General features: G+C 44.8%; 1 protein-coding gene across 11 annotated transcripts; it reads right to left on the bottom strand.

Annotated features, from left to right (window-relative positions):
- Window positions 1-11740: 11740 nt before the first annotated feature.
- TTLL6 (tubulin tyrosine ligase like 6) lies at window positions 11741-58776 on the bottom strand. 11 transcript variants are annotated; one of them, XM_088829008.1, is made up of 16 exons: window positions 50133-58670; window positions 49229-49269; window positions 48189-48307; window positions 47920-48050; window positions 46186-46342; window positions 45274-45417; window positions 44569-44654; window positions 39231-39456; window positions 37730-37905; window positions 37233-37370; window positions 36275-36463; window positions 35313-35490; window positions 34094-34375; window positions 21127-21496; window positions 20459-20641; window positions 11741-13104 (listed from the first exon to the last, which is right to left on the bottom strand). In XM_088829008.1, exons 3-16 carry the CDS (start codon window positions 48207-48209, stop codon window positions 12974-12976), a joined length of 2412 nt encoding a protein of 803 aa, XP_088685134.1. In that variant the 5' UTR covers window positions 48210-48307; window positions 49229-49269; window positions 50133-58670; the 3' UTR covers window positions 11741-12973. The 11 variants fall into 11 exon arrangements, 10 of the variants coding, with proteins under 10 accessions (XP_088685134.1, XP_055263603.2, XP_088685131.1 ...); XM_055407628.2 differs by lacking the exons at window positions 49229-49269; window positions 50133-58670 and adding an exon at window positions 58680-58774; XM_088829005.1 differs by lacking the exon at window positions 50133-58670 and having other exon boundaries at window positions 36353-36463.
- Between the last annotated feature and the right edge of the window lie 12940 nt (window positions 58777-71716).

The raw sequence follows: 71716 nt of genomic DNA, 5'->3' as shown, positions 1-71716 counted from the left end.
AGACCTCCCATTCCTACCTTCCTTACTGGTCCATTCCGCCTCACACAATTCATTCTCTGGGTTTGCCAAGGATCCTGCTGACCAAGAAGCCGTCCCCCGTATCTCCTCCTTGACCCAGCTCCAGCAAATGTCTTTTAATCTTTCTGGGCCTCAGTGTCCATATGTTTTAACAAGGTAGGTCAGGAAGAAAGCCGAGGAGCTGGTCTAGGCAAGGAGGGATTTGGGCCCCAGACGCATGTTTCTCCTGCACGGATTGGAGTCAGTCGCTGGTCGCTTCAGGGACACGGACCCATAGGCGCCCCAGAAGCCGCGTGGCTCTCGCCCCACGTCCCCTACCCAACTCCTGGCGCTCAGATCAGTGCAAGGATCAGGAGAACCTCAGGCCCACTGGCTTATCCTCGGATAACCTGCCTGAAGGGCCAGCCTTTTTTTGAACGAGTCGCGGGAGCCTCCAACATAGGGAGATTGCCCGAAGCGGGCGGTCAAAGTTGGATGGGAAGCCAGGCGCTCCTGGGTCCGGGCCGTCACGTCTGCCTGGGCCGGTGGGGGAGGCCGCGAGCGGAGCAGAGCAAGGCATTTCCCTCCTGGAGCATTTACTCGCATCAGAGGAGGGTGCCCCTGGCTCTGCCCGGTCTGCATCCCCAGATTCACCCGGGCAGCCCCAGCTCGCCTCGCCCGCGGACTCCCAGCCGAATGGCCGCCGAAACAACGTCTCCTAGAGCGGCCCGGCGGGTCCCAGGGCGATAAGGTCCGATGAGGCTCTGAAACAGAGCCAAGCCGACCCGGAGAAGGCGGAAAGTCCCGCAACAGTACACATGTTTCAACTTCAAATTGAACAGCTCGAGTTTGGTTTGATTTTTGCTCTGAATGGTGCAAATAATGTCTCCTTTTCACTCTTCTGTCGGAGATCTCGGAGGAATAGACCTAGTCTGGGGGCTAAAAGTTAGTTCCTACTCCCCAACCCCAAATAAATCTTTTTACTCAGACTACAAGTTAAGTGCCTGCTTTAGTATCCTTCTCTGCAAACTTGTTACAGAAAACAAAACCAAAAAACCTTTGTTTATATTTTTTAAAACGAGTAAGTTAACGGTATGGTTTTCACGAGTTCTAAGTGTCTGAGAGAAGTCTACATTTTAGTTGTCACAAAGATTGCATTAATCAGATCTTATAAGCAGAAATATAATTCATTTTTAATTTTTCTGTTTTCAATTTTCTAATAATAAAAATTATCCTCTATAAAATTTGTAACGTACACTATTAAAATAACAAATACCAGATTTATAATAATAATAAATACCAGAAAAGTAGTTCTTTGATCACTTCTGACCAGAAGCACTGTTCCCAGAGTCCTTGGTATCCTTACAAGTACCTTTAACAAAAGGGGCAGCATACCATATATATATAGCTTTGCATTTTTTCTTTTAGTTTTAAAAAATGTGTTAATGATGGTTTTGTGTCTTTACTAATGTCTTTTTAATGGTTCCATTTTATTGTATGAATGTGCCACAATTTATTCAACCAGGTGACTATTGATAAAATGTTTCTAATTTTCTCTTCCTTTTCTCCTTATTATGCCAAAATACACTACTCTGTGTATTTATGCAAGTATATGTGTATGATATGTTCTTAGAAATGGGTTGTATCAAAAGTTTTGTGCATTTTTTATATTCATGGAAGCTGAACCTAGTCTCACAGTGTTAAAGCAATTTGTATGCCCTTTCTTAGAAAACTATCTTTTCTTGTCTTCTTATTTTTCTATTGTTTTTTGTTAATCTAATTTCTAACTAATTTTTTATATTTTATTAAAATGGGAGGTCATTTTTTGGTCAATAGAATTCTACTTGTCACTGAGGATTTGAAGTTTATATGTATTAGTTTTCCTGACAATTTTTTTCTTTTCTGGAAGGAATGGAGTGTAGATTTCAGACTATTGCCCATTTCGATTTTCTCTTGCAGAGTTGCACTTTTATTGGATAGACTTGACTTTTCTTAATCATTTCCTTTTCTTCTTCGACTCTGCTTAAGATTAGAAGACAACAGAAAAGTCCCGTGTTGGACTCTGATGGAAACCGCTACAGAGCTGAAACCTCAGTCCAGACTCACTGTTTCCTTCCCCCAAAGCCCCAGCCCGAGGCAAACCCCTCCACAGGTCAGCAGACTCTCACTTAAGAACTTACAAAACACTAGAAAATTGAGGTAGCGTCTAAGATACGGCTGCTCCTAACACCTGAGAGATGGGCCTTTGGAGATTCGGCCCTTCGAGGTCCCAGACGGAGGAGGACAGTCTGTCGACTTGGCCTCGGTTCTCGGGATACTGAGAGAAAGCCGCTCCCTCTTGGGACCTAGTGATCTCCACGCATTTATTTATTCCCAGAGGATATATGACGTGGGCTGGGGAGAGGCAGCGGGGCTGAAGTTGGGGGAGGAGGGAGGCCAGCGAGGAGTAGGAGGTATTACGGAACGGAGGAGCCGCACAGGCCAAGCGTACCGCTCACTCCAGAGGCCCCCATCAGCGGCGGGATCCTCTCAATGAGCCAACCACCCCGCATCCTGCCTCGCAAAACTACAGGCGGGTTCCCCTGTCTCAGGTCGCAAACACAGCCTGTTTCTAAAGCGCTGGATATTCCGCGGGCTCAAAAGCAGCCTTTGCAGCGCTTTTCTGGGAAGTAATCCTCATTCCGCTCATTCCCACCACTTTCAGAAATTCTGTGGAAGGCAGAATGGTTTGTGCCTTGATCCTCCTACCTGGGCGCTATAAAAAGAAATTAGGCCCAAAAAACATTAGGCTGATCGTTAGAGAAAAGATCGAGAGAGAATTCGGGCCCTGCAGAGTTCCAGCTTCAGGAGCCGGATATACCCAAGGAGGAGGATGTGCCTGCCAACACTTATTGGGTACTTACTGTGTGCGCGAAACTGACTAAACTTGGAACTGGGGGGGAATTTCAAGCCAGTTAAATGCCTCGGGGTAGTGTTTCAGATTTGAAAACAAGATATACTTTCCCCAAGATTTGGTTATAAAGTTTTATCCCCTTAGAATTTTTGAAATTGGTATGGATTTGGTAAATCGAATTTTAAAGGCTTTTTAAAATTAGATTAGATTTCCCTCGTGGTCCAGTGGTTAAGACTCCACACTCCCTATGCAGGATCATGGGTTCTATTCCTAGTCAGGGGATTAAGATTCTGCAAGCTGCATGATGCAGCCAAAAAAAAGGAGCTAAAATTAGATTATAACATTATCTATTTCTTAGTCAAAAGACCTCTTTCCCAGGAGAGGTCTGAGAGGCTTTCTTTCTTTGGAGGGGGGGCTTTCTTATTTGATTTCTGATCAAAGGACTTTTAACTTCTTGATCCCATTATTGCATTATTTCAGGTGAGAAAAATTTCCAATTTATGCAAACAATTGCTTGAATGAGTGCAGACTACATATTTAGGTTGCAGAGCTCAGCTCCTGTCCAGAAAGGGAGGGGGCTCCTCCAGGAAGAGGAGCCCCCCCATCCCGACTCCAGAGGCCCTCTGTCCTCCCCTGTGGATGCCTTCTCCACACCCCCAGCTCCCTCTTTGGCCAGAGCCTGTCTTTCTGGGGTGTTTTTTCCCAGAAGCCTTCTCTTTCTCAGGATGAATGGAGACACAAGGATTTGAGGGCAGAACCAGTGTCCCATGTGGCAGCGGGGTGCTTGAAGCTAGTGACTGGGGTGAGAAGAACCAGCTTTCTAACAGTGGTTCCCTCCACCCTGGACAGATGGTCTGTGAACCTGGGGCTATGATCCCTATGGGCTTTGGGGAAAACCACCAGCATCTTGTTTCCTAGCAACTGGTTGTTTTTGATGTAGACAGTCTCCTATTTAGTGCGATCCCCTCTTAGGGTGTGTGTGAGCAGCAGTTCAAAAAGCAAAGGGAACTAAGAAAGCAAGAACATTATATGGTGGTTACTAGACCCAGTGGACAATCCAGTCCTTTTCACATCCCACCCCACATATTTAGGGTTGGGCTGAGAGGGATTTTAAGCTTCAGCTTCTGAAATTGTGGTTGACATTCTCTGTGTCAATTTCTCCTTTCACTCTCTTAATTTTTTCTGTTTCCTGGAGCTCTTCTGAGACAAACTCTACACAGGCAAGGTGAGTTATGGCAGGACAGAGAGTGAAGGAACACTATTTTAGACCAACCAGCTTTCACAGAAAGTTGACTCCCCATCCTGAAGCACGAGAATGGGGGAGGGGATGGGGATGGGCAAGCTTGCTCGTCCCACCGGAGTCCAGCCCCTGGGGGAAGTGCAGACTCACACTGGGCGACCCCTCAGCCGGGGTCATGGAAAGGACAAGCAGAGAAGTCTAGAAAGGCAAAGAAATTAACGATGTTTGGCCGTCTGGGGGCTTATCGGTGTGTCGGGGTCAGGCGGGGGCCGAGGCAACAAGCTCCGGCAGACAGGACCCGGGTAGGGGCTGCAAAGGTGAGAAGGCTGACTCAACATGGGACCACGTGGCAGCTGGACTGGGGACAGTCCACTTAGGAGCTTCTGGGAGGAAGGAAGGGGGTAGCTGGTGAAATATTAACCCCCGCCACCCCGCCCCAGGTTCTGAAGGGGGAACCACTCCTCAGAGGTCATGGACTAGAAGAGCCGGGAGGCTGCTACCGCTTCCTCTCTGCACCTAAGATCCAAACCCTTTCAGTTCTCAACCCGTGGCTTCTGGGAGGGTGCAAGTTCTCGACTTTCCTCTACCTCCTTGCTTCTCCTTCCCAAGGGCAAAGAGTCTCTTGGCCTGGTGTGGGGGTGGGAGTGGGGAGAGGGTGAGCAGAAATCTCTAGCCATTAGAGAAAGATGCACCAGACAAGCCAGGACAGTCTTAAAGTGAATTGGAGGTCAGGCAGGGCGCGATATGAAAACCCTTTTCCACATCCCTCAATTCTGACGGTGACTGGGGATGGAGAGCGCCCAGGGCCCCCCTCACAGTTTTCCTATGGTTCAGTGCACTTCCGGGCCTGGCAGGCGGGCTTAGGAGGGGTGCCTGGGAGGCTGGGGAGTCCCAAAGGCGATTACTGGCAAGGCAGCATGGGGTTTCCTGGCTGGATCACCTCTGCATTTGAGGCCATTGGGCAGGGGCCGGGTTCGGGTGCCTCCCAGTGGTGAATCAGGCTTCTGACCTCAGCACCAGCTCGGCCTTGCTCCGGAGGGTAAACATCCTCTGCACTTTGAAAACTGGTGGGACAAGAAAGCGAGGGGGTGGTTGGGAGAGGGAGGGAGGAAAGGAGAGAGGCTGAGAGGAGAGGAGGTTCTGAAATCCTCTCTCTTTCCTGCCAGGAATCTTCGAGGGCAGCCTGGAGGACGAAGAAGGAGCATCCCGCTGTCAATGTTTCTCTCTAGCTAAATTTAAAAAATCAGTTTTCTGGAGCCTCAGAAATGAGACTTTGAAAATGACCCCAGCATTGGGGGATGGGGGAAAGGACTGTCAGGTCTCAGTTGGATTTCCATTCCCTCAGAATCAGCTAAAGGACGTCCCTCTGGAGGGACACCAGGCATCTGTGAAGGGTTAGGGGCACAGGCAGGACAAGAGGAAATTCTCATTTCTTGGGGACAGGCTTGGTTACTAAACCTTAAGAACATAGTTACTATGGCTATCATTTTTAATGTTGAAGATGATGTAAAGGGAGCCTGTTTTGACTCTCAATGCAAAGTCATTTTTGGGCTCTGGGTGGAGTACAAAGAAGCTGTGAGGTCAAACAGACCCAGCATAGACCTGGATCCCTCTCCTCACCAGCTTCTCCATCTTCATCTCCCTGAGCATAGCCTCCTTGCCTGTAAAAGGGGGATAATACTAACAGTTACAGCATTGAGGCTGGAATCATATCAACACAGTATAGACCAGGACTTCGTGTCAGCAAAAATGTCCCACAAGCCTCAGCTTGCTCTCAGACCTTCTTAAGGCCCCAGTGACACATGTCCCAGAAAAACCCTCAGGCACTTGCCTCCACCCAGTTACAACCAAGTGACTAGAGTGACTGAGAAGTGAATTAAAGATAAAGTAACACCAAATCCCACTCTTCCCCACAGACCCCAGAGAAGAAGGAAGGAAGGAAGGGAAAACATAGGTGAAAGGGAAGAAGGAAGGATAGGAGGGAGGGAGGGAAAGGGAGAGAACTCAGTTCCCTTTCTTCATGTGTCCAGGCTCTAGCCCACTACCACACCAAGAGAATCAATAGCTCTGGGAAGAGGTAGATGCTGTTAAATCAAAGCTACGAAATGCAGAGACACCCCTAACAGCCGGTGTTTTGCTCCAAGGATGAAAATAATTCAAGAGAACAGCCAGGCTGAAAACTCTTCTTGGACATCAGAAGACCTTCCTTGAAACTGCACTAAACTGCCAACAACTTGGACGTTCCTCACTGAGTTCAGTTCTGTAAGACTGGAGTTGCTGCCATTCCCACCCTGTCTTCACCGGAGTCCTTACAGAAGCAGCCAAGGAGCATAGGTGACCACGCTGAAACGCACAGCTCTGCTCCCCTGACTAGCCTTACACTGATCTAAACACTAGAAACTAACTCCAAGCATGAAGTGTAAGTTCAAGCAACCGAGGTCCAGGCGTCCCAGGTCTCCCCTGGGTTTGGAGACACGGACTGTTCAGTCTATTGGTTTATTCCACTTCTCAGGCTCAGTTTTCGTCTGTAAATGGGTATAGCAGCCCCCTTATCAGGTGGTTTGGGGGATAATAAAGCTCGTTATGCGCTTTGCCCCAGTACCTGGAACATGATGATTGCTGAATAAACAGCAGCGATGCCTGCGAATTCTCTAGTCCATACCCGAGGAAGCCAGTTTCACGCCCTGACGTTACCTCGGAGGCTTTGTGGAGCGAAGCCGAGAGAGGAGCGCGGGGGAAGCGCTCGGTAACCGGCGCTCTGGCCCTGGCCTGAGCATTCTTAGCGGAATCTCAGGCGCAGCCCGGCCAAGCTCTGTCCTACTTCCAACCCGGACCCACCGTCCCCCGACCCCGCTGGGGCGAAAGCCCGGTCTCTCTACGGGGAGCCCTTTCGCCCGCGGCCGCGGCGCGGGCCGTGACTCTGGCGCCGGAGCCGGGATGCGCTGGGCGGGACAGCGCGTGTGAGGCGCGGTGTCTGGGAAGCAGGCAGCGAGAAACGGTCCACCAGGGACTTTTCTCCCCTGGACTCAGCGCCCCGAGTCAGCCGACTCCCTGGGTCGCTTGGAACCGCACTTCGGGCCTGGGTGGTGGGGAGCGAGGTTTTTACTGCTCGTGTCCTAATCTCCAACAACAGGCAAATTCCCCCCATGAGCTTTTGCCCAGCGGCATCTTCTCCAACAGAAGTTCCAAACCAGCTCTGCACAGGCCTCGCTCTCTCCCGGGGACCCGCAGCCCACCCTGCCTTCTAAATCCTGTCTCCAGAGACTGGGATTGGAGGACTTGCTCCAAGCGCGCCCTTCACCTCTTCTTTCCCAGGCTCCTTCTGACAATGACTTTTCCCTGCAAGATACCCAGAAGCCAAGCAGATGAAAATGTTAGAGAAAAAGTACTGGTTCTGTCCCTCCTTCTTCTCAAACAGTCATGTTGGAAAAATAATCAGAAAATTTCAAATAACCAGGAAATCTGCTGAGAAATGGGGACCCAGAAGGGAACAGCCAACCCAAGAACTGGCTTTTCTTTTCTCAATAGGAGCCCAGTCCCTCCACTAGATATGAATATAGCTTCTGTGTGGCTGTCCTTGAAACATGTTTCCCAACCAGGCAGCAAGGAATATGAATTTTCATGGGGGCAGGTCAGAAGAGGGTCTATTCAGATGGTGTCCAAACATAACGAAATTATTACATGAAAAGCAGAGCTCTTGATTCAGATCTTTCCTGTTTAAATAAGGGGTGAGGGTAAGAAGCGCTGGTGAAATATCCAAATAACTGAAAACATTTGTAAACAAATTCTTCTCACTGGGCTTGTGTTTGTGTTGGTGGGTGTTTCCTAACAACCCCGCCCCCTCCTTTGAGCTTCCCAGATGGCACTAGTGGTAAATAACCCACCTACCAGTGCTGAAGACATAAGAGACATGGGTTCAATACCTGGGTTGGGAAGATCCCCTGGAGGAAGCCATGGCAACCCACTCCAATATTCTTGCCTAGAGAATTCCATGGACAGAGAACTGACAGGGGAGAGCTTGGAGTGGAGAGTGGAATGGCAGAGGGGATGAGAAGTGCAGCAGACACTGAGTCAGAGGCCCTGAGACAAAGTCCTGGCTCTGTGTCTTTAACGTCTCCTTGCCTCAGTTTTCTCATCTGCAAGATGGGGATAATACTGATCTATAAGCCTGCTGTGAAGAATAAACAAAGTAATACATGGGAACATGCTTGATCATCATCATATGTTCCTTGGTCTGTGCCTAATTCAAAGGGGATCATGGCAAGGATAGCAAGGGTCCAGGTTTTGCCCCAACCGAGGGATGGGTATGAGTGTCCCTGTGGCTATTCGATGCCCTGACCCCTGGGCTCAGCTGGCTCGGTCTCACCCTCTACCAGATCCAGGGGAAAGTGAGAGTCCATCTCAGCAGGCTGCCCTAGCCCCTGTTTACTTTGGCCACGTTGTTATGGCCCTGCTGGGTTTGCCAACAGGATTTGGGTGTTTGCTCTCCTGCCTGGCATGACTGCAGAGGCAGCTGGCACTCTGCTCCTGATTGTCATGCTGATCAATGTTGCTCACTGCAAAGGGGATGCTGTGACTCCCTACTGCTTCCTCCCCTTTCTCAGACGGGTGGAGTCTCTTTTTATTATCATTCCTAAGACTCCTAGGCTCAGGAAAGCAGGGTGGTAGAGAGATACCACAGTCTTTCCCTTTAAAATGGCTGCCCAAAGAGTACATACTGAAGAATTAAAACGAACCAGGAAATAGCAAAAAAAATCAGACAGAGAGCTGAAGGCACCAAGCACAAAATCTAAATAAAAAAAAATTAAGTCCTAAGTTTTGCTTTTTTCCTCATGCTTTTTCGGGACAGTACATGTTCAGGAGTAAAAAGGAACGGGGGCTTACTGAGGCCACCCCAGACCAGTCATGGCCCATGGTCAGGAAAGTCATGGCAGAAGCATGATTAGCAGATGCATGGTGGGAAAAACACATGCTCAGAATGATCCCTTCCCACCTCAGGGCAGCTTCAGGAGCCTCTCACCACCTCCCCCGTACGTAGTGTGCTCTCAGGAGACATGAAATATCCTCCACAGGACACATTGCTGATTGGCTTTCTTAGGCTGCCAGAGAATGGAAAATAATTGAAAGCAATTCTTAGTAAATTGCAGTTTCAAGGTCTTCATTGCCTTTCTAATAATTTGCAAAACCCATTTTATTGCTTTTTTAGATTCCTTGAGTTGAAATGCCACTGTGTGCTGTAATTAAGCTAAGTGACATGCCAGCTGTAAAGACAAGGCTTGTGAATGATTACATTTGGCTCATGTAATCATCCAGTATGGGTAGGGGAGGATGCTTGGAACAGCTGCCAGTCTGCCCGCCTCACACTCCCTGCCAGAGTGGAGGGAAAACTGGACTGATTTTGAAATGACCCTTTTAAGGCTATGGAGAGCTAGCTTGCCTGTTTGAGGTGTCCACGGCTGTTCAGTGGGATGAGTCACTTGAGTGGCTCCGGAACTTCTCTATGTACCAGGACCGTCTGAGGGAGATTTCTAAATCCAGGTCAATACCCCCCTACCCCAGCCAGATTGACTAATTTCGTCTGAGGGAGTGGAGGCACCAGAAAGTTTTTTAAAGCTGCCCAGATAGTTTTGTGCCTAGAGAACCTTCCTGATCCAACATGGCAGCATTAAACAGCTTTGTCTTCAGAAAATCATTTTTGTATTTGGAAACGTGTCCTTCAGTGCTGCTCTTTTAAGTCCATCTGGAGACAGGAACTCATCCATCTGCTTTATGAAACAAATTCCCTGATCTCCATCCCCCAAAGCTCCAAAGTTCCTGTTCTCTCTCACAGGACGCAGTTCTTTCGAGGTCATCTCTCTTGTTCCCTTTCCTCTTCCCGCTCCAGTCACTCAGCTGCTGTGTCCCAGCTCTACGCTTGTCTCCCGTCCCCCTTGCTTTCCTGCAGTCAGTCATCCTGATGGGGGCTGCAAGGGCTTGAAACCTGGATCATTGTATAAGCCTCCTAACCCCTCTCCCAGTTTTCCTTCTCTCCCCCATTCTACCATCGACTACGAGATTCACCTTTCTAATACTAAATAAAACCTGTCCCATTCAAAAACCTTTAGCGGTTTCCTACTGCCCATTAAATTAGGTTACCATTTCTCAGGAAAACATTTTAGACTCTCCACTGCATCAATTCATTTGGCAAATATTTACTGAATCACAGTTTGGTCCTAAGCACCAGGCTGAAAGCAGGGGCTACAAAGAAGTAGAAACGTGGAACAGTCCAGTGTAGAGACAGCCACAGACAAGTTCACCATCATGAAGTGTACAATATGAAACAAAGAACACCTGGGTCTCCAAGGCCCTCTTTTAAACTATCTTTCCACTGTCATCTCCCAGGTATCCTTTCTGATCCAGCTCAATTGGACTAGACTTTACTTCTTGATCATGTCCCAGGTTGTTTATATTTTCTTCCAGAACTTTATTCCTCAGTCCCACACCTCATACTCACTTTTAAAAACCCTGTTTATATGGAGAAAATATTTGTAAATGACATACCCAGGAAAGGGTTAACATCTAATACACATAAAGAACTCACAAAACTCAATAGCAATTTTTTTTAAAAGCCAAACAATCCAATTAAAAATGAGCATAAGGCCTGAACATTTTTCCAAAAAAAGACATATAGCTGATCAACACGTGAAAAGATGCTCAACATAACTAATTATCAGGGAGTAACAGACAACAAGTGTTGGTCAGGTTGTGGAGAAAAGGGAATCCTCATGTTCTATTGGTGGGAATGCAAATTGGTGCAGCTACTATGGAAAACAGTATAGAGGTTCCTCAAAAAATTAAAAATAGAACTAACCATACGATCCAGAAATTCTACTTTTTCTTTCACAGGACTCAGTTCTTTTGAGGTCATCTTTCTTGTTCCCTTTCCTTTTCCCCCTCCAGTCATTCAGCTGCTGTGTTCATTGCACATCATTTACAATAGCCCAGTTATGGAAGTAACCTAAGTGTCCTTTGATAGATAAATAGATGAAGAAGATGTAGTCTACATAACAATGGAATATTCCTTAGCCATAAAAAGAATGAAATCTTGCCTTTTGCGACAACATGGATAGTTCTAGAGAGTGTTACGCTAAGTGAAATAAGTTAGACACAGAAAGACAAATACCATATTATTTCCCTTGCGGCTGCTGCTGCTAAGTCACTTATATGTGGACTGGAAAACAAAACAAATGAACAAACAAAACAGGAACAGACTCATAGATACAAAGAACAAACTGGTAACCACCAGAGGGAAGGAAGGTTGGCTAAATAGATGAAGGGGATTTAAGAGAAACAAACTTCCAGTTATAAAATAAATAAATCACAGGGATGTAATGTACAGCATAGGGTATTTAGTCAGTAACATCATCATACTTTGTTTGGTAACAGATGGTTACTACATTTATGGTGGTGATCAATTCATAATGTGTGTAAATGTTGAACTACTATGTTGTATACCTGAAACTGATATATTGTATGTCAATTGTATTTCAATTAAAATTTTTTTTGAAGGAAAAGCATTTTGAACCTAAATTTTTATACAAAATTTCATACAAAGGCAAATAAATCATCACTGCAATGTGAAATTTTTTAATTAAAAAATCCATTTATCTTTTTCTGTCACCTCAAATATCACCTCTTCCTAATGAAGCAGACTTAATCCTTGCAAGTGGGTGTGAGGGCATTTCCTTCTCATCCACCGATGCTCTTCTTTAGTGGAACTTAAATTCGACTAGTTATCTGGGGACCTGTCTTACCCCACTGCACACTCCACGGGGGCAAGGACTGCCACGAGCATTTTTTGTCTCCCATAAGCATTCAGCAGATAATTGCTTTGCATAGCTCCATGGCTGAAAAAGCGGGAGGCAGGTGGGGCTAGGAAAGCATCCTACTTAATAATATTTTGCTTTTGGACAACCCAGCCATTACAGCCTCTAGGCAGGATGAGCTACCTAATTTGGTGGGCCCAGTGCAAAAATGAAAATACAAGACTCCTTGTTCACAAATTATTCAGAATTTCGAGATGGTAACAGCATTAAACCAGATGTAAGGCCTTCCTAGTGTAGAGCCCTGTGTGACTGCATGACCGTGAAGGTGACCCTGTCGTTAGGTTTAAAAGTGCTGGCAGCAAATTGTCCCTTAGGAAGACAATAATTCTGACTTCACCTTAAGAGACTTCCATTTTATCAGCTCAGGAACCTTGACTGGCTGGGGTTGGTGACTAGGGAGAAAAACGGAAAGATACAGAGCTTCCAGGAAGTCCCATTTCAGCAAGTCTTACACCTTTTGTCTGGACCAGACTATGACCTATGGCAGCCTAATAGTGACAGTGGCATCAGAAAAGGCAGTTTGAGTTAGGATGGTAGGGAAGGCAGCCGGAAGATATTTGGGCACAGAGTTGCTGGTGTAGGAGGAGGTCTGGTCTTTACCTGATGAAGCTACAACTGTCCTGATTCCTTTGCTCAGGGCTCAGAGTTCTCCATCAAGCCTAGCTCTTTGTCTTTTCTCTCTGGAGCTGAAGACCAACTGACACTGATCTGTTGGTGTCCTGAGGGCTCTGGACTTCTGGAAATGGGGAGTCCTTCCTTGCATCACTCCTCCCTTCATGTTGCTCTATCCTTGGGAGTGTCCTGGATGGCAGTGCCATGTGAGGGACCCATAAGAACGCCACTGGTGGGGCAACTAGGACGTGTCCTGGGGCAGCACCCATAACTCCCAGAAGTCATGGTTCTCCAGTACTGTAAGCTAACTGGGGGGGCGGGACAAAAGGCAAGGCTGTTAGCCTCAGTGGTGCTAATGGGAGGTAGTCATAAGACCAGGCTCTCTAGATGAGGAAATAAAACTTTCAGTTGCTTCTGCAGGCATCGTAGACACTGAAGGAAGAGACAAATCATTTCCTGGGAGTAAGAGGAAGAAATGGCAGAAATCCAGTCTGACTCTGGAAAGAAAAAAAAAAGATTTTTTTCTTAGATTTTTCTTTAAAATGGCTTCTAGAATATTCAAGTCAATTAACCCATCATCACCATTCCTATCTTGTGGTGATTCACATCCACAGTAACCAGAAACTCATTTTACCTACACAACATTCATATTCCTGAATCCTTATCATAGCCCCAATCATTTGACAAGGATCATTTAAGAGCTGACAACCTGGCTGGTCCAGAGACAAGTGGTACTTGCTAAGAGCACAAACTTAGCTCTCGGTGTCTGTGTGCCCTTGGGCAAGTTACCTAAGTTCTCTAAACCTTGGTTTCCTCATTTGAAAAAAGAAAACAGTGGTACTTACCACAAAGAGTTGCTTTGAGGGTTGATACACTGTAGGCAAAACTTTTAGTACACCCAAAACAAGTGTCCAGTCTGTGTTGGGCTCAACACCATCAGCACAGTATCATTACCACCATCATCACTGTAGCTACCATTTATCAAGGACGGTGCCAAGCACCCTGCATTAGCAAGCTTTGAATCATCCTTAAGTCCTACAAAAGGGACTATTTATCCCCTAAAACTCAACTGTTAGCAGATCTGAAGCCCTGACCTCAGTGGCCTCACTGCAAAAGTGGATCCCAAGGAAGGATGATGAGGTTGTAGAGATTTAAGCAGAAAAATGGAGGAATTTGTCAGGGCTCCCTTCCTCACATGAGTTAGGATGGGATCTATGTTCATGGCAGATTGGTAAGAAGGAAGAAATATCGGAGCCCACCACTGTGTGAGGTTGGGCAAATCAGTTAATGTCCCCAAACCTTGATTCTCTTCCTCTGCAAACTGAGGATAAGGGAATAATTCTGTATTGCCAACCTCACAGCATTGACCTGAGGATTACATGAGAGACAGTAGGTAAACGTGATGTGTGGAAGGTATTGCTATTTTACCTACAGAGAAAGTCCATGATCTGTAATTTGAACATCTGGTCTGCTCTTTCCTTCTCTAATTCAAGCATTATTATGCAGAAGCCCTATTCTCATACCACATCCTGCTCCATTTGTAAATCAACATGTTGATAGGCATTCTGCTGCATATAATTTGACTTTTGCCAGTTTGCCTTGTATGTGTCAGTTCCTTGCAATCTGATCAGCTGGGAATTTTGAGAAGCCATTACTTGACCTAAAAGCAGAGGATCAGCTCCGAGATCTGGTGACTCCACACAATACCCTGGAAAGCCCTGCTTGGCCTTGGCCACCACTGCTTCCTGCAGAAACACCTTCACTAAAGAGCCGTTTATCATTCCCTCAGCTCTAACTGAAGACTAATATTAAAAATACCACTTGAAAGAAAGAGTGGCTGTAAGAGCTTGAGGATTGGGACTCAGAAACATCTGACTCAAACCCTTCACCACTGAAAGCTGTGGAACCTCCTGAACGTTAAACCTTATGCTCTTTGAGCCTCAGTTTTTTCTTTTCTAAACTTCACAATTATGATTGAAATTAAATTATATACATACAGAAAGAGAGAGAAAGTGCTAGTGCCTATAGAGTGCATTACCAAAAAAAAAAGAGCAAATTTTACCATCTTTAATATTCATCAGAAAGCATGCCAGTACCTTCAGCCATCATCTACTATGGTAGAAGAAGTACATAATAGCAAGTGACCACATGACAAACTGCTCTTAGAAATAAGAGGCAGTGAAAAGAATCACCCCTAAAGAATCACCTGTTTACTAAATGAATAAATTTATCTTTACTCATTTAGGAGAAAATATCAAAACCTTCTCTGCCTACAAAATCCCAGAGCTTCTCATGGAGTCCAAATCCAAGCTGGATGTTGCTAAAGAATGGCCTGAAGCAGCAGCAACCCATGTCATAGCTGTTCACCAAGGTTCAACTGAGAGACAAGCTGTCTTTGTTCTCAGACTGGTTACATGAGTGCCAGTGTGTACAGAGACGCGCCAAGAGGCTGTTGTTGTTCAGTCACTCAGTCATGTCCCACTCTTTGTGACCCAATAAACTGCAGCACGCCAGGCTTCCCTGTCCTCACCATCTCCCAGAGCTTGCTCAAACTCATGTCCTTTGAGTTGGTGATGCCATCCAACCATGTCATCCTCTGTTGTTCCCTTCTCCTGCCTTCAATCTCTCCCAGCATCAGGGTCTTTTCCAGTGAGTCAGTTCTTCGCAATAGGTGGCCAAAGTATTGGAGCTTCAGCATCAATCCTTTCAATGAATATTCAGGACTGATTTCCTTTAGGATTAACTGGTTTGATTGCCTTGCAGTCCAAGGGACATTCAAGAGTGTTCTCACAAAACAGTTCAAAAACATCAATTCTTCAGCGCTCAGCCTTCTTTACTGTCCAACTCTCACATCCATACACGAGTACTGGGAAAACCATAACTTTGACTAGACCAGCCTTTGTCAGCAAAGAAATGACTCTGCTTTTTAATACACTGTCTAGGTTGGTCATGGCTTTTCCCAAGCTTTTAATCTTTTAATTTCATGGCTGTAGTCACCATCTGCAGTGATTTTGGAGCCCAAGAAAATAACGTCTGTCACTGTTTCCATTGTTTGCCATGAAGTGATGGGACCAGATGCCATGATCTCAGTTTTCTGAATGTTGAGTTTTAAACCAGCTTTTTCACTCTCCTCTTTCACCTTCATCAAGAGGCTCTTTAGTTCCTCTTCACTTTCTGCCATAAGAGTGGTGCCATCTGCATATCTGAAGCTATTGATATTTCTCCTGTCAAACTTGATTCCAACTTGAGCTTCATCCAGTCCAGCATTTCACATAATGTACTATGCATATAAGTTAATAAGCAGAGTGACAATATACAACCTTGACATACTCCTTTCCCAATTTTGAACCAGTCCACCGTTCCATATCCGATTCTAACTGTTGCTTCTTGACCTGCATACAGGTTTCTCAGGAGGCAGGTAAGGTGGCCTGCCATTCCTATCTCTTTAAGAATTTTCCACAGTTTGTTGTGATCCACACAAAGACTTTAGCATAGTCAGTGAAGCGGAAGTAGATGTAGAAGTAGCCAAGAGCTTAGGAGATGAAGAAACCAACAGAACCAGCCCTAATCTTGGGGAGTGCCCTGTCTGGGGCTGGAGTAGGAGGATGAAGACCCTGCCTTCAGGGAAACCCCAGTGTGATGGTGCAGACATAGTCTATGTCCTTCGGGAGTGTCTGACTGGGGAGACAAAAAAGTCCAAAACAGGATGCAATGTTATTTTTTCTGCTAAGAGGGCCAGACCCAAATTCAATTGTCATTTTCAGTTCAGTTCAGTCACTCAGTTGGTCTGACTCTCTGCCACCCCATGAATCACAGCACACCAGGCCTCCCTGTCCATCACCAACTCCCGGACTTCACATCAAACTCATGTCCATCGAGTCGGTGATGCCATCCAGCCATCTTTCTCTGTCGTCCCCTTCTCCTCCTGCCCCCAATCCCTCCCAGCATCAGAGTCTTTTCCAGTGAGTCAACTCTTCGCATGAGGTGGCCAAAGTATTAGGAGTTTCAGCTTTAGCATCAGTCCTTCCAGTGAATGCCCAGGACTGATCTCCTTTAGAATGGATTGGTTGGATCTCCTTGCAGTTCAAGGGACTCTCAAGAGTCTTCTCCAGCACCACAGTTCAAAAGCATCAATTCTAACCCTAATTGTCATTTTTCAGTTCAGTTCAGTCGCTCAGTCGTGTCTGACTCTTTGCGACCCCATGAACCACAGCACGCCAGGCCTCCCTGTCCATCACCAACTCCTGGAGTTCACTCAAACTCATGTCCATTGAGTCGGTGATGCCATCCAGCCATCTTTCTCTGTCGTCCCCATCTCATCCTACCCTCAATCCCTCCCAGCATCAGAGTCTTTTCCAGTGAGTCAACTCGTTGCATGAGGTGGCCAAAGAATTGCAGTTTCAGCTTTAGCATAAGTCCTTCCAATGAACACCCAGGATTGATCTCCTTTAGAATGGACTGGTTGGATCTCCTTTTAGGAAGCACTTAATCATACCCTTTCAATATAATTATCTTCTCCCTTTCTTGGTATGGCTTCTGATCATTATAACTTTATTTTAACACTCATATTGCATATAAGGTGTCATGCCCCAGGCTTCCTGGTGGTTCAGTTGGTAAAGAATCTGACTGCAATGCAAGGAGACCCAGGTTTGATCCCTGGGTCAGGAAGATCCCCTGGAGAAGTAAATGGCAACCCACTCTAGTATTCTTTCCTAGGAAATCCCATGGACAGAGGGGCCTTGCAGGCTACAGTCCATGGGATCCTAGTGAGTCAGACAGAACTTAGCGACTTAACCCCACCACCACCACACATCATCCACCTCACTTTAAAAAATATTTATTTACTTGGCTGCATCAGGTCTTAGCTGTGGTACACAGGAGCAGTTGCTCCAAGGTGTGTGGGATCTTTGTCCCCCTATCAAGGGTTGAACCCATGTCCCCTGCATCACAAGATGGATTCTTAACCAATGGACCACCAGGGATTACCAGGGAAGTCCCCTATCCTTCCCTTTAAAAGTAGGAGCATAAACAACTTAAAATTCTAGAAAATTATGAACCAGAGACAGTGGGGGTGGGTTTGAGCCCCATCAGGACTGAGGAGTTTTGTTCCTATAACAGGTCCACAGGTCAGGGTGGCCATCACAGGTTCCTCTGCCCAGGCCTGGGTCTACATGTAGGATAATCTTCATTTCCACACTAGCGAGATGTCTTCAAAAGGCAAATTTCTAGTGGTCTGTCCCAAATCTCGTGTCAGGATTTCCAGGGGTGTGGCCTTGGAAACTACAGGCTTAACAAGGGCCCCCATACAATTCATACCATCAGGGAAGTTTGGGAAACACTAGGCCAATTTTTTCCTTTGAGGGTGGTGAGAGGACCATCAGAACACCTAGTGGAGCTTCTTAAAATGCAGATTCCTGAACCCCTCAGTAGGACCTACTGATTCAGAATTTCCAGGAGCAGGCCTTGGAATATGCATTTTTATGAGAACCCAAAGTGATGCATATTCACTCGTCAGCCATTCTGTAGTGTGAACTACAGGCCACAAGGGGGCCAGGTCAGACTGTCCGGTCAGTCTGTTTTAGGTGGCAGAAGTGAATGAGATGATTAAAATGTATCTCCTTCTATAGGCAGTCAAACAGTATAAATCCCTCCACCATCAGTTCAGTTCAGTTCAGTTCAGTCACTCAGTAGTGTCTGACTCTTTGCGACCCCATGGACTGCAGCACCAGGCCTCCCTGTTCATTGCCAACTCTCGGAGTTTACTCAAATTCATGTCCATTGAGTTGGTGATGCGATCCAACCATCTCATCCTCTGTTGTCCCCTTTTCCTGCCTTCAATCTTTCTCAGCATCAGGGTCTTTTCCAACGAGTCAGTTTTTTGCATCAGGTGGCCAAAGTACTGGAGTTTCAGCATCAGTCCTTCCAATGAATATTCAGGACTGATTTCCTTTAGGATGGACTGATTTTCTTTTGGATCTCCCTGCAGTCCAAGGAACTCTCAAGTCTTCTCCAACACCAGAGTTCAAAAGTATCAATTCTTCAGCGCTCAGCTTTCTTTATAGTCCAACTCTCACATCCATACATGACTACTGGAAAGAAAGCTTTGACTAGATGGACCTTTGTTGGCAAAGTAATGTCTCTGCTTTTTAATATGCTGTCTAGGTTGGTCATAACTTTTCTTCCAAGGAGCAAGGGTCTTTTAATTTCATGGCTGCAGTCACCATCTGCAGTGATTTTGGAGCCCAAAAAATAACATCTGTCACTGTTTCCACTGTTTCCCCATCTATTTGCCAAGAAGTGATGGGACAAGATGCCATGATCTCAGTTTTCTTAATGTTGAGTTTTAAGCCAACTTTTTCACTCTCCTCTTTCATTTTCATCAAGAGGCTCTTTAGTTCTTCTTCACTTTCTGCCATAAGGGTGCTGTCATCTGCATGTCTGAGGTTATTGATATTTCTCCCGGCAATCTTGATTCCAGCTTGTGCTTCCTCCAGCCCAGAGTTTCTCAAGATGCACTCTGCATATAAGTTAAATAAGCAGGGTGACAATATACAGCCTTGATGTACTCATTTCCCTATTTGGAACCAGTCTGTTGTTCCATGTCCAGTTCTAACCCTCCAGTGCTATCTTGTAGAGCTCTAAATTTTACATATCACCTTCCTTCAGAAGCACTAATGCTCTGACAGAGGCTCCCTTGCCATCTCTTTGGTGCTTTTACACAGTGGAATTAAAACTTAAGGGTTTTTGAACTTTCCTGGTTGTCCAGTAGTTAAGCATCTGCCTGCCAATAGAGGGGACACAGGTTCAATCCCTGGTCCAGGGCAAGATTCCACATGTCCGTGTGCCGAACCACAACTACTTAGAGTCCATGTGCAGCAACTACTGGAGTCTTTCCACAAGAGAGGCCACCACAATGAGAAGCCCTCACACTGCAAAGAAAAGTAGCCCCTGCTCACTGCAATTAGACAAAGCCTGTGCGTAAAAGCTTAAGGATCTTTGTTTCTAGATCTTCTCAGGCACCGGTGTCCTGTTGTTCTGTCTCCTTAGTACACGCCTTACAGGGCCAGCTCTCAGGTCAAGTGCCCTGGACCTAAGTAGACTAGGCTGGCAGAGGACAAAAAGGTATGGAGATCAACCTTTTCATGGTTAACATGGTTCTACTTCCAGGGCCGGCATTAGCGACTGTCTCAATTTCAGCCAGAAGTGGAAAACAAGGCAAAGTGTACTTAAAGCAGCAGGGCCAGATCAGTCATAGTAGAAGCATATCAATACGTTGCAAGGGGGTCACATTTTGACTGTGGCGAGTCTTTTTTTAAAACATTCATTTATTTTGGACTGTGCTAGGTTGTCATTGCTATGTGCAGGCTTTTAGTTGTGGCAAGCCATGACTACTCTTCATTTCGGTGTGCAGGCTTCTCATTGTGGTGGGCTCTCTTCTTGCAGAACACAGGCTGTAGGCATGAGGCTTCAGTAGTTGTGGCTCCCAGACTCCAGAGCACAGACTCAGTAGCTGTGGTGGACGGGCTTAGTTGTCCAGCAGCATATGGATCTTCCCAGACCAGGGACTGAACCCATGTCTCCTGCATTGGTAGGCAGATTCTTTACCATTGAGCCAGCAGGGAAGCCCTGAGGTGAGTCTTAACTGTCTACTTACCTGCATGTCTTTATGAATCTATCTGCCCACCTACCTACCCAACATTCCAGAAATATATGTAGAGTGCCTACCAATGCTCTAGACACATGAAGGGAATATAAGTGGGCCTACCTAGTTCCTCTCACATCCTCTTTCGCCAGAGAACAGGAAGTGACTGTATGCTTCCTGATCCTGCATACACAGGTCTTTCAAAGCACCTGTATGGCTTCTGCCAGGCCTTGGGTCCAGTCGGGCTGGAGTGGCAACCACCAGCAGGTCTTTCAGGGAAACATCATGGCCGTGAGAATTCTTTAAGAGGAGGAAGGAGGGCACATCCAGCTGCTTCTTCTCACCAGAGCTTCGGCTGCGAAAGTAGGACTCCCGGGGCAGGGAGGGGTTTTCTGGAAAGGCAAAGTCATTGGCATCATCAATCTGTGCTGCTGGACTCAGCACAAATTCCTGGCGAAGGCCACCTCCCACTAGGGTCTCCTGCTTAATACTGGCTGAAGCTCCTTAATTAGAATCAGCCACTGCGCCTTTCTTCCAACCAGTTTCTCTTCCCTTTTTTTTTTTTTCAGACTTAACACCCCAAACTTGTACAGGCTCAGCTGAATGCGCTTCATCTGAATAAGAACCAGAAAAGATTGAAAAGGGTACTTAGACATAGCATTCAATTTTTATCACTTTTTTTTTTTTTTTTTGCTTTCCCATTAAGGCTAGAGACTCCCTAAGTACAAAGGCTATGTCTCCACTACCAGGCTGGGATCTCCCTGAAGGCAGGGGCTTCAGACCCCCTCAGATGGGGCACTCCCCAAGATAAGGCTGGTTCTGTTGGTTTCTTCATCCCCTATGCTCTTGGCACATCTTCCAACACACTGACACTCACGTGACTGGTCACTCAGCACCAGCTTTGGGTTGTAGTGAGCTGGGAACAAAGACAGCTTCTCTTTCAGTTGAACTCTGGTGAACAGCTCTGACATGGGATGCTGCTTCTTCAGGCTATTCCTTAGCAAAGTCCAGCTTGGGTTTGGACTCCATGAGAAGCTCTGGGATTTTGTAGGCAGAAAACTGTTTGATACTTTTTCTGGGATGAGGTACCAAGGCACCTGCTGTGGCTTGCATTTAAAAGAGGCCACCCTGTCCATCTTTGGGCTGCTACACTCAGAGCTGGCTGTCATAGTCACATTCAGCAGACATTCAGGGGTGTCTGAGACCTGGGTGGTGGATTCTGGGAAGGCTTCTACTGAAGTTAGAGGCTGGAAGAGAAAATGGTCCAAAATGAGATTATGAAAAGCAAAGGGCTCCTTCCTATGCCCTTTTTAATTAAAACAAACAGATTAAGAGCTGCATTCATGAGCAATAAGAAAGATTTTGGTTAGAACAATTTTTAACCATGAATTGGTTAAACACTAAGGTGGAAGATGGTGGGGAATGTCCACAGAGCTTCCTCTAAAGGCCTTTAAATGTGAGAGACTTTAAACACTGGAGACTGGTAATCAGAGAAATAGGTATTATTTCACAACTATTAAATTGGCAAAAAATAGAAAGCTGGATATCAGTGTTGGTGGAATACAAGGGAGCTACAGGGATGCTCATGGACTGCTGATGAGAATGTAGGTTGGTCCAGATACTCTGGTGAACCATCTAGAAAGATAAGTAAGATAAGATTACAACCCATACACTGCAATGAAGAGTAGCCCTTGCTCAGCACTACAGAAAACCTGCATGCAGAAACAAAGACCCAGTGAAGTCAAAAATAAATAAATAAGATTACAAATACCTTGTGACCCAGCAATTCAGCTCCTACCTATAGATGCTAAATAAGTTATAAGATCGCTCCGTTTAAAAAAGTATGTACACCAATGTTCCCAGCAACATTATTCACAATAGGCAAAAGGTGGATACATCCCAGATGTCCACCAACAAATGAATGGATAAACAAAATGTGGTATAGGCACAGTGGAATATTATTACCATCCTCAAGAGGAAGGAAATTCTGATATATGCTACAACATAAATGAACTCTGAACAGATTATGCTAAGTGAAATAAAGTTAAAGTGTTAGTCGCTCAGTCATGTCTGACTCTTTGCGACCCCATGGACAATAGCCCACCAGGCTCCTCTGTCCAGGATTCTCCAGGCAAGAATACTAGAATGGGTTGCCATTCCCTTCTCCAGGGGATCTTCCTGACCCAGGCTTCAAACCTGAATATTCTGCATTGCCAGCAAATTCTTTACTGTCTGAGCCACCAAAGAAGCTCCTAAGTGAAATAAACCAGACACAAAGTACAATTATTGTATGATTCTCTTTATATGAGGTATAAATAAATATTTAGAAATAAGTCCATAATTGGGGTTGAGATTTTAAAATCCATCTCTCAGCAATTGATATAAAAAGAAGAAATCAAATTAGTCTGGATGTGGAAAATCTGAGTGACCCTATCAACCAGGGTGATTGAATTGATATATATAACACTATACTCATCAACTGTAGAATACACATTCTTTTCAAGTGCCCATGGAATATTCATCAAGGTATTGCTGGGCTGTAAAATAAGACTATAAATTTTAAGACACTGAAATTTTACCAAAGCATTGTACAAACCACAAAGGAATCAAATTAGAAACTAATAGCAATAAGCCACCGGATTGGAAAAGGTTGGTTTTCATTCCAATCCCAAAGAAAGGCAATGCCAAAGAACGTTCAAACTACCACATAATTGCACACATCTCACATGCCAGCAAAGTAATGCTCAAAATTCTCCAAGCCAGGTTTTAATAGTATGTGAACCGTGAACTTCCAGATGTTCAAGCTGGATTTAGAAAAGGTAGAAGAACCAGAAATCAAATTGCCAACATCCGTTGGATCATAGGAAAAGCAAGAGAATTCCAGAAAAACATCTACTTCTACTTTATTGACTATGCCAAAGCCTTTGACTGTGTGGAGAGATGGGAGTACCAGACCACCTGACCTGCCTCCTGAGAAATCTGTATGCAAGTCAAGAAGCAACAGTTAGAATCGGACATGGAACAATGGACTGGTTCCAAATTGGGAAAGGAGTACATGAAGGTTGTATATTGTCACTGTGCTTATTTAACTTACATGCAGAGTACATCATGTGAGATGCTGGGCTGGATGAAGCACAAACTGGAATCAAGATTGCCAGGAGAAATATCAATAACCTCAGATATGCAGATGATACCACCCTTATGGCGGAAAGAAGAACTAAAGAGCCTCCTGATGAAAGTGAAAGAGGAGAGTGAAAAAGTTGGCTTAAAACAACATTTATAAAGCAATTATCCTTCAATAAAAAATAAATTAATTTTAAAAATTCAACATTCAAAAAACTAAGATCATGGCACCCAGTCCCATCACTTCATAGCAAATAGATGGGGAAGCAATAGAAAGTGACAGACTTTATTTTCTTGGGATCCAAATTCACTGCAGATGGTGACTGCACCCATGAAATTAAAAGATGCTTGCTCCTTGGAAGAAAAGCTATGACCAACCTAGACAGTGTATTAAAAAGCACAGACATTACTTTGCTGACAAAGGTCCGTCTAGTCAAAGCAATGGTTTTTCCAGTAGTCATGCATGGATGTGAGAGTTGGACTATAAAGAAAGCTGAGCACTGAAGAATTGATGCTTTTGAATTGTGGTGTTGGAGAAGACTCTTGAGAGTTCCTTGGACTGCAAGGAGATCAAACCAGTCAATCCTAAAGGAAATCAGTCTGAATATTCATTAGAAGGACTGATGCTGAAGCTGAAACTCCAATATTTTGGCCACCTGATGCAAAGAACTGATGCAAAGACCCTGATGCTGAGGAAGACTGAAGGCAGGAGTGGGAGAAGGGGATGACAGAGGATAAGATGGTAAGGATGGCATCACCGACTCAACGGACATGAGTTTGAGCAAACTCCAGGAGTAGGTGATGGACAGGGAAGCCTGGCATGCTGCAGCCCATGGGGTCGCAAAGAGTTGAACATGACTAAGTGACTGAACCGACTGAATAGCAATAAGATATCTAGAAAACTCTTAAATATTAGAAAATTAAACAATATACTTCTAGATCACCCATGGAACAAAACTGAAATCACAAGGAAATCAGAAAAATATTTCAAACAATGATAAAAATGCAACGTATCAAAATTTATGATATGAAGATAATCTGGTATTTACAGGGAAATTTATAGTGCTAGACACTTATATTAGATAGGAAGAAAGGCTTACAGTAAATAATCTAACTTTCCACTTTAAGAAACTAGAAAATGGTGAGTGAATTAAACTAAAAGCTAATAGGAAAAAGGGAAATAATAAAGATAGCACTGGGAAAAAAAGGAAATAATAAAGAAAACACTGGTCTTCCCAGGTGGCTCAGTGGTGAAGAATCCTCCTGTCAAGCAGGAGATGCAGGTTTAATTCCTGGGTCAGAAAGATCCCCAGGAGAAGGAAATGGCAACCCACTCCAATTTTTTGCCTGGGAAATCCCATGGACAGAGGAGCCTGATGAGTTACAGTCTACGGAGTCACAAAAGAGTCAGACACGAGTTAGCAATGAAACAACAAACAACAACACTGGAAAAGCAATAGCAACAGAAAATAAACAGAAAACAAACTGTAGAGAAAATTAACAAAGCCTAAAATTGGTTCTTTAATTAATAAAATGGATAAGCTCATACTAAGATCAAAATAAATGAAGAGGAAATACAAATGCTTTTATCATCCATGAAAAAGGAGATATCTTGATGTATCATGCAGACATCAAAGGGATAAGAAAATTTAAAACAACCAGAAGGGACAGTAGTTTGGTTCTGATTCTAGCTAAGATGAATTAAGCATATTACATCTATCTCTCCCATAGGCTATTCCTATAAAACCTGCACAGAATGCATGCATAGAATAGCTATCTGACAATTCTGAAAAGTAAACAGTAGCAAGCAGATCGAGGAAGATTTGAGGAAGATGAGAATTCAAAGCACCAGCAAGTCAGCAGTGCTGTGCTTAGTCATTCAGTCGTGTCCGACTCTTTGAGACCTCATGGACTGTAGCCTGCCAGGCTCCTCCATCCATGGGGATTCTCCAGGCAAGAATACTGGAGTGGGTGGCCATGCCCATGCCCTCTTTCATGGGATCTTCCCAATGCAGAGATCAAACCCAGGTCTCCCACATTGCAGGTGGATTCTTTACCATCTGAGCCACCAAGGAAGTTTACTGTTTTTTCCTTCAGTATGCCCTGACCTGAACTCAAGGCAACTCAAAATTCAAAAGCGGGTACTGGGGAATATTCACTAGTTTTTTGTATTTTTTTAGATTCTACATATAAGTGATATCATACAGTATTTGTCTTTCTCTGTCTGACTTATTTCATTTAGCATAATGTCCTCCAAGTCCATCCATGTTGCTGCAAATGGGAAAATTTTGTCCTATTTATGGCTAAGTAACATTCCTTAGCCCACTAAGTAACATTCCTCAGCCAGCTAAGTAATTCCTTAGACAGAGAAAGCTCTAAGAGAACCTTTTACTCGTGGCTCTTCTTTTCTTTTCTCTACTCTCTCTGCCCCCATGTCCATGATGAAAATCCTGAGGTGCATTTCAGTAATGAATATAAATCAGTGATTAATAGAACGAGTATACAGAAATTTAATATGAATACAGAAGAACTGAACAACATCAGCAACCAACTAAATCTAATTGACCCACTGCCCAACAGCAGCATATTCTTTTAAAGTGCACATGAAACATTCTCCAAAAGAAACCATATTCTGAGTCATAACATAAACTTTAACAAATTTTAAAGAATTGAAATCATATAAAGTGTGTTCTCTGATGATATGGAATTAAATTAGAAATCAATAACAAGAAAACCCCCAAACAACTGAAAGTTAACACATTTCTCAATTGCCAAGATATGAAAGCAACTTAAGTGTCCAGCAACAGAAAAACAGATAAAAATGTGGTATAACCACACACACACACACACACACACACACAAGAATGTTACTTAGCCATAAAAAGGACCAAATTTTGCCATTTGCAGCAACATGGATGGACTTGGAGGACATTATGCTAAATGAAATAAGTCAGACAGAGAAAGACAAATATTGTATGATATCACTTACATGCAGAATCTAAAAAATACAACAAACTAGCAAATATAAGAATAAAGAAGCAGACTCACATATAGAGAATAAACTAGCAGTTACTAGTGGGGAGAGGGAAGTGGGGAGGGGTAACATAGGGATAGGGGAGTCAGAGGTACAAGCTATTAGGTACAAAATAAACTACAAGGATATATTGTACAGTATGGGGAATTGAGACAATATTTTATAATAACAATAAATGGAGTATAACCTTTAAAAATTATGAATCACTATATTGTATACCTATAATTTATATATTATATAGCAAATATAGTTCAATAAAAAACCACAAAAATAAATTTTTTTAAATAAAAAATAATCCACATTTCTAAATAATCCAAGGGTCATCAAGACAATCTCAAGTGAAATTAGAAAACCTTTTGGACTAAACAAAAATGAAAATAGATAAAAAATCATGGTATCTAGTTAAAGTTGTTCCTACAAAGAAATTTATAGCACAAAATGTTTATATTAGGAAAGAAGGTCTTATTCAACATTCTAAACTTCTTCCTTAAGAAATTAAAAAAATAAAAATAATCCAAAGCAAACAGAACCTAAGTATTAGTGACAAAAATCAATGAAATAAAAAATCAGAAAATAATAGGAAATCAGAAATAATAGAAAATAATCAGAAAATAATAGAAAATTTTAAAAATACATGGAAATAAAATTCAGCTCTTTGAAAAGAATAAATTGATAAACTCTTAGTGACACTTACCAAGGAAAAAAAGTGAAACAATAAAAATTTACCACTATCAGGAATGAAAGAATGTATCACTACAAACTCTGCAGACATTAAAAGGATAATAGGGAACTATTATAAGCAACTCTTCACATATAAATCCAACAACCTGGATAAAATGAACCAATATCTTAAAAACCACTAACCACCAAAACTTACTCAAAATAAAATATATAACTATTAAAGAAATTTAATTATAGTTTGGTTGTTCAGTCGCTAAGTCATGTCCAACTCTTGCGATCCCATGGCCTGTAGCCTGTCAGGTTCCTCTGTCCATGGGATTCTCCAGGCAAGAATACTGGAGTGGGTTGCCATTTCCTTCTCCAGGGGATCTTCCTGACCCAGTAATCAAACCCAAGTCTCCTGAATTGCAGGCAGATGATTTACCAACTGAGCTATGAGGGAAATATTCCAAAAAAGAAATCACCTGGTTGAGATCATTTCACTGGAGAACTCTAACTGAATATTTAAATAAGAAATAATGATAATTCTACACAATCTCTTCCAGAAAACAGAAGAGGAGAAAACACTTCCCAATTTATTTTATGGAGCTAACAGACAAAAAGAAACAAAACTATAGACCAACATCTCTGATGAACACAGACAATAAAAATCCTCAACAAAACATTAGCAAATTGAATGCAGCAATCTGTAAAAAGAACAATACAACATGGCAAAAGGGTCTTACATTCCAGGAATATAAGACTGGCTCAAGATAAAAAATTAATCAATGTAATATACCATATTAACAATGTAAGTAGAAAAACTATATGATTCTATCAACTGGTACCAAAAAAGCACTTGACAAAATTCAATATCCATTCATGATTTAAAACAACTCTCAGCAAACTAGGAATAGAAGTGAACTTCTTCAAGCTAGTAAAGAACACTGTCAAAAACTACAAATAATGCCATATTTAATGATAAAAGACTGAATGTTTCTCCTTTAAGATTGGAAAGAAGGCAAAGATGTCTACTCTCTTCTCTCCCATTCAACATTGTGCTAGAAATCCCAGACAGGCAATAAGGCAAGAAAAAAGAAAAGGCATGAAGATTGAAAATAAAGAAGTAAAACTGTCTTTATTTGAAGATGACATAATTGATGAAAATCCTACGGAATCAACAACAACAACAAAATAAAAACTTAATAGAACTTATAAGGCACCTAAGCAATTCAATGAAAAAGGAAAATCCTTCAGTAAATAGTCTTGTAACTAGATGTGCCTATGGGGATAAAACCCTACTGCCCATCACCTAGCACACTCAAAAGTTAATTTGAGTTGGATCATGGACCTATACACAAAGCTAAAACCATAAAGCTTTTAGAGAAAAAATAGGGACATATCTCTGACATGGGAGTGCATGAAAACTTAAACAGGACACAGAAAGCAATAACCATAAAAGAAAAATTCATAAGCTTCATCAAAATTGCTTTTTCACTAATCAAAAAACACTATTAAGAAAAAGAATAGGTAGGTTTCCAGAATATATAAAGAGTTCCTACAACATAACAGCAAAACATAAAAAAATCCCATTTCTTTGGATATATGCCCAGAAAAAACATGGCCCGAAAAGATACATGCACCCCAGTGTTCACTGTAGCACTGCAGTGTTTACAATGGCCAAGACATGGAAACAACCTAAATGTCCATCAACAGAGGAATGGATAAAGAAGATGTGGTGCATATATATTTATATAATGGAATATTATCCAGCCATTAAAAAGAATGAAATAAGGCCATTTGCAGCAACATGGATGGACCTAGAGAGTGTCATAGTGAGTGAAGTAAGTCGGACAAGGAGAGGAGAAATATCATATGACATCCCTTATATGTGGAATCAAAAAAGAAATGATACAAATGAACTCACTTACAAAACAGAAAGAGACTGACAGACTTAGAAAACGAACTCATGGTTGCCAGGGGGAAGGGATAGTTAAGGACTTTGGGAAGGTCATGTACAAGCTTCTGTATTTAAAATGGATAACCAACAAAAACCTGTTGTATAGCACATGGAACTGTGCTCAATATTATGTGCCAGCCTGGATGGGAGGGGGTTTGGGGGGAGAATGGCTACCATGTATATGTATGGCTGAGTCCCTTCACTTGTTCACCTGAAACTATTACAACATTGTTAACTGGCTACACCCCAATACAAGATGTTTTTGGTGCTAAAAAAAATTTTTTTTTTTAAATCTGGGACTTCCCTGGTGGTCCAGTGGTAAGAATCCACCTTGTAATGCAGAGGACATGGGTTCGATCCCTGGTAAGGGAACTAAGATCCCACATGCTGCGATGAGGATCCCCCATGCCACAACTAAGATCGAATGCAACAAATAAATATTTTTTAAAAAATCCCATTTCTTAAAAAGGAGAAAGGCAAAAACTTGAACAAACTCCTCATAAAGAAACATACATGAATAACCACTTGATGAAGTGCTTGACATGCTTAATCATCAAATTAAAACTGAAATAAGAAATCACAATGTAGCCATTAGAGTGGCTAAAGTTTAAAAGACATTACCAAATGGTAACAAACATGGAGCAATCGGTACCTTCATCCCTTGCTGGCTGAAATGTACAAAAGCTATTATAATCACTTTAAATAAAGGCTTTGGTGTTCTTATAAAGTTATACATAGATCTACCCTTTGACCTAACAATCCTTCTCATAAGTAGTTATCCAAGAGAAAAGAAAACTACGTCTGCAAAAAGACTTATACTGGAATGTTCATAAGAGCTTTAATCACAATAGCAATAAAAGAATAAAATCTAGGAACAACCCACATGTCCATCAACAGGAGAACGAGGAACACACTGCAGTGTATTTGTACAATGGAACACAATTCAGCAATAAATAAGAACAAAATCCTGATATCTCCGATAACATGAATGAATCTCACAGATATAATACTGAATTAAAGGAGTCCCAGTCAAAATAATATATACTATATTCTTCCATTTGCACAAAATTCTAAAATAGGCAAAACTAATCTAAGATTGAAAAAAAGAGTCAGGATAGTGGCTGCCTTGGGGAGAGATGCAGGGAACAAAGGTCAATTGCCTGGGAAAGGCCAGAGGGAACTTTTGGGAAATATAAGAAAGTTCTATATTGTGATAGGGATATGGATCACACGGGTGTATTTATTTGTCAGAATTGTTCAGCTAAAATCTAGCATTTTAATGCCTGTAAAGTTAATCTTAAAAAAGAAAAGAAAAAGTAGAGCTTGATAAGAATAAAAATAGGACATAGAATGAGATAAATAACCCAATCACATTTAAACAAATTTTAAATGCTTTCATTACAAGGAAACACATGAACAAAAGATGGTGGCTAGGTGAATGGAGATGAGCACAGGGGAAAAGTGACAAGTAAATAAACAAAACAGGCAAAGGCTTTGAATTAACCAAGATTTTGATCAAATCAACATGAAATCCAAAAAAATAAAACAAAATGAATTTTTGCTAGCTGCCTTATTTTGTAATTTCATCAGAGTTAAGTAGGACAGCTTTAAGTCTTAGGTTAAAGTACTGCTTTAATTCTTGGGTTAATGCAAAACACACACACACACACACACACACACGGCGGTGGGTCTTAAGAAGCAACAGTAACATTAAAATAATAGCTAACACTTACTGAGTCCTGTGTGTTGAATACCACTCGAAGCATTTTGTGGATCCTTTCATTTAATCCTCATAGTAATACATTGGTAGGTACTATGATGAAAATTCCATTTTTTAGGTGAGGAAACTAAGGCTTAGGGAGACTAGACTGACTAGATGGAAGTCATGTATATAATAAAAGGAGACCCCAAGAACCCAACAGAGGCAGCCAGAGTCCCAAAGTATGCTCCTTACTCTTAATTATTATAGTAAAAAAAACCTCATATAACATAAAATTTACCATCGTAACCATTTTTAAGTGTATAGTACTATAGTGTTAACTATATGCACATTGTTGGGCAACAGATCTCTAGAATCTTTTTAATTTGCAAAACTGAAATTCTGTACCCATTAAACATCCCTTTTGCGCTCCACCCACCAGCCACTGGCAACCACCACTTTACTTTTTGTTTCTAAGAGTTTGACTACTCTAGATATCTCATATAGGTGGAAGCATGCAGTATTTGGTTTTTTTTTTTTTCTTTTTTTTTTTTGTGGCTGGCTAATTTCACTTTGGAAAAACGTCTATTTAAACCTTTCCCTCCCCACCCCACTTTTTTTCTTTCCTTTGGCCGAATCATATGGCTGGCAGGATCTTAATTCCTGACCAGGGACTGAACCTGTGCCCTCTGCATGGAAAGCATAGAGTCCTAACCACTGGACCACCAGGGAAGTCCCAGTCTTTGCCCATTTTTTAATCCAGTTGTTTGGTTTTGTTGTTGTTGTGTGTTGTAAGAGTTCTTTATATATTCTGGATATTAATCTCTATCAGATATATAATCTGAAAAGATTTTCTCCCATTCCACAGGTTGTCTTTTTATTTTGTTGGTTATTTAAGTCTGATGTAGTCCCACTTATCTATTTGTGTGTCTGCTGCTTGTGCTTTTGGTGTCATATCCAAGAAGTCAGTGTGAAATCCAAGGTGATAAAGCTTTGAAGCAAACTCTCTTAAAGATGTTTATCAAACTGTGGGTTGCAAACCTACCACGAGGTCACGAGATTAATTTAGGGAGTTGTAACTGGTATTTTTAAAAGAAAAGACTGAGTCACTCGCTATATGCAGCATGGCTAAGCACTGTTTTAAAAACTTTTCTCCAGTTGTATGTATGTATATTTGATGGACTATGAAATAAAATGAATTTCTATTATGGGCTCTGGTTAGAAATTTGAAAAACACTGCACTACTCTATCAGAGAAGGCAATGGCAAGCCACTCCAGTACTATTGCCTAGAAAATCCCAAGGATGGAGGAGCCTGGTAGGTTGCAGTCTGTGGGGTCGCTAAGGGTCGGACACGACTGAGCGACTTCACTTTCACTTTTCACTTTCACACACTGGAGAAGGAAATGGCAGCCCACTCCAGTGTTCTTGCCTGGAGAATCCCAGGGACGGCGGAGCCTGGTGGGCTTCCACCTATGGAGTCACACAGAGTCGGACACGACTGAAGTGACTTAGCAGCAGCAGCAGCAGCAGCACTACTTACTCTATACTGCATTTAGACCAAGTGAAAGCCCAACAGTGCTGAAGATTTTCCAGCAGAGTTACCACATAGCTCTTGGTTGGCCTAAGTATAATGAATACAAAAGAACCCTTGTTAGGACTGTCAGTACCACATTTATGTGGCAACTTGGTTTCTACAAAAATAGAAAAATCAACTGTCACGTGAAGTTAATATTTTGGGCCAATTTTATTGGTGCTGTTTTGTTTTTTAATTAACTAAGTTTTGGCCAGACTGGGTCTTTGGTGCTGAGCACAAGCTTTCTCTAGTTCTAGGGAACGGGTCCTTCTCTTCTTTGTGGTGTGTAGACTTCTCTTGCTGCAAAGCATGGCTCCTAGAGTGCGTGGGCTTCAGCAGTTGCAGCTCACAGGCTCTAGAGCATGAGCTCAACAGCTGTGCTGCACCGGCTTAGTTGCCCTGAAGCCTGTGGGATCTTCCTGGAGCAGGGATTGAACCCATGTCCCCTGCTTTGGCAGGCAGATCCGCAGCCACTGGACCACCACGAAGTGCTTTGTTTTTATTTTGTAGCTGTGTAAGAGCTATAGGTTTCTCTGGTGGCTCAGTGGTAAAGAAGCTGCCTGCCAATGCAGGAGACATGGGAGATACTGGGTCTTCCCTAGGTCAGGAAGATCCCCTGGAGGAGGAAATGGCAACCCGCTCCGGTACTCTTGCCTGGGAAATCCAATGGATAGAGCCTGGTGGGCTACAATCCATGGGGTCACAAAGGTTTGGACATGACTGCAACAACTTAGAATGGAGCAAGAGCTATAGGTGGGCTTCTCTGATGGATCAGATGATAAAGAATCCACCTGCAATTTGAGAGATGTGGGTTCAATCCCTGGGTTGGGAAGATCCTCTGAAGAAGGAAATGGGTACCCACTCCAGTATTCTGGTCTAGAGAATTCCATGGACTGAATAGTCCATGGGGTTGCAAAGAGTAGGACATGACTGAGCAACTTTCATTTCACTTCAAGAGTTACAGGTATAAAGGCTTTATATCTGATTTTATGCTTGTATATATTAAAAAAATATAATTTGTTTACAATTGGAATCTGAAAGAGGTTTCTTTCCATCAAAAGATGTCCATACATCAATGGAGTTTGAAACTCCTTTGTTTCAAATGGAAATGGTGTTGAGGTGGTATACTGGGTTCAACAACTCCCTAAAATTTATGTACACCCACAACTTCAGAATGTGACCTTACTTGGAAATAGCATCTCTGCAGATCTCAAGTTAAAAATAAGCTCATAGTGGATAAAGGTAAGCCCTAAATCCAATGACTGGTACCCTTATAAAGCCATGTGAAGAAACACAGAGGAAAAGAACAAGGAAGAAATCCATGTGATGACAGAGGCAGAGATTGGACAGCAACCACCAGAATCTAGCAAGAAGCAAGAAAGGATCCTCCCTAGAGAAGGGAGCGTGACCCTGTCAACACCTTGTTTTCAGATCTTTAGCTTCTGATCTAAAGAATAGATTTGTGAGAGAAATGATTTGTGTTTCAAGCCACTAAGTTTATGGTAATTTGTTACAGCAGACCTACAGAAACTAATACAACAGATGGCAACCTGCCCAAGAGAGGGCATGCATCCTTTCTAAAAGCCCTATACCACAGGTCTAGACTCCTAGCAGGAGTGTCATTCCACAACTTTGACTTCACAAGTGGGGAAATTGAGGCCTGAGAAGGGTAGGCAGCTTACTCAAAGGGCCATAGTAAGTCAGGGGCAGAGAATGGACCAGAAGGCAAGACTCCTGCCACTACCCCACCCCACCCCAGCTCAGTCCTCAGGGGAGGCAGACTGCTCTACTTACCACAGTACTAGTGATCATGTTCACTGCAGAGGTAGACTTGGCTTCCTTCATTTTGGAGATGGGTTTACTGAGCTCTGGCCTGGAGCAGCTGAGAAGGCTTGAATTCCTCAAGTCAGGTACAGAGCTGTAAGGCCTTGAAGATGAAGACTTACAGGGTGCTGGATCAGCCTCCTCTTTGGGGGCCTCCTGGTCAAGGCTGCTATCTGCTTCATTTTTCTCTGTGTGTCTGACACTCGAGACCAAGTCAGGTGTGCCGGACACCAACGTCAATGGCTGGAGATACTGGGAAGAAGGAAACCAAACATAGAGCCCATGGGAACCGAGCTCTGTCCACTTCCAGATCATCTGCACCCAACAGTAGGTGCAAAGGAGATCAGGAGGAGAGGAAAGCAATCTGAATCAGTCTCTCTAATCCAGGGCTCTTAACCTAGGGTTCAAGGACACCCCTAGAGGGCTCATGGATGGCTTCACGGGGCCTTTGAACCACTTAAAACTGCAGTTACTTATGGCAAGAGATTCCATAGCTTTGATCAGATTCTCAGAGGGTCTATGACCCTAACAAAACTATTAAAAAAAAAACCCTCTAATCCTGTCACTTCAGGTAAGTCTTTAAGAAGAAGGAGAGAGACTGAAAAGTCAACTGACTCTTTCCACTGAGCAGGAAGAGAGAGCTAGGCCAAGAAGGGGGTTCCAGAGGCAGAGATCATGGGACAACTGGACAGCTGGCTCCAGCCTGGAGGCTAGTCCATACTTGGAGCAGAGAGCAGGCTGGAAGGACCAGCTGTGTTCTGCCCCCCCATGTAGTGTTCTGAGGTTCTGCCCCCCAGAAGTTCTTCCCTGTAGCCTCCTCTCTCAGTTGTGCCCCTGCCTGCAGGAAGGGGGCATTCCAACCCCCCTTGGGGGGGACCATGAGTAAGGTAGTCCTAGAGCCTACTCCCACATGGGGCTGGTCCTCAGCCTCCCCGCTGCTTTTACTCCTACTGGAGGGAGAAGGACAGAACAGTGCGAGTCCTCTCTGCCTGGATGGAGGGATCCTCTGAAGGCCACGGGGCTCCTTGTGACTTCCAGGCCCCCCTCCTGGGGCCCAGTCCTTCATGAGGCCCCCATTCCTTCAGTGTTTCTGAGTTCTCAGTAGGGGTCTTCTCAGCATCCCCCCCTGGACTGGCCCCAGCCGGGGAAGTGTGCTGGGCATGCACGTTCCCCTCCCATCCACGTTTACTTGTTTGCAGGTCTGGCTGGTGGCAGTCCTGCATTTGTGCCGTTGTTTCTGTCGCCAGCTCTGCCAGCTCTTGCCTCTTGCTTGCTCGCCTGCCGATTCCCCCTGCATCTCTACCCTCTTCTGTTTCATTTGGAAGGATTTTTTCTCTTGTTTCAGTCTCAGCTCCTGGATCAGCCGCCTGCCCAGTGAGGAACAGGGGGTATCATGCAGGTTAGGGATGGGCTATGAATATTATGGACATACTTCTTGAGGGGCAGGCAAGACTAGGCAAGGAAGGGCAGTGCTCCATCTTCCCTGCCCCAGTGTGTCCAAATGGTTGAGGGTTCCAAAGCAAGAGATGGAGGAGATAATCCTTCCTCCAACCACACCACTTCCCATCTGGGATTAGTCCAGGAAGAGACGTGGTGGGGGGAAGCACCCCACTCTACCACCCCATCTCTCTCCTCCGTTCCCAGTATGCCAGATCATACAACCGACAAGTGCGAGGGAGAGGGTCTGGGTAGGAGGATAAAATCAGGGGCTCCCACATCAAACCCTCTCTGGCCAATGATGTGATGGAAATAACTCAGTCACAGGACTCAGGGGACAGGGCTTCTAGAGCTTCTTCTGTCATTATCTGCTGGATGATCCTTTTTCTGCTCCATGAAATGGGTGGTGGGTAGGCATTGGACTAGATGGGATGAGTCCCTTCTAGTCCTTAGATCTGATACTTGAATGAATCTAGGAGGTAGTTCTGAGGGGTTGGGCTTTCTGGGAGTGGGGTTGGGGTGGCTGTCTTAGGGGTGAGTTTGTAGAAACAGCTTCATATCCACTTACCAACATCCCACACCAAGGAATTCTATGATTCCTGGTCCTTGTGAGACTAAAGCAACTTCATGGCTGCCCCAAGATCACACCGTAGGTCAAGCACTATCTCCTCTTCCCCTAACACCCAGCCACCCTCACCCCAGGAGCCTTCCTACCGGGCATAGACCTCCCGAGCCCTGGAGGTAACTGTATTCTGGAAGAGGGAGTTGTTGTCCTGGAAAAACTTCTCATACTTCTCCGAATTCACACTGGGATAAATCAGGCGGAACCCTCCACAGTTTTCCTTTTCGTACTTCTCAGTTTTCTCTACACGCACGGCCTGAAAGCCCTTGACTTCCTCTTTCCTGTTGGGAAGCAGGACACAGGGCTGCAGTTAGGTTTTCTTGGGACCAAGCTTGGAAAGGACATGGCCTTTCCAAGGACTTGGATGTCATCTAGGGCGAGACCAAGGCTTTGCACGCAAGAGTGTTCAACCAGCGTTTCCTAAGTAAATGAATACATGAACGTTTCCTGAAAGGAGAGTCTAGCCCTCCTGGGACAGCTGGTGTCATAATGCACTAACAGCTGGTTAGAACAGTCTTCCTAACAGCTCACCAAATTCTCTCCCATTACAAGTAAAGCCCATTTCCCTCTTGGCTTAGCTTCTGACGGGAGGCAGACTGTCACCTTTCCAATCACAGTCCCTGCTACTCTCCTCTGGAGAACTGGCTAAGCTTGAGGGCTTCATGGATAAGCCTGATGAGATTTTATGAGAGCTGATGATCTCATTCCCCCCTCACAGCCCCCCAGGAGGTGGAGGTCAGGGCAGAGGATCAATAAGCCCTTTCTATAGCAGGGAAACCAGGAGCCCCTGAGCCATCCAGGGCCAAGTCATGACGAGGAGACTGATTCAGGGGATGCTCCTTAGATGCTGCTGCCTCCTTCTCCAAGAGTTCAGCGGAAGCCATCCTGGAATGCCAGGCAGCACACACCTATTGGGCTCTGTGTCCAGGCCTGACAGTTGCCAGCGAGGTGACCTATACAGGCAGCTCCCCTTCCAGAGTCTTGGTATTCTTAGCTCCAAAAGCAGGACATACAATCCCCCATGCTACCACCTACCCGCCCCCTCCTTACAGGGAAGACAGTGGACATGTACGTGCTCTGAGAAACACAGTGCCATCCAAACAGAGATGGCCTGATGCCATGGCCTGGTTCCAGAGGTTCAGTTCCGAAGGATCAGGCTTGTGAGGAGGGCAGGGGCCACTGTGAGATCTGAAAAGCAGCAAAGCCAAGTCCTTGACAGGCTCTGAGACTTGCTTTTCGCTCTGTGGACAAAGGCCTCTGTTATAGGACGAAGGTGTTCCCCACAACACAGGGACAAGGGGAGGACAGACGAATGTTCCCTTTTGTCAAGACAAATGGTTTTACTTTTTGTGTCGGTAATCCCTGGATTTCTTCATATGATATTAACAAACTTGTATTCATCACATGTACTTATGTCTATAAATTAATCTATTTTTAGGAACAAAGGAATAACCACAGAAAAAACTGTTTAACCTGCCACATCCTGCAAATAGAAACTAATGTTCCAAACAGGATTATCATTTGTTAAAACTGACCCATGACTGTACCTGGTCTCCCGAGAACGACACTGCTGTAGGAACTGCCCCCGCTGTCTCTCCTCCTCCAAGACCTTCTTTTTATCACAGCTTCTCAGGTTGATCAGGACCAGAGTGTCATACAGAAGATTATCCTTTACCTCTTTATCCAACCAGGAGTCAGTGGAGAAGCTTGGAGAGTGGTTTACCTGTGAGGACAAGACAGCAGCTGGGGAGGCTGGGCAGCAGGCAAGCAGGGGGTAAAGCTAAGTGCCCCCTCCACGGAGCCACCCGAGCCCACCTAGGGGCCCTGGCTACCACAATGAGTGGGAGAGAGAGGGAAAGAGAGTCTGGACTGGAGCCCCAGTGAAAAAAGGAGGGAGCAGAAACCCCTGTAGTGTAACTAGCTTTTATTTCAGTTCTGAATTCCTGAGGAGCATGGCAAGGGGTGGGGGTGAAGGGGCTGTCTTTGGTTTCCCCTCCATCTGGGGTGCATGTGTCCCCTCCCGTGCATCCCAGAGAACAGATGCAAGAGGGAAGTCCAGAGGCCCAGGCTGGGAGGTGGGGAGGGGAAAGGAGTGATGCATTCAGGATCCTGACGGGGGTTAAGGGTCAGGATGGTGGGAGGATGGAGAGGATTCATTCCTGCTCACAGAAGAGTCCATATTGCTCAGAGGCACTATGTGACATTTGAAGACTTCTAGCAGTTTCTGAAGGCTTGCTCCTGGTAGCTTATTCTGCTCTTTGGTAAGAGCTCTGAACAGCCAGCCATATTCTCCTTCCCACCCACACTTGGGAACAAGGGCTAGGAATGGAGGAAAGGCAAGACCTCAGGAATTTGATATGTAATTCTAGGTCTTCCCCTCTGAGGGCTGCCTCCGTATATTGGCAGCCGTCACCATCACCTCTGACTTATACCACAACCCTGCCCTCACCCCTGCTTCCGGTGTGTACACTGGACGGCCGCGGGAGAGGCCTGCTTGCACAGGTCCAGTCAGGAAGAGACGCAGACACCCAGAAGCTTCTCTTCCTCCTCTTCCCACCACCCCATGGGTCTGGAGGAGACAGGAAACTCACTGAGTGGCTCCCCGCCCTTTTCCGTGCCCACGGACACTAGGTTGTTCTCTGCTGGTGCTTGGAACTGAATCCAGGCCCCAGATAGCCAGGCCCAGTAGCTCCATCTGATCTTAAATATCCTCCACCCAGCTTTGATGAAGAACAAAGTCTCCTTTCTATGACGGAGACAACTCTGTTAGAGAAGGTAGCGCTATCTTTAGAGCCATTCTGTGCCTGAGATCAGAACTTCTAAGTCTGGGTGGACCTCAAGAAAGCACAAGGAATTCTCTAATTCCCGGCCATCTACCTCCCTCTGGTGGCCGCTTTTCAGCAAAGGGAGACGCCCCAGGCAGCAAGCACCGGGGAGGCCGTAGCTCAGCAAGAGGATTACAACATCCTAGCTGAGTCAGGAGGGTGGAGGGATGGGACTGACGCCAGTAACAGGTGCCAGCTTCACCCTTCACCCCAACCTCCCTACCTCCAGCAGCCAGGGCTTGAGTTTGTGATCTAACAAAATGTCAAAGCCCAGGATTTCAAAGCAGGCACTGTTGAGTGTGTGGTGGGGAAAGCAGGTGTGGTAGTTATGCTTGATGATGGGGTAGGCCGAGATGATCGTCTTGATAATAACATCTTCAATGTCTCTCCAGATCTGCGCCACGTTGTAGCCATTGCTCTCCATGTACGTGTTGAAGGTGGAGAGCTTCCTGGAAGGGAACCATGGACTGTGAGGCAGGGAAGCCCACCTCTGGTCATCTGAGGCTGTAGAGTGCTGGAAACTAGAAACTTCTAGAGAGGATAAAGTCCCAAAGCCAGTGGGAGGGACACCTAGGAGCCAGGGTAATAGCTGTGTCAGCTCAGGAGAACCCACAGGAGAAAACATCTGTGAGCTGGGGCAGGGATTGGGAATCCCATTGGAAAGCTTAATGGATGAATTTTAAAATTTGTAAAAACCAACACCCCACAGCACAATGCTGTTTTGGTAGCAATAGTTTCTTAGCCTTTGGTGTTCATTAGAAGCACTTAAGGATTCTTTTAAGACCACTGATATCTGGTTCCACTTCCACTATCTGAGGGAATTCTGGGGACACTAAAGACACAGAAATATTGTTAATTTTATTCAATGTTAACCCCCTAAAGGGAAGCCCCGAGGGAAAAGGCAACCCCAGGGCATTTCCACAGATAGGGTTACCCACTGTCCCAGGCAAACCAGATAGTCTTGACTTTACAGCTGAAAGTCCCACATCCCAGGAAACCCTTCAGTCACAGGCAAACTAAGATGGCTGCTCCCCCTGTCACAGATATCAGAGAATATCTACCCTTTGCAGAGAAGTTCGTGAGGAAATGCTCCAGTCAGCTCTGAGCTGGGCAGTATGGAGACAGGACAAATCCGACAGGCCCAAAAGGCAACGGTGGGGCCAGATACCCACCCCTCACACACACACACACATGTGCACAGAGCGCCAAAGTAGGAAGTGAAAACGTTGGAGGAGGAAATATGGGCGATGCAGGAGAATGAAAAGCAAAGAGAAGAATGAGAAGACAGGAAATACAGCTCAAGCAGCAGTCCACAGAGCTGGACCCCAGTCAATGGAGCTGATGCACATTTACTGAGGGCCTGCTGGTGACTCTAGTGGTAAAGAATCCCCCTGCCAATGCGGGAGACCCAAGAGACATGGGTTTGATCCCTGGGTCGGGAAGATCCCCTGGAGGAGGGCCTGGCAACCCACTCCAGTATTATTGCCTGGAGAATCCCATGGGCAGAGGATCCTGGCGGGCTATAGTTCATGGGGTCACCAAGAGTTGGACACAACTGAGCGACAAACACACTGCTGTGTGTGCAAAATTCATGTGATGAGGGGATCCTGAGAAACTAGCACCTATCCTGTGGGAAGCCTACGGACCATTTGAGGAGCCAACAACATATGAAACAACCAAAGATGCATTTATAGGATGACAGATAAACAGAGACATTCAGTACAGAGACACGCCTTTTCTACCTGCCATTGTCCAGAATGAAGTGCTGCTCATAAATGAATTTTCCAGATCACTTGAAGCCAATCCTCTCAAGCGCAAAAAAAAAAAAAATGTGTTTAATTTGCCTAACTGGGAAATAAATTTCCCAAAATAGATGACACTCCTCTACCATCTTATAATAGACTATGAATCATAACATAACCTCTTCTTGATGACTCAGGCACATCACAATGAATACACATTATTGTGTAATTTCATAATGCCCAGTGGTTAGTCCATTCAATTGAACATACCAACTATGTGCCAGGCTCCCTCTGGTCTCTGCCCCAGAGGCCTGCCAAGTTTCCAATTTTTCTTCTTCACTGCTCCTCCTGAGTTTGCAGTCTGGTGGGGATGTACTGCGGTTATGGCTGGTATCAAGCTAGGAAGGGGGCAGTTTAGGGCAGGTGAGTCAGTCAGTAGGAGAAGATGGTTTCAAAAAGGTGAGGAAGAGGAGAATGAGGAGAGGTGAAGGCAAATTGGAGGGAGAGAAGGAAAACACTCTGCCTCAAAACATGGGAAGCACCTAGATTCTAAAGCCAGGGTGCCATACTAATCCTCAAGGAACTTAAGTACAACTGGGGACACAAGACAAACATGTGCTCCAAGCAAAGAGTAGTTATAGGCTACAGCTGATGTTGACCAGGAGGACGGTGGGAGTCCAGAGATGGAGAGGCTTCTGGGGTGATCAGACTCAGATTCCACAGGCTTGTCCTTAGAGATGGAAGACAATCCTCCCATCTGACAAGTGAAGAACCAGAGGCCCATGGAGAAGATGGGTTTCCCCCACACTGCAGTGATTATGTGGCTGGACCAGCATCTAGGACCAGGTCAGAGAAGGCAACATAGAGCTTAGTTAGACAGAAGGACCTTCGAGGATGTTTCCCTGTGTTTCCAGTTGGAGCTGAACAAAGGCAGAGAAGTGGGAATGAGCAAGGCTTGTGTATCAAAAAATGAGCAAAAGAACATCCTCGGAGAACACCACAGAGTGGATGGTGCAGGCAGTGTTATTAGTAGTTAAGGGCACGGACCAGACTCAGGAGTTAATTCCAGCTCTGCTACTTTCTAGCTGTGTAACCTTGGGCAAGTTTCTTAACCTTATTACACCTGTTCCCTAATATGCAAACTTGGGAAATCATGCCAGCTTAACAGTGTCATTGTGAGGATTAAATGTATTGAGGTGTGTAAATTTCTCAGAGCTGGCAGACAGCAAGTGCCCAACAAATAAAATGGTAACTATTATTGTAGTAATAATAATCGTAGGAAATGGGGTCTGGTCAAAGCATAGAGTGACTAGAGGAGTTTGAACTGGTGCTGTAGGCACCTGGGAACCATACTGGTACCTAAGTGTGGAAATAGAATATGGAGTGTATAATAATAACAGGAGCCACCTGCATGGGGGTTATGGTTTTTGAGGCCTATTCATACACATCATCTCAATAAGTTCTTATGGTAAATCTGTTTGAGGCTGGCTGGCCAGGATTCATTTTTATTGCATCATTTTATTTATCTATTTGTATTTGTTTTGTGGGCTGCACTGCACAGCTTGTGGGATCTGGTCAGTGAACTGATTAGGGATCGAACCCATGTGCCCTCTGCAGTGGAAATGCGGAATCCCAACCACGGGACCACCAGGGAATTCCCTATCATGTCATTTTATTTATTTGTTTGGCTACTCCGAGCCTTTGATGTGGCATTCAGGATCTTTTAGTTGAAGCATCTAGGATCTAGTTCCCTGACCAGGGATTGAACCCGGGCCCCCTCATGGGAGTGCGGAGTTTTAGACACTGGACCATCAGGGATGTCCAATCTCGTCATTTCAGAGATGAGAAATCGGAGGTACAGAAAGGTTAAGCAGAGGTGCCCGGAGCTAAGAGTGATGAGGTCAGGCAACAGTCAAGGAAGAGGCTGAACCAAGGTCGGGGCCTGGTGGATAGGAAAGGACTGGGGGACATTTGAAGGAAGGAACTTCAGAATTCAATGATTTGCTGAAAAAGGAAGCATCTGAGATGATACCAAACTCTCCAATCCTGTGAGTCAGAAGGTAGAGAGGGGGAAGCTTGGACTGCTGGGGTGGACATGATGAGATAGGATGCAAGACATTGGGAAATGCTGAGCAGAAAGCCATGCTGAGACATCCGGGTGCAGCTGAGGGGAGATGGACCTAGAGAAAGGGTGGGAGGGGGTGCAGGGCGGGCAGGAGAGGGGGCTCCAGCAGGGAGGGGGATGGAGAGGAGCAGAGCGGCAAGGCCAGGCCTGGGTGAGAGAGGCAAAGAGAAAGAAGAGGAAGGAAGGAGAATAAAGGCAGCAGAACAACACTCTACACTCCCACCTTGGTCCGGGCACCACATACACCGCCCATCACAGCCTCAGGGCCCAAAGTCTGTTAGTGGGGTGTTTGTTCTCATAAGAGGAAGGGGATGGTGGTCCTTTAACTACATGCCTTTAGACTAGGGAGAAATCACAGTAACGAAGAGCACCGTCTGGGCACTCTCACAGGTCACGTGAGGCTTGGAGTGACCCTACGAGGTGGGCAGGGCATCTCACTGCTCTCATCCTACAGACCAAGAACTGGAGGCTCATAGAGGTGAAGGGACTTGCTCCAGATGACTCAGCCAGAGAGAGTCCCTCAGAGTAGGGACTAGAAGCTGGGCTTCACCAAGCCCTGATGTTCAACATGGAACAGTGCAGAATGCCAGTGGGTCCCCAAGGACCAAGTGGGCAAAGAGGAGGTCAGGGAGCTGTGGGCAGGATGGGTGGTTGGCACTCTCGGACAAGGGGGAGATCGTCTCCTATGCACCCGACACGTCCCCTTCCAGCAGGCTTAACCTACTGATTTTCCTTTTGCTTTGTGGAACTCTGCTACCGAGGGAGCTGTGAAATTTCCTGTGCTTCTCTGATGCTCTGAAGCCAAACAGACTCTATTTATCAGTCCTTTAAGCCTGATACAAGAGAAAGATCATGCACCTTGGAATCAGACAGACTGACATTTGTGTCCAGCTCTAGCATTTATAGCCTGTAATTTTCAGCAGCTTATTTAACCTCTCAGAGGCCCAGACTCCTCATCTATAAAATGGAGGTGGTGCCTAACTCATAGTTGTCCACCTACAAAGGGGAGGTGATGGCACCTCTGCCATGGTATTCTGAAAATTCAATGAAAAAAACATGCACACAAAGCACCAACATGGGCCCTGACACACAGGCCTTCCTTGCCCTCTCCCTTCAGCCTAGTCATTTTAAAACTCAATGAGACAGGATTAGATGATAATAGAAATATAAAAGCCACTGGGGAAAAGACTCTTGCATTCCTCCCATTTTCCCCCATTCTTCTGGGGAAACTTTCAGCCAGCTAGCCACAGGTCATGTCACGCCAGGACATCACACCACATCATTTGAGAATCTCTGTTGGAGCAACACCCCAGGGAACCCCAGGCCTGGCAGGTCCTTCTCCAGTGGCAGACCAGCAATCGATAAATAGCTTTTGGTCTGGAAATGTCAGAAGGGTCAACTGTAATATGAGTATGTTTTGGTGTGTGTGTGTATCCTGCTGGGGAAACAGTTCATGTTTATCTCTCCTCCTCCCAACCCCCTAGGGTTTATGATGTGACCTTCTTTTAATGATTAACAGCCAGAAGGCAGAGACTAAGGCGTCTGTTCTGGGTTTAGAGGAAAAGAAATATTTTCTGAGACCACATGATCTGAGATGGAAACACTGATGGGGACTGACAGGGTTTGAGTAGAATCGCAGAGAGCAGCTCTGAGCCCAGCAGGGAAAGAAAAGAGAAGGGGAACTGCTTCCTTACCTCTTGCTGCCAGAGTGAGCATCTTGAAGGAAATTGGCACTGTGCTTATTAATGGAATAATTAGTCAGGTGCATGCAGATATCGTTCTGGGGAAAGAGACACAAGTCTGTGGGGTTAGAAGGAAGTGCAGCCTCCCACTTCCTCTATGCACCCTCCCATGGGTTTAAAGAGAAGGAAAAGGAAGAGGATGTCTCAGGCCTTACATATACTGGCAAAAAGGAGGAAGAAAGAAGGGGTACCCTACAGCCTGGAGCATAACACTCCCACTCCTCCGGAGGCTGAGTGGCACTCTGCTGAGGAAGACCTGAGGAACCCTGGGGTCAGGGATGTGGGGGAGGACTGGGGACTTGCCCATGTCCTTTTTTTGAGCACCATGGAACTGTGGTTTTGCAATCAGGCCACGAGTCCCATCCTCGCCTCTTCCGTAGTTCTGTGAACTTGGACCTTGGCCCAAGGTCCCAGACTTTCCTAGTTCTGCTGTCCTTATAACTGGATTTTAGTTTCCTCATCTGTAAATTGGAGATGATAATCCCTATTCTGGAGGCTCTTGGGAAGGCTAAATCCAAGAACAGATACACCCTGTTACACAGTAAATGAGAGTCCAGCAAGTGACAGCCACATTCACCACGCCTTGAGAATGCAGATGTAACTAGGGTTTTTTACCAGCTTAAAGAAGCAGTGGAGGCAGCGTGTCCCCAAGCTCACCAGGTTATCTGTGCAGGGATGGGAGTAAGAGGTGGTGGCGAAGCGTGCCAGTCCTTCATTGTACACAAAAATCCTGAGGGGGTCACAGGATGTCATGAGCACATAAATCCGTAAGTCGAACTTGAACCCGTCAATGATAAAGGGCTAGGAGGAGAGAACAGAAGCCACACAGCGTCAGAGGAGAAACCCAGACTTGAATCTCATTAGGGCCCTGTCTTGTGTTTGGCGTCAGCTCCAATGTTGCCTGTGTTTAAAAAAGGGTGGCCTGGGCCCAGACTGGAGAGGGAGATGTGAGGCCTGGACCCTGTGACCCATCACGTGACCTTGTGGAAGTCCCATCTGGCCTTTGTTTCCTGATCTGTCGAATGGCACAAGTAACTACCTTGAAGAGCTCTCCTGGCAATGAAACAAAAAAACGTGAAAAAGTCCTGTGATGAAGGACACGCTGTCACCCTCCAGGACTGTAAATACTACTGTTGCCCTTCTGCCAGAATTCTCCCTGCAGTTGCAACGCTGATGGCAAAGCCAGCCAGGCCTCCCTTCCATGTACCTTCTAGAAGGCTCCCTCTCTGTACTGGCCTTTATCTCCAGCCATGGAGTAAAGCTGGTTACCCTGATCTCTCCAGAGCTGCTTCTCTGTCCCAAAGTGGGTGGGATCTCCAGAGATCAGTGGCTGTCTGTTAGAGGCAAGGGGCCAGCCTGGCAGGGCCAGACCAACTTCCAAGGGTGCAAGGGCACTCTGGCCTAGGTACATGTCACCTCTCCAGTCAGAAGATTTGGTCTGACCAAGTACAAGGCAGAAGACGGGATTTGGCATCACTTGCTCCCCGCCCTCCCTGCCCTAGTTTCACAGCGAAGCTACAGCTTGAGGGTGCTCTGGATGATAAATAAATGGTTACGATGAGGAAGTACCTTTGAGATATACAGCTGACAGATCATATCCTCCCCTGGTTTGATTTCTTTCACTGTTCGGGTGATGAATATACCTTTCCCTTGGCAGCCCGAATCCGGCTTACAGATGTAAGTCTTATTTTTTCTTGACCTGCTGTAGTTCTGCAAATCTCCCCAGCTACCAGAGCAGGGAGGGAATGAAACACCTTTAGCTGGGGATCAACGAAAGTGAAAGCTAGCTCTTTATTCTTTTTTAAAAGAGAAAAAAACCCTGGAATTGACAGACAGATGCCCAGAGATCTGGAGAGACCGTGGAGCACACACCGTGGAGAGAGGATGGGCTCTGGAGGGAGATCAGAGCTGGACTGAAACCCAGGCAACATCACTCACCAGCAGTGTGGCCCTTTGCAAGGACTTGACCTCACTCAACCTCAATTCCATCGTCTACACAATGAGGACAATGACAGTTATCTCCTACATGACATAATGCAGGCAAGGCCTCACACCCCATGAAGGTAACTGTGATCCACACAGTTTGGCTTTGAGTTTACAGATAAGAGATGTGGAGTTCTGAATCTGACTCAAGCCCTGACCAATGATGTGACTTTGGATCTCCTTCCCTGCTCTGGAGTTCAGCTTTTCCTCTGCAACACCTCCACTCTAGCTAGAGTGACAGGGAAAATGCTATCTTTTTATTTTAATTTTTGGCCTCACCCTGCGGCATTTGAGATCTTAGTTCCCCAACCAGGATTGAACCTGCACCCACTGCATTGGAAGGCGGAGTCTTAATCACTGGACCACCGGGGTAGTCTGGCAAATGCTATCTTTGAATGTACTTTGAAGAAAGTATACTCAGAAGCAAGTAACCAACTTAAAGGATTCTAAATCTCAGCCTTACAATACTTCTTGTTTTCCATTTAACTCAAAGGAGCTTTGTGGCCACTGGAGAAGTCATGTAACTACAATGTCTCTCAGTGGCCATGAAATCTGCAGGAGCCTGCTGACCTGACAAACACGTTTCCTTCTAAGTTGCAGCTAAGCTCTGCCAATTGTTCTAGACAAGTCTGAAAAAGCTGGGCACCCTGGCGCTCTTGGTTTGGGAAAGCACTCAGTGGAGAGGGGACAGTGGGACTCCTGTGGGGCCCCTGCCCTGTGAACATCATTCTGATGGCAATGCTTCTGTACCCCCACCTCCCCACCTCATCCAGACACCAGACTGTACCCAGGTCATGCTTATGTCACCTCACATTTCTCCTGTTTCTCAGTGCTGTGGTCCAGAGTACTTTATGTACCAGGAATGGATGTTCAGTTTGCAGATGGATATAGTGAGACAGAGATGGGAAAAGGCTGACTGCCATGTCCTGAAATGGGTCAAAAGTCAGGCATCCCTCCCTGCTTCTAATGGTTAGAGGGCTCTATCCATCACCTCACTCCCTCCAGAAGTGCTTGAAGGCCTCAAAAATTCAAAAACTGCACAGTGAAAAGACTGGAACAAGTTCAAAATCACAGCTTTCAAGGTCAGAACAAACTCTCATCCAAACTGCGGGCACAGGCTCCAAGGCACCCAGCCCCTAAATGTCATCTAATTTTATAGGTAGAGCCTTGTGTTTTCTCAACCTTGGACACGCCCTTTATCCCTTCTTTTCCTGAAGAGAGAGAGATGGAAGATCCTATGGGAAGGGAAAGTAGTAACCAGGGTTAGGGGCAAGAGGAAAATGTAAACTGGGGGTGGGGAGTGGAGAAAGGGGCACTCACTCAGCAGGAAGACACCAGGTCCTCGGGAAAAAGTGGAAATCTTTCGGGAACATCTTCAGCATGCGGCTCATATTCCTGGCCAGCAAGTCCTTGCGGCAGATTTCACTCATCCCTGGGAAGTGATTGATTTTCTGCAAAGGAAGCCGGAAGACATGAACAATAGGGCCCACAGGAGCACCCATGAGCTCCCCCTTGGGGTCAGTCATAAGAGTGGGGCCCCATAGGGTCGATGCCACGCTTACACTGAGGACGAGCTCTGACCCAGATACCTGGTAACTTTTCATTTCCATCACCCGTTCCAGTGACACTGAGAAGTCAGTCCAGTAGAGAGTCCAGTCGTCATTTTCTCCTCCCTCTCGAAGGCCGTATTGTTGGGCGGCCCTACGCACTGCCAGGAGGGGGAGGAAGAAAGACCCATCAGGGGGGAAGTGGGGAAGGAGCACGAGATGGAGAGATTACGTTTCTAGGTGCTCCCAGAGTGTCCACGGAAGCCAGACTAGTGGGCTCCTTGGGACCGGAAGCCATCTTGCCCCACCTGGACAGGCCATTGCCGAGAAAGGAACAGAGAGAGTCGAAAGCTATTGGAGAGCACAGCCTGTGCCCAGTGATCACCACAGAAGGTTTTCTGAGGTCAGTGTTTCACCCACCCTTGCCAGGAAGCAGGCCTTTGGCTTTCCTCCAAACACGGGCACTGAGAGTTCAGGGAATATAAACTAATCCTTAAGGTCAGCCAAAACCAAGCTTAATTAGTGAGGTAAATTGACAGAAGAAAACTACACAGTGTATTTCAAAACCACACACATCCTTCTTTCCTGGTCCCTATTAATAACTGGGAGCTGACTCCAACACAAATTCAAATACCTTCAAGGACCTGGAAAGGAAGAAGTGCCTGTAGGGACCAGAAGGGTCAAGACCAGCCTATCGCAACCAAATTCAAAGTGAAAATATTAACTCTGCTCTGCAGTCAAAGTAGGTCTGCAGGTCATCTTTAGCCCATGGACCGCCAGTTTGTAACTTATGCTCCAAAAAAGAGCCCTTGATTGCAGCCATCGCTGCCAGCTCTTCAACAGATGCCCCAGTAAGCATACACAGGAACTACAGATAGTGGAAGTATCTGAGATCAAAACCCATATTTTCTTGGAATGAGATTCCCAACTTTCTCAAATAGTTAATTGGACTGGGAGATGCAAAGAACACAATTAGAAGACAGCCCCTTCCCGTCTGCAGGAATATATGAGTGACCCTTCCCAACTCTTTGGGGGAATCTGGTGGGGTCCCCATGGTGGATGCGTTGAGGGCAGATGCTCACCACTCTCATATCGGCAGCTGGATAGATTGATCACCAATCATCTGGAAAAGAGAAAGGGGAAAGCACCAAGACAGAGACAGACACACTTGCCAGAACAAGTGACTACATGCAGAAACATCCAGTCCCATGGGAGCTGAGTGAAATCTCAGTGGCCACACTGAGCCTGCCTTGACCATCCCTGTTACTGAGGACACACACCCCTGTAGCTGCAGAGTGACAGAAAACACGGGTGCAGAGTACTGTTGCTCTGCCTATGAGCTAGAAATTCTGTATTGTGATTATGGCTGATTTTGCTTGAAGCTTCACATTAACATCATCACTCCTCAATCCTCTAATTTCAGTGGCCCATCAGGAATAGGGAGTGAACATCTTTTTGGCCAAAATATTTAATGGTCTCCCTCCTATTGCCCCCCCATTAAGGGAAGCTATGAGTCAGAAAGCAGACAAAATGTAAGATATCAATAAGTCTGAGGAATGATTCATTGCCACCCACCCAAGAATGGAGTAGGGTATGGCAAAATATTAAATAAGAACTGGAATACACAAGCCATAGTCAGATCCTAAGAAATCAACATGGTTCTGTTACATTTAAAGTATCCTAAATCCCCAAGACAATAAGTACTTTCTTAAAATGAGGAAATCATCTCTCCCCACACAATTTTTCAAAAGGCATTCTAACAGAATGAAGATGAGGACAGGTGTGGTTTTAGATTACACACACCATTATTTGATTCTATAAAACCGATAATCAAAAGTAGGTTCTTTTTATATGAACCAAAAATGGTGTGACTTACTCCACACAGTTTCTCCTTTACCTACTCCTTAGCAGCTGAGGCCCCCTCCCCTCCAGGTCCCTCCTGCTATTCCCAACATGGATCCCCATTCCCCATCTTGCAATCCTAACCTCTTTTTCTTCCTCTTCTTCTTGCCTTGCTGATGGGCACTCTGAAGCCCCTTTTGTGCCCCAGTGTTCTGTCTCACAAAAGCCATGGTGATTTCTTTCGAATCTTCTATAGAACCGTTCTCTTTCTCTTCTGAGTCTGTCCCTTCCTCTTCCTCCAAAGGTAGGCACTGGAGCATCTCCCCTGCCTGCGAGGAGGCTCGGGGGAAATACTGCCCCCCCCACCCTGGAGAGAGGGCAAACAGAATGGCAGTTACTCAGATCCACCTGCAGGGGGACCCCCTCCCTTGCTCATGTGGGCGGTGGGCCAGCACTCAGAACCAGACAACAGGTTGCTGCGTATGAAATGCCACCTCACCTCCACGGTTCATGCAAGCTCCAGCAGGGAGCTGATTCCACCTTTTGCCATGACTATGACCTTGGGGACTCACTCAGCCAACTCTGGCCTTGGTTTTTCCCTCCTGGGGTTTTCGGCATCATAGCAAGCTGAGATGCTACGCCTGGCACCAGGTAAACAGTCTTATTATTAAACTGAGTGAGTGTCTGGAGACAGCCTCAGAACTGAGCCCTGAGCCTCCTTAGCTGAGGGAGTTGGTCCCTGTGGTTGTAGATGGGGTGCTTTGAGGAGGTCTGTTAACTATTCAGGCGCTTCACCAAACATCCCGCATGCAATTTGCTGGCCTGAGAATGAACGCAACTGGTATTCACAAGTGCAGGACTGACTTGCAGCTGACTGAGCAAGACTCCAGCCCAGGGTCAGATGCAACCCTTCAGAGACTTCAACCACAGAAGAGGCTACAGTATCTCCCTCACCATTCAACTCAAAATAAAAGCAAGACAAAATAATAAAATACCTACAAGGAAGTCCAGCAAAGTTCTCATCCCCTAACCTCACCTCCATGATGACTTCCTTGATGCTTGCTTGAAATTTCAAATATCAAGTTTTTTGATGCGGTTTTTAATGCCCTTGCTTCACTAATCCTTAGGAATATGCTTAGTCTGCCTTCGGGTCCCAGAATTGCCCAGGCCCAATGAACTGATTCATATCCCCTTCACATCTGAGGTGTCTATGACCATAAAACCAGATTTCTGGTGCTTCTCTCACCTCCCCAAACCCCACCAACCTTCTCATTATTTTAATCCCTCTGATTTGATGCCAATAGTCCTCTTGCTAATTACCCTATTCTTTCCTCAAAACTCCTTGGCTTTTAAAAAATGGTTAATATCTTTACTACAATTTATTCTAAATGTTATAACATTAAAGGAAGCTCAGAAAAGGGCAAGGTGGGAAGCTACCTGTAACTAACAGAGCAACTTTGGCCTTTTCATGTATTCTCTTTTTTTAAGACTTTTTTTTTTTAATGTGGACAATTTTAAAAGTCTTTATTGAATTTGTTACAAAACTGCTTCTGTTTTATGTTTTGGTTTTCATCTGCAAGGCATGTAAAATCTTAGTTCCTGGCCCAGAGATCAAACCTGTGTCTCCTGCATTGGAAGGCAAAGTCTTAGCGACTGGACCAGAGGGAAATTCCTTGTATATTCCTTTTTATTCTAAAATTCTAATTATCATTAGTCTTATATAAGTCTTATATAATTATATATGTCTTATATAATTATATAATAGATAAACATTTGATCTGCTTTTTGTCCCTTACTATCATATCATAGCCATTCTTTTGGTTGTGGCAAAGTTTACATAGTTCTAGCTTTTCATCATTGTGTAATAATATCCCACTGAAGGAATGTGTCTGAATTTAACCAGCCATTGCAATTAAATGCAGTTATTGGCAATGAAAGTTGCTTTCAATTCTATTATATAAATAGCTCTAAAATGCACACTTTCATGTATAGAAGAGCCTTTATTTCTTTAGGATTATATTCTTAAGGTATTTATCCAGAACCAGAATTACTAAGTTAATGAATATGGAAATTATGTAGCCTCTGATATTTTATTATATCACCATGTTATTTCCCAGAGGGATTCCAACAATTTCAACTACCACCAGCAACATGCAATTACAGCAGGCTCACCAGAGTCACACAACCTCTTGGGAATCACCTCCCCTCTATACCCAACCTTGCTAATTCCAGACAACTTCGATACCTTACAGCCATGTTTTATTTAACATTACAATACCCTGCCACCACTCTCCATTTCTTTTTCAAACCAAAATGGAGGAGGGTGCTCTCATTCAGAGGCTCCCTATGAATAATTTAATAATAAAACCCTACATGGACATAATTCCTTAGGTTTTCCAAAGAATTTTCACATATACCATCTCACTGAATGCTCGTAGCGATCATTGATAGGAACAGCAGAGCTAATAAGTGGCCAAGAACTGCCACTTGCTTCTCTCTCTTGCTGAAGAGGGCTGTTCCTCACAGCCAAGCCATCTGTGGTGACGCCTGCCCTGAGCAGGGGGAGAAAGGTTGCACTCAGTGCAATTAACGGATGAAACCTGGGCGTTGTGCGTCAGTTTTTCTCAGTGAACAGGTATATTCTTGGAAAAGTTCAAGAGGACTGCAGTACATGAAATCTTGACCTTGGACTGCTCGCTTCCTGCCAAGTAAACTGCCGGCTCCCCTCCCCTGGCCTCCACAGTGGCTCCTGTTTACCAAGCCCTCTAGGAGGAGTGGCTCCGTTTACCTAAAGGTTAATGTTAACTTGAGGAGGGAAAACTGACCCTGAATCTGGCCTCTGGAGTTGCAAGTTGTCTTTGCCCTTTTTCAAATCCTTGCCCAAGTGGTAAAAACAAGTCATGGTTGCTTGTATTTGTCTGCCTCAAAAAGAACAACAACCCCCCCAAAAAAGCCAGTCAGATTCTGTTTACTCTTGCACAAGAGAGCCTCGGGCACAGAAAGCAAGGAAGGGATGGAGCTTGTATAGTTCTGTGGGTTCATCATGGCAGACTCGTCCACCTTCCTCTGTAAACTAGGTTACATGAGACACACTTGGAAGGCACCCGAGACAGATCCAAGACAGCAGACAACAGCCATTGCCACATGTGACTATTTTCGCTTTGTCTTTGGGAGCTTTCTCTTCCCCCAGCCCTCTCCTTCCTGTTTCATACCCAAGGCTAAATCCTGTTGGCTTCTCTCCAGCCCCTAAAAGAGAACAGCTCACTCAACATTTGCCACCAGGGTTTGCCTCCTGAATCTAGCGTACAGAAATGTTTACTTGCCCCACGGTGGTGGTCATCACTTTTAGAGACGTAAAAGAGAAGTAGCTGCCAATAACTGGGAAATGTAGATCTGTCATAAAAATCTAGACGTCTGTTCCTTTCAGAAAAGGAGGTCCTCATTGCTTCAGGCCAGTAATCAATCAGAACTGAGCAATGGCTCCCTCTCTAGACATTTTGCAGTCTGCCTCAGTCCCTATCATTCCCTGCTGTCTCCCTGATTCAGGAGCCAAGTGACAGTTACCCTCATGTTATTGTTTTCCATTTAGCAGCATTAAGAGAGAGAGGAAACACTTTTGTATGCCCCAGATCACTTCTCTTTCATTTAGGCTCCACATCTGACCCCACAGACATCTGAATTTACTCAGACTCTGCTAGCAGAGCTCAACTTTTCTTTCCCAATCTCAGCAACTACTCCTTGTTAACCTGGGGGTTCCTACCTACTCTCCTGTCTTAAAATTTGGTCAAAAGCAATCTTGTAGCCTCGAGAAATTAAAAAAGGTGAGGCCACAGATCCAAAGAACAAGGTTAAGGAGAATACAAAGGAGGCAGGGGGGCTGCTGCGGGCATCCTGAGATACGGTATTTATATCCCAGTGGAAGGGCCTGTGCCTGATGCTGAAGCTCCACTACTTCGGCCACATGAGAAGAACTGACCCCTTAGAAAAGACCCTGATGCTGGGAAAGATTGAAGGCAGGAGGAAAAGGGGATGACAGAGGGTGAGATGGTTGGATGGCATCACCGACTCAGTGGACATGAGTTTGAGCAAGCTCCAGGAGACGGTGAAAGACAGGGAAGCCTGGCATGCTGCAGTCCATGGGGTTTCACTGAGTAACTGATAACAACCAAGGGCCTGTGCAGTCAGGGATGTGGCTTTAAATCACTTATGAAGAGGCAGCTGTAATGAAGTGGCTAAGAACTCAAGATTCTGGAGTCTATCTGCCTAGCTTTAAGTCCATGCTTTGCCACTTCCTAGTTGTGTGATCTCAAGCAATTTACTTATCATAACAGCTCTATGCCTTCCTTTCCTCATCTGTAAAGTGGTGTACCCCAGCCATAAGAATTAAATGCAGTAATTCATTTGAGTTAATACGGTATGCTTAGGAGAGTGCCTGGCACAGAGCAGGTGCTCACTATTTGCTATCATTCTCAGCTGTGTGGCCCTGGACTGTGACTTCTCTGATGGAAGAGGCTATTGTGAATTCTCAACTCTTGCCACAGTGTCTGGCACATAACAGAGATCCCTACGCTTCTTGAATGAATGGACTGGAAGGATTAATAAATGCAGGAACTAGTTTCACCTTTCTAAGGTTCCTTTTCCTCATCTATATAATAGAAATGTTGTGTGAGCATAAAAAATACCTTTTTTAAAGCATTGACTTTGCATCCTTTCATATAGCAAGCATTTAAAACAGTTTCATTCACTATAATAGTAAATACTATTTACAACCTACTTATCAAGTATGCATGCATGCATGCTAAGTCACTTCAGTCCTGTGCGACTTTGTGTGACCCTATGGACTGTAGCCCACCAGGCTCCTTTGTTCATGGGATTCTCCAGGCAAGAATACTGGAGTGGGTTGCCATGCCCTCCTCCAGGGGGTCTTCCCAACCCAGAGACCAAACCCGTGTCTCTAACGTCTCCTGCACTGGCAGGCAGATTCTTTACCACTAGCACCACCTGGGAAGCCCACTTACCAAGTATAACAGGTATTAATTATACTTACCAAGTATAACAGGTATTAATTATACTAAAGCACTTTACATACATACTGTCTCATCTCATCCTCATAATATCATACCATAGATACTCTCTTACTTCTATTACAGATGAGAAGGCTGAAACACAGAGAGGGTAAGAGGCAGACCTGGGATTAGAAGCTATATTCATATTCATCTGACCCCACAGCCTGTCTCTCCTCTACACTCCATCCACTGCCTTTTCCTCTCTGCTAATCACCCGTAAATGACCGGAACCATAAAGTGAAGTGACTGATTTCCTAGCTCCCAGAAGCAGCCTTGGTGATGTTAGCCTCTTAAGAATCAGCTGGTCCCACACCATTTTCCTTTAAGCCAAATCCTTCTAAATTCCCACTTCCAACAAGGGGCCTGGATCTCCCCAGATCTGACATAATCTGAGACCAGCCCTATTGTTTCTACTGTATGTATTTTCACTCTGTTTCTTTCCCTTCTTTTCGCCAGTGGCCACACTGTACCAGGGCTCTTATTTGAGTGTAATTAGAGCACTTCCAGTGGAATTCCTGAATATTACCGCTGGGAGGAACCTTGGAAATTGTCCAGTCCAGTCTGTTTGCTTCTTAGAGGTTTTGAAATCTCCCTCCCAGCTAGCGGAGAGGGACAACTTGTACAAAGGCGAAAAGAAGTCAGCAGAGCCAGGATCAAAGCCCCAGCTTCCTGCCCTTCTACATAGCTTTCCATTATGCCCGTCAGTGGGCAGGCAATATAGACCAAGGGACTTAGGGAGTTCAAGCAAAAACAACATACACACTATGCTGTACAAATATATGTAGCAAACATAGCAAATATCATCTTCAGTTTTTTTTGATGACACAAGACACAGTCAATTCCCCTTCCCAAGTAAAATAGTTAAGACAGTGAAAAAACCCTGTTTGCATTTTGGTATGGGATTTGATCTTGGGATCTTCCAAGTAGAGGTTGCCAACCAAAGCCTAGTGACAGCATGAAAATGACTTCCATTGGCCACCAGGGGGAGGGGATGAGCACTGGGAGAGCTCCATGCAAGCAAACACAATGCAGGTTACTTGGAGGGATTCATTTCCACTTCTCAAAGACTACACATGTTGACTACTCTTCTTGGCCCGAGAGGTGCTACAGAAGGGTGGGAAATGTTTAGTGCTTTCCTTTGCTAGGATGAATTGATATGTTTAGTTGCTCAGTCATGTCTGACTCTGCGACCCATGGACTGCAACCTGCAAGGCTCCTCTGTCCATAGGGATTCTCCAGGCAAGAATACTAGACTGGGTTGCATGCCCTCCTCCAGGGGATCTTCCCAACCCAGGGATTGAACTCAGCTTTCCCGCATTGCGGGCAGATTCTTTACCATCTGAGCCATCAGGGAAGCCTGAGAATACAAATGGGTAGCCTATCCTTTCTGCAGGGAATCTTCCCAACCCAGGAACCGAACTGGGGTCTCCTGCATTTCAGGAAGATTCTTTACCAGCTGAGTTACCACAGATTAATATGGGGGTCTGTAAAAGGGAGGAAAGAATCATTTGGTTGTTAAGTGTTTCAAATGTTAGCCTAGTTTTTTTAACCCTGACCTTCACAACCTAGGCTTTTCTTTTGGTCTGCAGGAATTCATTCAGCACTGAAGAGTTTTCCTACTGTGTCTAACTGTGATTTCCTTCTCTTCTTCCAAATAATAGGTTTTCCTGCACTCACCTTCTCACTTTTTGGTCCTCATTCCCCTACCAGAAGCATAGAACGCCTCTGCCAGCTCTTAGAAAAGACAGAAGTAGATAGGGCAAAAAAAGATACGGAGTAATATCTCTGGATCTTGCTTTTAGCTTTGCCTCTTTGACATATCATATTTAGAAGCCAGTGCTTATATTCTCCCTCATTCCCTGTCTTTTCCATCATTACAGAATCACCAAGAAGATAAAAGCTTAATATCCAGGGAAGTGTTTTGAACTTTGAAGCAGGCAGGATAAAATAAAATGCCTACTATGGTCCTCCACTCCTTCCCCTACTCTAGCAAGGTTTTTTTTCTGCCCCTGTTACCAGAGTCAATTTGAGCACTATTTGGTGTATATTTTAGCATAAAACTATGACTTCAGAAAGGAAGGGCTTCCCTGGTGGCTCAACTGGTAAAGATTCTGCCTGAAATGTAGGAGACCTGGGTTCAATCCCTGGGTTGGGAAGATCCCTGGAGAAGGGAACGGCTATCCACTTGTGTTCTGACCTGGAGAATTCCATGGACTGCATAGTCCATGAGGTCACAAACAGTTGGACACGACTGAGAGACTTTCACTTTCACTATGGTCTTTTGACTTTTCATTCTATCCACCCTTTATATTTCAGCACAGGGCCTGAAGGGACCCTTAGCAAACACAGACTAACAAGGGAGGCACTCAACTATTCAAGGGTTTTGCCAATAAGTGCTGAAAATAACTGGCCACGTTCCCTGCGAACAAAAAACTTGCTGACTCAGATGCCATCTTTTATTCTGCTAGAAATCAAGGCATTCTGCAAGACTGGAAGATGCAATTTTCAGGCAGGCTCATACCCAGTCATTTTCTCCACAATACGCAGTGCGTAACTAGCAAAGACAGATTGATTCTCACCTCTACCACTTACTATAACAGAAGGGTGACTGTGGGTGAGTGAGTCTCTCTGTACCTCAGTTCTCTTGTAAGTAAAATGAAAGTAATATTCACCTCATGGGGTTGCTTTAAAGATTAAGTGAGTTAATATTTCTAAAGCTCTTAAAGCAATGTTTGGTTCAAAATAAGGGCTATTGCAAAATGAAAATATAATTGTGGCATGGGTGTACACAATAAATAATTTAAGTGCCTAGCACATACTAGGGTTTAGTAAACTGTTAGCTCCCTTCCCACGTTCATTCCTATTAATAAGTGTAAGTTACATTTGCCCCTAGGGTTCAAATCCCAAAGAACTTTCCTCAAGCCTAGAAGAGTTTTCCTTCAGGAAGGTGAGAAACAACGCCTAGAAGTGAAAGAAAAAGGAGATAGGTTATTTGCAGAGGGCTGGAAAGGAGGTAGGTTATTTGCAGAGGGCTGCGCTGCCAAGAGAAATAGAAGTGTCTTTCTGTAAGGATTCTCCAGACAAAGGAAGAAAAGTGATCAGGAGAAGGATCCGAGGATGAGGAAGGAGGAAAGGGAGAGTTGTGCGATTCCCAGGGATCTCTGGTATCTCAGGGACAGCTCCCTGGGGGCAACGGTTTGGGGAAATCGAGGGAGGGCAGGAAGTGAGGGTGCGCACAGAGGGCCACCCAGGTTTGGGAGGAAAGGTAGGTTAGGAAAGAGGAGCTGGGAAAAGAATGGTTGGTGTGTAAGAAAGGTCCTGGCATGGGGTCCTGAGGATGAGAAAAGGGAGTGAGAATATTTTAGCAGTGAACTGAGTAAGGGGCGTGGAAGAGGGCGAGCGATACCTAGACCTGCTGACAAGAGGTGGGCTACAGCAGAACAGAGAGGAAGCAGGGGCGTGCGGGAGGCTTTTGCCACAGAAAGCCACCAGGGGAGGGCAGAGGGGTAGCCTTGGGAAACTGGGCACCGTGGGAGACCAGGGGGCATGTAGAACCCGGTTTTCAGTGGGGAGGCACTAGGAGGCCGCGGCCTGGGGGCAGCAGCGGGCTTTGGGGCGCTCTTACCCGCAATTCCTATTCCCCCGTCTCGCCCCCGCTCTGCCGCCCGTATAGCTCGCAACCACACTCGTGGGTCCCCTCCTCGAAGGAGACACGCTCCCACTGGCTGCCAGACAACCCCTAACCCCCAACCCGAGCCGCTCCTAATTTGGGGTCCGCCCGGCCCCCCTATTTGCATATAAGGCTTTCCAGGCCTTCGATTGGTCCCTTCGGTAGTTGGCATGACCCCCCCCCCCACCGCCGCCTCCCGAATCCAGTTAACCGCTCGGAGAGAGAAGCGCCCGAGGTCGTCCCGGGAGACGCCGAGGACGCTGGGCCGCGGGGCCGCGCTCCTGGCGCGCGAGGCGCAACTACCGCTTGCCCTCCGCGGGTCCCCGCCTTACCGGATCCGCCCAGCCCTCCCCGGTCCGCCCCGCCCCCGGGTCCTCGGGGGACTCGGCCCGCGCCGTCCGGGCGTCGTGCGCAGGCGCGGCTTGAACGTCTGGCCCGAGCGAATCAGAACGTCTGATTCTAGAGCTCCTGGGGCGTTAGTCGGGTCGAGCGAGGGGCGCCTTGGCCCTTGGGCACGCTGTAGACGGTAAACATCCACTGCTGGGAGCAGGGAACACCGTGCGGGGAGGGCTGGATTGAAGCCCAAGTCGAGAGCTCAGGTGGCCTGTGTAACCTCGGACAGCCGACGTGACCTAGACTTAGCTTCTTTAGCAGTAAAATGGGTATCACAAGCCTGTGACGAACCGCCCAGGCTTGTTGAATCATGATACCTCAGAGGGTGGGGGTGTCCTGACCCCGCCGCTGAACTGGCCAATAGGAAACAGCCGCCCAGGGCAGGGGTTTTGACTTCTCAAAACAACACCTTGACTGTTCTCAGGTGGAGAATCAGCGTAGTGACTGGATTCAAATAATTGTGGTTTCCTGAAGTTTCCACCTGTCTGAGCTTAGAGACCTGCCTGGAAAGGATTGGCAACCAGTAAAGAATCGGACACGACTGAGCGACTAAGCACAGCACAAGAGCTGTTTTTGCCTGGGTTAATTCAGATTGGTGACAGATTGAACAAAGGATTGATTTTAAGTCTTGAACCGTAGCGATTTCCCTTACGGATTGAACCGAGGAGGGATATTCTTCGTTCTTGAATTTTTTCCAGATGCTTGACTGGATGCCACTGAAATGTGGCTGCTCCTGTGAAAAAAGATCGTTTAGTCCCAAGGGGTAAGATTTATGTAAGACTTGGATCATTACTTTCTTTTCCAGCAATTGAGGGGAGGCATGTGAGAAGGAGAAGGCCTCCTAAGAAAACCTTTAGTCAAAACAACTAAGGGAAGAGACAAAATCCACATCTGTGATGTGAAGCATGCTGAAGTTAGTCCAGGAGCTAAGTTTTAGCAGGTTCACTGGGAACTTTGTACCCAGGACTTCGTGCCATGCTGTGATAGAATACTGGAGAAACAGCAGGTGAATGGACTTAAAAAAAAAAAAAAAAAGCCTTCAGGAGAGTTTTAACTTTAAGGTGGAAGTATTTGGGCTACAGCCAATGCAGAAAGGAATCCAATTTGAACTTCCCTGATACACATACACCAGAGTTTTCCAAACACCAGTGGTCACAACTTGGCAACCCCCTCCACCCATCCAGGAAGATCTCCAGTCAGGCAGGCACCACCCAGCCATTTGGAATGTCCATTTGCTTGGACATTCCAAAAAATTGTGTAAACAAGTCTCATTAGAGACTTCCATCCTTTGAATCCCTAATCACCCCCACTCTTATTAAACTGATGTATAAACCTTAATCCCTAGCTATTTGGGGTAGTTACTCCTGAATGCTCTAGTGCACATAAAAACTTTGTTACCTTTCAGACCTAAATTGGTAGAGGAAAAGTTTTCTTGCCAACACAGGACACCACCCCTTTACCTGCTGATCTGCTCAAGCAGGAGGCTAGAGGCAAAGGCATAGCTTAACCTGAAGCAGACACTAAAATCCTGCTACTTGGTTCTTAGATTCACACTGGAGAGCCCGAGGTGCACCCTTCCAGAAACCTCTCTGTCATCCTGTTCTCTTCCCTCTTCCCACCAGGTGGCCCTAGGCCATCTTGCCCTTCCCCCTCTCCAGGGCCTTGGGGATCCAGGTGACCATCATCAACCGGCCACCCAACAGATGCTTCCCTAAGACCAACTGTCCCAGCTCTGTTCCCCTCCCCCATCCCGCCTCTTTCTTTCCCCAGTGTCCCACCAATCTCCTCTGGCAAGCTCATGCTTTGGTCTCTGGTCCCTCTGGAGTAATATTGTGATGGAAATGAGAGAGAGGATGCAGGAGGGAGCCACAAAGATTTACAGCTTCCAGAGGGCTTCCATTAAAATCCCTGACAACGGGTTATTTATGAGAGGGTTGGCCGCAGTGGGAGCTAATAGGCCAGAGTCTGGCACTGCTGTCCTTTCAGGGGTAATGACAGGAACAAACACAGGGTGAACAGTAGAGCTGCCCCCACTGTAGAGCAAAGCAGGGTTCAGCCCCCTCAGGCATCCCTTCCAGGGCCAGAAAGTGACAGCCAGGAAAGCCGAGAGCATCAGCGATTTGTATCAGACAAACCAGAAACAGGAAAACCCACATGACAAACACTGGGGTTTTCTGAGCCTAGGTGTGAAGGTTAAAGCAGTGTGTTAGAGGGTCCTTGCAGTCCTCAAAAAATGTAAACTATGTCCCCTCCTCTGAGCGCCAACTAAGAAACAAGAGTGTGTGAAAAAATACAGGTCTGAAGCTGTTGTTTGCACTGTCTTTTTGTTCCTAAGGCACCCACCTGATTAAATAAATAAAAGACGATAACAGAACCCTCAGAAGTTTATTTACAGTTGACACACACTGTGTTTCCTAGTTTGAGACACTTCCTTTAAGTAATTAATGTAAAAAGATAGAGCGTCCTGCTTTTGGTCCCCTGACCCAAGATCCAGCCTAGAAGCCCTTTCTTCCTGTGCCAATCAAAAGAAAGTACTGGTATATGTACCAGGGATGAAGTAGGAAATAGAAATGATGTATTGTATTAGGAAATAATATAGAGATATGTCCAATCACAGAATCAGAAGTCTTGTTAAATCAGAAGAGATCTTAAAGACTTCCCTGGTATTTCTCTTGTTTGCAGATGAGGAAAAGAGAGGCCCGGAAGAATGTGATGCCTTGGCCAAGGCCTTGCAGGGTTTCATAGAGAACTGCTCCTTCCTTCACACACTTCTTAGTACTGTTATTGGTGAAACAGAAACAGAATTTGCTGTCCAGCACCTCTTGTGATGTCTCCCGTTTGGGTATGTATCTGATAGGGCTCAGAGAGGCCCAGGGAATAAGGCTACTTGCCCAGGAGCAATGGAGCTTCCACCCACCTTCTGTTTTCATTTTGTCCTTTTTCATCTTCCCTCTGCCTTCTGGGGGAAACAGCTTTCCCTGAAAGGAGCTATTATTCATGATTGTTTTTACAGCACCCTTTTTTTTTTTTTTGGTGCAGATGCTTTTAGAAACAAATTCCATAGAAAGTGGCCCTGACTGCAGGGGAAATAACAGGCACATTACTTGAACACTTTATGTGTGCAGGACAGCTTGCTGGGTGCCTTGGAGACACCAGACGCATGCACTTATAAGTGCACTAAAGTGAAGTGAAGTTCCTCAGTCGTGTCCAACTCCATGGACTGTAGCCTTCCAGGCTCCTCCGTCCATGGAATTTTCCAGGCAAGGACACTGGAGTGGGTTGCCATTTCCTTCAGGGGATGTTCCCAACCCAGGGATCAAACCCGGGCCTCCCGCACTGAAGGCACTACAGGTAGCAAAAGGGTCCTCTATAGTCAGAGTTGCCTTTTTATTTTCTTTCAAATTGTTTGGAATACTCATTTCCCACTAATACTTCTTTTATAGATTCCACACTGTGTACCATGTATGTGTATGAAATTAGAATATAATATGGAGTCCTCTCACCTACACATTGGTATCATTTTATATGATAAAAATAGTAAAGAGGGACTTCCCTGGTGGTCCAGTGGTTAAGAATCCACCTTGCAATGCAGGGGACACAAGTTCCATCCCTGGTCAAGGAAGTAAGATCCTAGATACCACAGAGCAACTAAGCCTCTGTGCCACAACTAGAGAACCCACATACTACAACTACTGAAGCTCACATGCTCTGGAGCCCTTGCAACACAGTTACTGAGCCTGCTCACCACAACTAGAGTCCATACACAGCAACGAAAGAGTCCACATGAGGCTATGAAGATCCAGAATGCAGCAACTAAGACCTGACAAAGCCAAATAAATAAATAAACACTTATTTATTTATTAAAAAAATAGTAATGATAGTTGAATTCAAGAATTGCAGAATCTTTGCTTTTTAAAAGTTGTTTAGGGAATTCCTTGGTAGTCCAGTGGTTAGGACGCCATGCTTCCGCTGCAGGGGTGCTGGGTTCAATCCTTGGTTGAGGAACTAAGATCCTGTATGCTGCACAGCATGGTCAAATAATAACAATAATAAATAAAGGTTGAATAACTTAAATATTCAATGGTCAGAGAGTGGGGAAGAAAGCTGTAGTAGAATCACTTACATAACAACAACCAAAAAAACTCCCAATCATTATGAAGTTTTACAGCAGTATACAAAAGTTTTTTACCTGATAATGGTAAGTGAAGGAAATGGCAACCCACTCCAGTGTTCTGGCCTGGAGAATCCCAGGGAAGGGGGAGCCTGGTGGACTTCGGTCTATGGGGTCACACAGAGTCGGACACGACTGAAGTGACTTAGCAGCAGCAGCAGTAAGTGAAACAAAATTTATAAAGACTATGATGAATTATGTCAAATATGTATTTGTGTGCATTAAAAATTTTTAATTTTAAGAAAATGTTCACCAGAAAAGGTAAAACCATGATTCACACAGGTATAAAATTGAATTTGAACTCATGTTAAAGATTTTATTTAGCTCATGCAGTGAAGATAGATGGCTCAGCTAGTTCAAAAAAAGCAGCACAATTTGTCTTATTAAAAAGAATTGCCAGTGCAAATAACCAATAACAAAACTATGATAGGAATAGAAAAGAGTTATATTTGAGCTAACCAAGAGACAGATAACTCTGAGAAAATTCTCAGATAGCTCTGACGAACTTCTCTGGAGAAACAGTTTTATATCTTGTCAGATCAAAAAAACATCAAACAAATCAGGGATACATTCCTTCAAGGTTTTTTTAAAAAAACAAAAATGAATATTAGCATGCACACAGCAAATCAGTATGACCTTGGCACCTGGGAAGGGAATCTTCTCATCAAAGGAGTACCAGCATTGGTGTTCCAGGGACTTTACTTTTAACATGTGCTGTGTTTAGTCGCTCAGTCGTATCCGACTCTTTGCGACCTCATGGACTGTAGCCCACCAGGTTCCTCTAGGAAAAGAATAACAATACATACTATGACAATAAATCAGATAACTGTCTATGAAGCAAAGTGGAAAAACTGACTATTCCTGGGGGGAGCCAACTAGACAGATCATTTAAAAAGTCAGTTTTTCTTGCATCTTATAACCATTTTGCCTTTGTGGAAAAGACTGCTGAGAACCTAGGAGTTCCTAAATTCTGGAGGGAATGGTAAAGAAAAGTGCTTTAATTCAGCTTCAGTTCAGTTCAGTTGCTCAGTCGTGTCCAACTCTCTGTGACCCTGTGGACTACAGCACACCAGACTTCCCTGTCCATCACCAACTCCTGGAGCTTGCTCAAACTCATGTCCATCAAGTCGGTGATGCCATCCATCCAGCTCATCCTCTGTTGTCCCTTTCTCCTCCTGCCTTCAATCTTTCCCAGAATCAGGGTCTTTACCAGTGAGTCAGTTCTTTGCATCAGGTGGCCAAAGTATTGGGGCTTCAGCTTCAGCTCAGTCCTTCCAGTGAATATTCAGGACTGAATTCCTTTAGGATTGACTGGTTTGATCTCCTTGCAATTCAAGGGACTCTCAAGAGTCTTCTCTAACATCACAGTTAAAAAGCACCAATTCTTCAGTGCTAAGTCTTCTTTATGGTTCAATTCTCACATCCATACATGAATTCTGCTTATAAAGGTATAATTTACCAAATTGCCATAAGCCATAATTAGTTTAAGGAGAAAAGTTCACTTATAGCTGGAAAATAAAGATTAGAAGTCAGCAGTATTTCAGACAAAAAGTCACAAAAATCATAATCATATTTACCAATTAGTCAAATCCCATGTAGCTGATTTTTGTCCTGCTTGAGTTTAGTTTTTCCTTTAGTTTTGTTGAACTTGTCTGGTGATTGAGGATGATAGTGACAGTAATAATTTTAAGAAGTTTGTGAGGTTTTTTTTTTGACTCCTATGTTGGAAATTCTCTGGCAGTCCAGTGGTTAGAGCTCTCTGCTTCCACTACAAAGGGCACAGATTAGATCCTTGGTCAGGGAACTGAGATTCTGCAAGCTGTGCAACACAGTCAAAATTAAATAAATAAAATAAAAAAGAAAACAACTATGATTTTCCCAGTGAAGTAGGTGCCTTAATCACTGGAAAAAGCATACTCCACATGGAAAATACATTTTCTAACAGTTTCTTTGTCACTATGAGGACATCAGCCCTGCAACAAGGGAAGAGTTTAACCCATCAAGCAAAACTGGGGCTTGCCAGGGAACCAGGAAGAGCCGAGCAGCTGTATTGGGTTTCCCATAGCCTCAATTGTTTAATTTATAGCTATTGTTTACCCATCTTAATTTCTCTGATTTGGGAGCAGACTGTTGTCATGTTCCAAGGACATCAGGATGGCAAAAGTTCAACAATGAAGGATTCATTTTTACGAAGGTAGAATGGACTTTATCTGTAGCGCCATAACCTTTACAGATTCTGTTGTCTTCGCCTTTGTGTGAAAGTCATTTCCCTAATACTTGGGTTCAGTCCCTTTAGTGCAAGCCTTAGTTCTGATGACAAATGGCATTTGAAAAAGCTTTTGATTTAACTATCAAATCTGAATGAGCTCCTTGCTGGGTAGAGTATTCTTGGTTGTAGTTTCTTCCCTTTCATCACTTTAAATGTATCATGCCATTCCCTTCTGGTGTGTAGAGTTTCCGCTGAGAAATCAGCTGATAAACTCATGGGAGTTCCCTTGTGTCTTATTTGTCATTTTTCCCTTGTTGTTTTTAATATTTTAACTTTGTCTTTGATTTTTGTCAGTTTGATTACTGTGTGTCTCAGTGTGGTCCTCTTTGGGTTTATCCTTCATGGGATGCTCTGTACTTCCTGAACTTGGTTGACTACTTCCTTTCCTATGTTAGAGAAGTTTTCAGCTATTATCTCTTCAAATATCTTCTCAGGTCTTATCTCTCTCTCTTCTTCTAGGATCCCTGTAATGCAAATGTTGACGTGTCCCAGAGGTCTCTTAGGTTGTCTTCATTTTTTTTCATTCTTTTTTCTATATTCTGTCTGGCAGCAGTGATTTCCACCATTCTCTCTTCCAGGTTACCTTTCCAATCTTCTGCCTTACTCTGCCATTTATTGCTTCTAGTGTATTGTTCATCTCCATATGTTTGTTTTTTAGTTTTTCTAGGTCTTTGGCAAACATTTCTTGCATCTTCTCCATTCTTTTTCTGAGATCCTAGATCATCTTCAGTATCATTATTCTGAATTCTTTTTCTGGAAGGTTTCCTGTTTCCACTTCATTTAGTTGTTTTTCGGATTTTATCTTGTCCCTTCATCTGGGACCTAACCTTCTGCTTTTTCATTCTGATTAACTTTCTGTGTTGTGGTTTTTGCTCTAGTTACTGCGGGATTGTGGTTCTTCTTGCTTCTTTTGTCTGCCCTCTGATGGAGGAGGCTAAGAGGCTTGTGTAAGCTTCCTGATGGGAGGGACTGGCGGAGGGAAAAACTGGGTCTTGCTCTCATCTGCTGATGGGTGGGGTTGTGCTCCCTCACTGTTAATTGTTTTGCCTTAGGTGACCCAGCCCTGGGGTCTAACAGGCTCTGTGGTAGAGTTAATGGAGACCTCCAAGAGGACTTAGGCCAAGGGGCACCTTCCAGGACTACTGCTCTAGTGCCCCCATCCCCATGAAGAGTCACTGCCGACCCATACCTCCACAGAAGACCCTCCAACACCAGCAAGTAAATCTGGTTCAGTCTCCTGTGGGGTCGCTGCTCATTTCCCCTGGGTCTTGGTGAGCTCAAGATTTTGTCTGTGCCAAATGTGAAATCTGTTTCCCTTAGTCCTGTGGAAGTCCTGTAATTAAATCCTGCTGTCCTTCAAAGTCAGTTTCCCTGGAGATTTCCAGTCCCTTTGCTGGATCCCCAGGCTGGAAAGCCTGATGTGGGGGTCAGAACCTTCACAACAGTAGGAGAACTTCTTTGGTATTATTGTTCTCCAGTTTGTGGGTCACCCACCTGGAAGGTATATGGGATTTGATTTTATCATGATTGTGCCCCTCCTACCATCCTGTTGAGGCTTCTGCTTTGTCTTTGGATTGGGGGTATATTTTTTGGTAGGTCCCAGCACCCTCCTGACAATGGTTGTTCGACAGCTAATTGTGATTTTGGTGCTCTGGCACCAAAGTAGAAGGCACATATCCTTCTACTCTGTCACCTTGGAGGTTAGTTTTTTGTTACATTTAGAAATATTTGATTTGTAGGTGCTTATGCTGAAGTCCGGAGAAGGCAATGGCAAGCCACTCCAGTACTCTTGCCTAGAAAATCCCATGGATGGAGGAGCCTGGTAGGCTGCAGTCCGTGGGGTCACTAAGGGTCGGACACAACTGAGTGACTTCACTTTCACACATTGGAGAAGGAAATGGCAACCCACTCCAGTGTTCTTGCCTGGAGAATCCCACGGACAAGGGAGCCTGGTGGGCTTCCATCTGTGGGGTCACACAGAGTCGGACACAACTGAAGTGACTTAGCAGCAGCAGCAGCAGCATGCTGAAGTCAAGTAAATCGAGCTCTTTTATAAATTAGATATCTTCTGGAGATAGAAACATATCATATTTATAATACACACAGAGATACACATACATCCAGATAGACACACAGAAAGATCTCATAGTGTTCTTGCTTGAGTTTAAAAGGCTTCTTCCCTCTCCCACCTTCTTTTTTCAATTTTAGGTTCTACTAATTGAGCCAAGGGGGCTCTCCTGGTGGCTCAGATGTTAAAGAATCTGCCTTCAATACAAGAGACCCAGGTTTGATCTCTGGGTTTGGAAGATGCCCTGGAGAAGGGAATGTCCACCCACTCCAGTATTCTTTCCTGGAGAATTCTGTGGACAGAGGAGCCTGACAGGCTACAGTCTATACAGCCCATGGGGTCGCAGAGTCGGACATGACTGAGCGACTCACACACACACACTTAAGTACTTGCAAGTACTCGCTCCACATCAATTGTACATGAAGTTCAGTGGGTGGTTGTCTGTCCATGAGTTGATAAGCTTTAGAAGCATAGTTTTTCATTTTTTAAAAAAAGTTTAATTTTACTATAACATATACATCTTTCCAATTTTAAGCCACACTTTTTTTAAAGACAGGTCAGCCAACCTAGGTCATTCCAAAGTTTCTTCTAGGTCTTTCCTGCCTAGAAATTCCTCCTTGGTCCCTGCCTAGAAATTTCCCCCTACGTCTTCTGTCTAGGAATTCTCCCTTGGTTCCTTTCACGTAGGAAATGAACTGTTACTCCCTTAAGACTACAGATCTTAAGATAACAGCTCAAATAAAAGTCATGGATTATCATTTAATAAAAGGATATCCAGATATCAGGGAAAATTCACCAAAGCATCTGAAGAGTGCTATGAGGCAGAAGTGGGGTGGGGATGGGGGTCCTCAAGGGGCTTGGTACCAAGCACCAGCCCGAAGTAGGATACAGGTGACCTCAGGCCAGTTTTTCTGATATCCTGCCAACTACCCCAAGCATTGTCAATGTAAATAATTAATAACAAAACTGTAATAGGAATAGAAAAGAGTTATAGTTTAGCCAAATTAAGGACTATAACCCAGGACACAGCCACTCAGATAACTCTGAAGAACTGCTCTGGAGAAGCATGGTTTTCCATAGTTTTATATCTTGTCAGAACAAAGAATATCAAATCATCAGGGATACAGTCTTTCAACTTTAAAAAAAAAAAAAAAGCAGATCAGCATATACACAGCAAGTTGGTATGGTCTGACACCTGGGAAGGAAGTCTTATCATCGAAGGAGTTCAAGCATTGGTGTCCTAGGAAGGGAGACATTTAATTTTTATGGACGTTTTAAACTTCTGGTCACTATACCATTTTCTTTGATGGCAAAACAGATATATAATATATGTTTGATAGGCCACAAACAGCATAAAATTCAAGTTAAATCATCTAGAAGCCAGAATGATCTCCCCATACCTCAACATGTGAAAATTTCTTCCATTAGAATATTGAAAGGAGTTGCAAGCAGAGGCAAACCTGATTTTTTTTCCACAAGAAAAGGAGGGAAAATAATCAAACCTCTATCAGACAAGTCAAAATTACCTGTCCACAAATTATTTACAATTTACAGAATTGTGAAATAATTCCTATTGAATCGATTTGAATCAGCTAATTAAAGGAAGCATGTGCAACAAACACATTTTTCTCTACAGATGGCAGTCTTGAAAACATGAGTGGAATTACAGAAATTTTTTTTGTTTACTTAATGTACTTTATAAACACAAATATATGCCTCCCAAATTTTTAACAGGACATTCCAAAGCACCCTTAAATACGAACATCCCCTGAAGTTCTAAGTAGGTGATTGGTTTGCCAGCACATTTTAGAAACACCTGATTAATATGAGGCATGCCTGGTTCTGATTTCTCTTGAAGTTTATGAAACACCATACTTGACATAATTTTTAGTTGCCTTCTTGCCATTGATCACTCCTTCCCTTTCTCAAACCTGGGCATACAAGCTACACTGTAAGTCATCAAACTGTAGAGTCTCTAGATGGTTACAGAGATAGCAAGCTTCAGGGATAAAATTCCTGTCACCTTCCTCTTCCATGGAGTTGACAGTCCAAAGGCCAGAGGCGTCACTGGTTTCTGGGTAGGACTGGGCAGGACTAGAGCTGAGGGTGAAGGTGAAAGCAGCAGTAGCTAGTTGGGCACCTTCTCTGAGGTTGCCCCTGCTTATACTTCCCGAAGTCCACAGCCCTGTCACCCAGCTCCAGCAGATCTGCACTAGCTGGGACAGTGGTCACATAAACCTAGTTACATTTACATTAAATAAAAATCCGGTTCCCAGTTGTAATAGCCATATTTCAAGTGTGTACATGTGGTGAGTGGCTTCTGGACCCAATAGTGCAGATAGAAGACATTTCCATCTTTACAGAGAATTCTAGTAACGGCACCACTGCCATTGGCTGATGGCCACTCCCTCCCTCTATCTCAAATTCCCCTCCCATCCTTTTTCTGCCTGCTACATTTGTTATTCACATAAATCAAGCATCTGACAAACACTCTCTCTTTGACCAAACTCTGCTTAGCTCCTCTGAGCCCTTTTCTCAGCTCGGCCTCAGACTTGGGCTTCTATGTCTGTCCTTGCCAAGTCCAGTTTCAGCAAAAACCCTAAATTGATTCAGAAAGAATCCTCCACCCTGGTATCTAATCAGTTCCTAGCCTGACCTCGGCAAAAATCCTATTAAGTCAGTTGAGCAAGAAGCCTCATTACCCTTGGTATCAAGCCCTTTTAGTAGTTTTGCATCTACTCACCCCCTCACACTGCTTAATGGCTATGAATTCCTATGTGTCCTTATTGTGTTTGGAGTTGAGCGCACTCTCTCTCCCCTGTTGTAATGTTTCTATTGTAATAGCTCTGAATAAAGTCTTGTTATCATTTTAACAGGCTTCAGAATAACTTTTCACTTCTTTGAAAGCTTGCTTCTTGGCCCTAGGAAAAGTCAATTTTGTTTTAGCACCATAACAATTCTCCTAAAGCCAATATCATGGTATTAAACTCATTTATGTGTTTGTTTGTCTTCCTTTACAGATTACTGAACTCTCATGAAAAATACAGTGAGTATAGTGATTGAGTACACTGGAGTCAGAATGCTGAGTTCAGAGCCTTCTAATGGCACTAACGTGCTGTGTGACCTTGGGGCAAGTAACTTTATTTCCCTAAGCTTCAAGTTTGATACTGGTGATGGACAGGGAGGCCTGGCGTGCTGTGATTCATGGGGTCGCAAAGAGTCGGACACGACTGAGCGACTGAACTGAACTGAAGCTTCAATTTTATCAACTATAAAATGGGGATAGTAAAAGTGCTTATTTTATAAGGATTAAATGAGATAACCCACTGTGTCAGGCAGAGAGTAACTTAATCTTCAGTCTTAGTTAGCCCCCATATCTATCAGTTGAAAACAGAAGTGGAAGATTTTCTTTGTAGGGCTAAATATAAATTCTCATTTCTTTAATATTCAGTTATAAAGGATTGTACTTGCAACCTTCCCTTGACACTTATATTGGAAACATCAGACTGATTTTTTTCTTCTATGCTGTCAAATTTAGCTCCCCAAGCTATCAACAATACAACCAATTGATAAGATATAACTGAGTTTATTCTTACCGCAGTAAGGAAGACCACCACCTCAACCGTAAGCTGTGTGTGTCAGTTCAGTTCAGTTCAGTCGCTCAGTCATGTCCGACTCTTTGCGACCCCATGAATCACAGCACGCCAGGCCTCCCTGTCCATCACCAACTCCCGGAGTTCACTCAAACTCACGTCTATCGAGTCGGTGATGCCATCCAGCCATCTCATTCTCTGTCGTCCCCTTCTCCTCCCACCCCCAATCCCTCGCAGCATCAGAGTCTTTTCCAGTGAGTCATCTCGTCGCATGAGGTGGCCAAAGTATTGGAGTTTCAGCTTTAGCATCAGTCCTTCCAATGAACACCCAGGATTAATCTCCTTTATTTTTATTTATTTTTATTTTTACTGGAGGCTAATTATTTTACAATATTATATTGGTTGGTTTTGCCATACATTGACATGAATCCACCCCGGGTGTACATGAGTTCCCCCTCCCGAACCCCCATCCCACCTCCCTCCTCCCCTTATCCTCCC

Source organism: Moschus berezovskii, chromosome 20 (assembly GCF_049115385.1).
Source record: "Moschus berezovskii isolate FMDL1 chromosome 20, NW_MosBer_1.0, whole genome shotgun sequence".
NCBI lineage: Eukaryota > Metazoa > Chordata > Mammalia > Artiodactyla > Moschidae > Moschus > Moschus berezovskii.
Note: the sequence above shows the minus strand (reverse complement) of the source record. Positions and strands in the feature narration are given on the sequence as shown.

Coding starts and splice junctions, on each gene's coding strand:
- TTLL6 (XM_055407628.2), bottom strand. CDS start 48,209: ATGGAAATGAAAAGTTACCAG. Junction 34,376..35,312: donor CCAGCCAGACCTGCAAACAA/GTAAACGTGGAT, acceptor CCTTCTTCCCAG/TATCTCCAGCCATTGACGTT. Junction 13,105..20,458: donor GCCTGGCAGAAGCCATACAG/GTGCTTTGAAAG, acceptor TTTTCTTTCCAG/AGTCAGACTGGATTTCTGCC.